The 72,089-nt window shown below is 43.8% G+C and overlaps 2 protein-coding genes across 2 annotated transcripts; one reads left to right on the top strand and one right to left on the bottom strand.

Annotated features, from left to right (window-relative positions):
- Positions 1-14,097: 14,097 nt before the first annotated feature.
- LOC308533657 (leukocyte receptor cluster member 8-like) lies at positions 14,098-16,340 on the top strand (the record flags this gene model as incomplete). Its single annotated transcript, XM_081111726.1, is given in 3 exon segments — positions 14,098-14,393; positions 14,395-14,526; positions 14,528-16,340. Coding segments are annotated over 3 exon segments (2,241 nt in total).
- A 23,552-nt stretch (positions 16,341-39,892) lies between these two features.
- NDUFAF6 (NADH:ubiquinone oxidoreductase complex assembly factor 6) lies at positions 39,893-65,514 on the bottom strand (the record flags this gene model as incomplete). The annotated part of the gene is made up of 9 exons (XM_081111718.1): positions 39,893-41,457; positions 46,012-46,068; positions 48,052-48,153; positions 49,222-49,355; positions 50,648-50,750; positions 55,365-55,421; positions 61,982-62,104; positions 63,418-63,517; positions 65,339-65,514. The coding sequence occupies 9 exons, from the start codon at positions 65,512-65,514 to the stop codon at positions 41,329-41,331; spliced, it is 981 nt and encodes a 326-aa protein (XP_080967844.1). The 3' UTR covers positions 39,893-41,328.
- Positions 65,515-72,089: the final 6,575 nt, after the last annotated feature.

The following is a 72,089-nucleotide window of genomic DNA, read 5'->3' as shown; positions in this document are numbered from 1 at the left end:
CTAAGAATTTAATCAAAAGAAATTTCACTCAAGTGTATAAAGATATAGACAAGGATATTCAACACAGTACTGTTTTATCAAAAACTGGAAAAGCTCTGAATGTCCATCAAGAGGAATTAGTTGAACAATCTATGATACACCCATAATAATATGATAAATATGTTAAGAATGAGATCTAAATATAGTGATATGGGGAAAGAACTGAACATCATGATCTCATTTTTATTTCAAATATACATCAAATCTAAAATGCTACAGATTTTAATACAAACCCTCATTTTATGTGGCACCAAGGCAGAAAAATGCTGCCAACTTAATCATGACATACCCTTGACTGTATGATATCCCAATTTCAGACATATAGTAAAACAATGTTCATCTTTAGACTCAATGATATATGGTGTAAATGCATAATCATAGACATTTGTAAATATGTAACCGCCCATATAGAAAATAAAATTAGAAAACCATCCTATTCTATATAATAAAAGCATACTATGCAAATAGACCGAATGGTGGAATGACCAGTTGCTATGATGTGCACTGGCCACCAGGGGGCAGACACTCAACGCAGGAGCTGCTCCTGATGGTCAGTCAGTGCACTTCCACAGGGGGAGTGCCGACCAGCCATTAGCCAGGCCCACAGAGCAGTGAGCCAGGCCGTTAAGGAGCAGCAAGCAGGCGGGTGGTAAGGAGCAAGGGGTCCCAGACTGTGAGAGGGATGTCCGACTGCTGGCTTAGGTGCTCTATAAGTCAGAGAAACTTCTCTAGTAACAAATTATAGAAATGACCCCTGAAAACAGTCTTCCGAAATCCAACTTTACCACAACACTGAGGTGCCCTAAGCAAGACGAACTCTTAACGACTTTTGTGAGTGTTAGCATTATCAGGCCTACCCACGTTCTTTGCGTGTCTTACTCACTGAGGGACAAGAAAGCAGCAGCAGAAAACTACAAAATGTGGCCCAACAGGAGCTGCCTGCGTTTCTGAGGAAGGAATACTCGTAAACACAGGAAGAAAGTTCCCCACCCATTGGCAGAGACGACATCTTTAGGATTGATTCCAAGAAGTAAAATTACTGGGTCAAGAGGCATAAATGTTGAAGGTTTTTGCTAACTTTTACAAAATTTCCATTCTGAAAGGTAACACCAATTTACCAATCAGCACAATGACTGTATCCATCCATTTTGTCTTTTTTTTTTTTTAAATATATTTTATTGATTTTTTACAGAGAGGAAGGGAGAGAGTTAGAAACATCGATGAGAGAGAAACATCAATCAGCTGCCTCCTGCACATCTCCTACTGGGGATGTGCCCGCAACCTAGGTACATGCCCTTGACCCGAATCGAACCTGGGACCTTTCAGTCCGCAGGCCGACGCTCTAGCCACTGAGCCAAACCGGTTTCGGCCCATTTTGTCTTTGAGACAGTATTTTTTTAATAGGACTATGGATAATTTTTATTTTTTATTTTATTTTCTATTTTATAATTGTATCATTTTCTAAATTTTCTATATGAACAATGAATGCTTTTGTATGTATTGTGGTTTTCCACTTAATCTTTTTTGTTGTTGTTGACAGGATTACAGATGTCTACCATTTTCTCCCTTTTTGCCCCCCACCGCCACCCAAACTCAACCCCCACTCAACCCCAGGACTTCCCCCATGTTATTGTCTGTGTCCATGTGTAATACATACTAGTATATGCATACACTGTATGTTCTTTGGTTAATCTCTTCCCGTCCCCTCTGTCCACCTTCCCATTCCACTGAGGTCTGTTATTCTGTTCCATGCATCCATACCTAGGACTCTATTTTCTTCATCAATTTATTTTCTTTAGATTTCACTTATAAATGAGAACATGTGATATTTGTCTTTCTCTGCCTTATTTCCCTTAGCATAACACTCTCCAGGTCCCTCCATGCTGTCTCAAAGGGTAAGAAGATATTTCTTTCTTATTTTTATTTTTTAAAATATATTTTTATTGATTTTAGATGGGAAATGAAAAATGAAGAAATCTAAAATTTCAAATACAGTAAATGAAAGCCTAAACCAAACAAGCAAAAAGACTGATAAGGATATGTCCAGACAGTTTTTGCATCTTCTTCAAAGATGATGCAGTACTTTGGGCAATACAGTAATTACTACTATAGATAAGAAAACTTGACATTTTGTGGGGGGGGGGTCCCCACATCTAGCCACTTCACAGAACTCTAAATTTCAACAGTTTCCTTTGTTTTCTTTTCCAGCAAATAGTGTCTGGAAGTCTCAATTCAGAGTTAAAAATGTAAGAACCACAGCAAAAGCATGTCACCCCCAAATCTCTTCATTTTCATAAAGCCAGCTTTATATGCCAATTTTTAAAACTTAATTCAAAGTTTAAAGTTATCTCCTTTACAAATGTAGACAAGAACTGCATTTGAATTGTCCACCCTAGTCTTCTGGTAACATCTTGTTTCTAAAATAGTGTTCTTCAGTGGAGTGTCTACCACTTGAGAAAAATGTCATACTAGACAAATTAAAAACTCTTAAAAAAAAAAAGAAAGAATACTATTTACAATTGAGAAGAGATCCCAACTGTCACAAAATACTATGGCCCAGTTCTTCTTACTGAAAATCAATACTGTATTCCTTACCTCATCCTTGAAAGTGAGTTAAAACAAAAAATCATCTAATTATCTTCTTACATGTACCCATGATATCTGATATCAGTGAGCTTCAGTATTCAACTGTTTGTTATAATGAAAAAAAACCGAATGACCTATGAACCAGAAGACCTGGATTCTAATCTTAGCTCAGGCACTGGTAAGAGATTTCACATAAACGGCAGATGAAGGAAGAGAAGAGGAGGTCAGGGAGGAGAAGGGAATAGGTAAGGAGGAGGAGGAGGAGGCTGTGGCTACAGTACAGCAACAGCAAGCAGCAAGCCTTACTTCACTACAAATTAATTTTTAATCAAAGTTTTGACTATCTTAATAAGAATCGGATTTTAAAATCTGTGTTACTGCTAACTTGGGACTTCACAGAAAATGTATAAGGAAAGGAAGAAACAAACGGAAAGAAGAGGTAAAAACGAACAATAAATTACCCGAGGTACATCCTCCCTGAGTAAATGTGTAAGTATTAGAGCAAACTACACCCTCTCCTAATGCATCTAAGTCAAAACGAACAATTATTCTGAGTGCCTAACATAAGCAAAGAACAAGACAGGTCTTTTTAAAAATACTTTTATTCATTTTAGAGAGAGGAAGGAAAAGAGATAGAAACATCTACCAGAAACATCAATCGGCTGCCTCCTACATGCCCCCTACTGGGGATCAAGGCCACAACCCAGGCATGTGGCCTGACTGGGAATAGAACCAGTGACCTTTTGGTTCATGGGCTGACACTCAACCACTGAGGCACACCAGCTGGGCAATAATTTCAATTTTGTTAATGATCCATGTCACAAAAAATTAAACTGAGTCATGGGCTATTTTATCCATGGTTTCACAACTAGTTTTTGTAAGAATGCATTTTCTTTCCATTATATTTTTCTACTTTCAGAAATAAATATTCTTGGGATAGTTCATTCATGTGGACATTATTATGTACTTGGGGAAAGCCACTGATAAGAGAAAAAATTTAAAGCATATGGTAATACGTATAAAATAGCTCAAAATGATTCTTCAAATACAGAAGTGAAAAGTAAAGCTATGACTAATTTAGGGTGTCAGTACAGGCAGCTGCAAATAGGTTTGGCTTGATAGAAACTCACCATGATATATAAGAACAACTAAGTCATAGTTGAGGAGTTTAGAAAATTAATTTGGAAAACCAGAAGAGCCACATTAGGAGTTACAAATGGTCTTTCTTTAGAAAGGTAGGAGAGGTTAAGATGGACTTCAAGTTTTAAACAAGTCCTTTCTCAGGTCATTAGCATTGAAACCGTATCACAAAAGGCAAAATTAACTACAACTATGATCAGGTAACTATTCAAAAACCAAAGGTTCCCTGGCCAATCAAACTAAATCCAAAATCTTTAACCTGGTATTCAATGCCCTTCACAGTTAAGGCCCAGCCTGGCCCAGTCTCTCATTCCAGTTTTACCTCTTTCCGTAAGTTCTGTTACAGTCAAACCAGACTACTAGCTATTCCCTCAGGGAGTAGGCTTCCTCCCCTGCCTCTGGGTTAATATGTCCTCCCTCCCCTGCTATTCTGAAATCTTATAAGTCCTTCAAGATGCAGTCAGCTCAGTAGCCTCGCAGCCAGATACAGTTTCAACTTTAAATCCTCATACCATTTTATCTGTACCACTTTATGGCATTTACATTCTACTAATCTATACTAATAATAGAGGAATATGCAAATTGTCCAGGACGCCATCACAGTAACAGTAACGACTGAACAGCAGGCTGCGTGGGGCGACCAGGCTGGCGGGGGGGGGGGCAGTTGGGGGCGACCCGGCCGGTAGGGGGGCAGTTAGGGGTGACCAGGCCACAGAGGGGGGTTAGTTGGGGGCAACCAGGCCGGCAGGGAGGCTCAGTTGGGGGCAAAACAGGCTGGGGGGGGCAGTAAGGGGCAACCAGGCTGGTGGGGGTGGGAGCAGTTAGAGGCAACCTGGCCAGCAGAGGGGGGCAGTTGGGGGCGACCAGGCCAGCTGGGCGGGGTGGGGGGGGTGGGGGGGGCACGCGCATTGGGGGCAACCAGACCTGCAGCAGGGGCAGTTAGGGGCGATCAGGCTGGCAGGGGGTGCAGTTAGGAGCCAGTGGTCCCGGATTGTGAGAGGGATGTCCGACTACTGGTTGGCCCGGGATTGGAGAGGGTGCAGGCTGGGCTGAGGGGGGTCCTCCCGTGCATGAATTTCGTGCACCGGGCCTCTCGTGTTTATAAAGATTTGTGTACCTGTTTGTTCCCAACAGATCTGAAGGTTCCTGAAAACAAGATTATTTCCTACAACTGTGTATTCCCAACAGCACCTACAGAAATGTTTGTGTGTACATGCCAACAGGTGCACTGAGCTGAAGATGCCAGCTGTTAAAGTAGCAGCAGCTTCTCTGACTGGAGATGGACAGAAATCAGACTTTATTTTTGACATCTATACTAATCTTCACAGAAAACAGGAACCACCCCCCAAACATCAATTGCTTCACTAGACCCACAGATTTTAAATTTTTGAGCAAATGTTCTGGCCCATTTAACTATTGTATAGTATCTAATTATGAATTCCAGCAGATCTTGTTTTAAGAAAGTCTCAATCTCATAATATATAGAAATGATTTCTTCTTCTCTTGCCAAAAAGCACAGCTGTTTAGCTAGCAAATAAAAAGTGTGTGCATATTTTCATCATCAACAAAATTCAGATAAAAAACTGCATCGTTTCAAAAAGTATTTATACAGGGGCAGCTGTACAGTGCTGACAGCTATTAGAAACCATTGTATAATATTTGAAAAATAAAGCTGGCAAAGCTCAACCAGAATACTGCTATGGAACTGGTTATCCCATCACATCCCTAACAAATTTTCTTTAGTATTTTTTTCAAAGCAGTTACAATCTGCTCACTACATTTTTAAGGTTTTATGCTAGAAAGAAAAAAAGAATGAACCAGGCACTGGGAGTTAAGACATATACCACAAGGTTTTTAATATAAAGCACAACGAGGTAAGCACAATAATAAACATATTAACAAAGTGGTAAGCAAGCTAAAAAGGAAAGAATAAAGGCATGGCTTGGAAAATGTAGCATTTGAATACTTGGTAAAGGCTGTGAACAATAACTGGAACTTCAAAATGGTAAGTAAAGGCATAAAAGCTCTGCAAGTAAAAAAGTGTTGTTTTTAAGAAAAAAGTCCCATACACAGCTGTAGTGGAGGCTGAGAGGAATTATTTAGTAGAAAAACTGGGGAGAACACATAAGACAAGAGATCTGGTTGGTTCCTGAGAGTTCTTTCTGAAGCTTTTGGTAGGAGTGGCCTGATTTGATCTGGATTTTTCTAATGAAAGATAAACTGAGAAGAGAAAGTCTGAGAGCATAAAGAGGAAAGTTGATGAGTCTGAAGTTTGCAACAAGAGAATAGGTTAGATTCAAAATTGCCCTGACTAACTGTGAAAGAATAAAGCTGAAATTAAATCCCCAGGTGTTTAGTCTATGCAATATGGAAGCTAGTAAAACTGGTAATAATATTCTGAGTTTCAAATAGAAAACATTTATAGGCCACTTACTCTTAACAAAGTAGTATTAAAAGACAGAAGCACTCAAAATCAACAATCTTTGTGGAGAAAGACAGCTATATCCCCAAGTTTATATAAACAAGTATATATAATTCATATTTTATACATTCGCGTGTGTTTCTGTAACAAAGAGGATTATGGAAGTAATTGATTGATAAGGATGGAAAAAAACAAAATAAGGGGCTTTGGTATCCGTGTAGTGTGCTATAGACAGAGGAATATAATTAACTCAAATGTGTGAACTCAAAGTCTAAAGGAGTAGAGGAGAAACAAACCAAAAACATAATTTTAATTAAAAAAAAATAAAAAGTGATGAAGCCTGGGGCCAAAAGGTTTAGTTGGGAGGTAATTTTGATTGGGAGAGAATTTAGGAAGAACTGTTAAATGACTAGAAATTCAAGCTGGGCCTTAAAGCAAAAGTAGTTGGTAGGGGATGATAATATGTAAATATATTCCCCAGAGAGGACACAGTTGAGCCCAGGACCAGATGAAAATAACAGTGGTAGAACAGAAATCTGGTAAGATGGAGAAAAGCCAAACTGCAAAGGAAAGTAAGCATCAGACTGAAAACAATAGAAAAACAAAGGTTTTTAAATAGGAAAATATTAAATATGTACACAGAAGCGGTACACAGGACAGACTAGAGTGACTATTAAAGAAGCAAAATTGAAGGGGAAAAGGTATTACAACAGTCTGTAAGTGAAAGGTAACGAAAGCCTGAGCCCCAATAATTCACAGCAGAAATAAAAAGGGGAAGATGTAGCCCTAGCCGATTTGGCTCAGTGGATAGAGAGCATCAGCCCGTGGACTGAAGGGCCCAGGTTTGATTCTGGTCAAGGGCATATGCCTGGTAATCTATTATTAAAAAAAGGGGGGTGGGGGGATGTAAGAGATTACTGAGGTATAGCATTTATGCTTTAGGAACCAACTGAATATGTGGATGGAAAGTGAGTAAGATGTCTTCAAAGATTTAAGCATAAGCCATTGGTCAGGTGCTAGTTTTGTTCCAAGGGGGAGAAGAAATCAGTTTGGGACATATTTACCTTGAGGTACTTTCAGGGTATCCACAAGACACACATCTGGCAGTCAAGTGGAAATACCAGGATGAGCAGGGAGCTCCAGGACAGAAAGCGGTTTAGTAGTCATTCACACAGCTGGCTGATGCTATGGAAGAGAGGAGAGGGACAAGAACTAGACTTTGGGAAACACCTCGCTTAGAAAGGAGAGAAGTAAGATGAGAACGAAGGGGAGACAACAGAGCAGTACAAAACACTTTTAACATGCTTTCACATGTTTCACAAGTCTCAGGGACTTAAATAACCTTATTGTGCCAAAAGGTCACAGTAAGCAGTGAAACACATGGAAAAATAAAAAAGTAATGGTAATATATAATATTTCAGAAAGCAGTACCCTTTGACCTTTCAATTTTTAACCACAGAAATTCATGCTGAGAAATAAACTATTGTGGGGGTGGAAGGAAAGGGAGAATACTACATATAAAAAGTTTCCCCTTTGGCATTAACTCTAAAAGTGAAAAACAGAACCCAAATTTCTAGCCATAGAAAGGAATGGATACATATAATGTGAAAAAGCCAAATATCATAAAACATTTTACCACATAAATTTTAAAACTTCAACACTGTGGGGGGAAAACACTACCGGAAAAACATTTGCAGGCACATAGATCAGTGGAACAGGAGACCCCAGAAATCAGCCCAAGGCATTACGCTCAATTAGTGTTTGACAAAGGAGGCAAGAGCACACAATGGAGTAAAGACAGTCTCTTCAACAAATGGCGTTGGGAAAACTGGACAGATAAAGTGCAAAAAAAAGAAACTAGACTACCAACTTACACCATACACAGGAATAAACTCACAATGGGTAAGACTTAAATGTAAGATGTGAAGCCATAAAAATCCTAGAAGAAACCATAGGCAGCAAAATCTCAGACATCTCTCATAGCAATATTTTTGTGAATATATATCCTAGGGCAATGGAAACTAGGGAGAAAGTAAATAAATGGGACTATATTAAAATAAAAAGCTTCTGCACTTCAAAAGAAACCATCAGCAAAATGAAAAGGAAGCCCACTGTATGGGAGAACATATTTGGCAACGATATATCTGATAAAGGGTTAATATGCAAAACATATAAGGAACTCATACAACCTAACAAAAGACAAACAATTCAATTAAAAATGAAAAGGACCTAAATAGACAATTCTCCAAAGGGGACACACAGAAGGCCAAGAGACATATGGAAAAATGCTCAAAGTCACTGATCATCAGAGAGACGCAAATTAAAACAACGAGTTATCACCTCACACCTGTCAGAATAGCTGCCATCAACGAATCAACAAATGACAAGTGCTGGTGAGGATGTGGAGAAAAGGGAACCCTACTGCACTGCTGGTGGGATGCAGAGTGGTGCAGCCATTATGGAAAACAGTCTGGAGTTTCCTCAAAAAATTAAATACGGAACTGCCATTTGACCCAGTGATTCCACTTCTAGGAATATATCCTAAGAACCCTGAAATACCTATTAGAAATAATGTATGCATCCCTATATTCATACCAGTGCAATTTATAATAGCTAAGATCTGGAAACAGCCCAAGTGCCCATCTGTAGATGAGTGGATAAAAAAGCTGTGGGACAGCCCTAACTGGTTTGGCTCAATGGATAGAGCGTTGGCCTGAGGACTTAGAGCCCAGGTTTGATTCTGGTCAAGGGCATGTACCTTGGTTGTGGGCACATACCCAGTCAGGAGTGTGCAGGAGGCAGCTGATCGATGTTTCTCTCTTATCGATGTTTCTAACTCTATTCCTCTCCCTTCCTCTCTGTAAAAAGTCAATATATATATTTTAAAAAAACTTATTAAAAAAAAAAGCTGTAGTACATTTATACCATGGAATACTATGCAACAGTAAAAAAGAAGGATCTCTCACCCTTTGAGACAGCATGGAGGGACCTGGAGAGTATTACGTTAAGCGAAATAAGCCAGAGAAAGACAAGTATCACATGATCTCACTCAAATGTGAAATCTAGTGAACAAAATAGATCCAAAGACATAGAAGCATGGAACAGACTGCCGAATCTCAGAGGGAAGGCAGAGGAGGATGGCTGTGAGGGAAGAGATCAACCAAAGAACATGTATGCATACATACATAACCTATGGACACAGACAATAGAGTGGTGAAGGCCTGGGGTGGAGGCTGGAGCAGGCTAGAAGGGGTCACTGGGTGGAAAAGGGAGACATGTAATACTTTCAACAATAAAGATTTTGTTAATTAAAAAAAAACACATTTGCAACATATGACAAAAGGTCAACATTTTAAATATATAAAGGGTTCCTATAAATCAATAAGAAAAAAGGAAAATATCCCAAAAGAAAAATGGGTAAGATACAAATGGCAATTCCAAAAGAACAAATGAAAATTACTAGTTTTAAAAAAAAAAAAGGTTGCCTCTTCGTGGCAACTGAATAAGTTAAAATTATATATTTTCATCTAGAAAACAAGTATTTAACAATCACCACAGCTGTGGCTTTTTTCAGGGGTGCTAGGCAGGGACAGAAGTAGAAAAAGTAAATGGTGACATTTACGAGTTGAGAATTGACCAGTTATAAACAGCAGGCCAAGGAGAGGAGAACTACAGTGCTAGTGAGCTCGCAGGATGTGAACTACAGAGTTCAGGATTGCACAGAAGGAAGAAAACTAACAACCTGGGAGGGGCTGGAGGTGACAATGAAGACGAAAAGCCTGTTCATCAAATACGATGGAGGAAGGCTTGAATCACCATCTCTAGCCACAGGGCTTAAGACTAGAGGTAGTTGTGAATGGTGACAGGGTTAAATGACACAATGATCCATGCAGAATGTGATGGAGAGTGCAAGTCTGAAATAAATGTAACTGCTACTTTAACACGTATGCTCTTCACTTCCCTCCACTACAAATACATCTTTTCTAGCCTGAATGGTAAGAATTTGGCTGGCACTTCACCTCTCTCTGCACTTTATTCTACCACAAAATGAAGAAAATAAGGAGAAAGGAGAATGAATTAAATCAATGGTTCTCAACCCCAATATTTTAAAATCATGGGTGAAAAAAAAAAAGGTAAAACTACTTCTTACCCAAACCCAGTAATTCTGATTTATTTATTCAAGGGTGGAGTTCAGGCATCAGTATCGTTAAGGAGCTACTCAGGGAATTTTAATGTGCAGCCAAGTTTGAGAACTGAACTAAGTATCTCCAAAGGTTACCTTCCTTTTAAAAATTTTAAAATCTACTCTTCTAAATAATTCACTGTCTCTCTGTTAATCTGTGAATGTAACTTATTAAATATCATATACCAGGCACTTCCACAAATATCTTAGTAAATCCTCACCACTGTGAGGCAAATAGCTCTGTGTCCCTTTCACAAATGAGTCCAGTAGAGCTCAGAGAAGCGAAGGGACTTGTTCATGAGTCACAAGCTGGTAAGGAGCAGCGATAGAATTCAGGTTTGCTTTTTTGTTCCAATCCACTCTACACGCAACTTGCTCTCTCTAGCACTAGACCCAAATGTCTTCTATTCAGGACCTACCAAATTGAGAACACCAGTTTGTGGTTTATGGATTCACTGGAGAGAAAGTTATCATGGGTAGGGCACAGAATTAGCCTCAAATTCTACAGTAATTTCATTACAGAATTACAGAATACCTTCTCATACAGGGGACTTGCAACTTGTAACATAGCACTCTGCAAGCATATCTATGAAGCACATTTATTCGGTTAAGCCAACATGCACATTGCTATTAAACACACAGCTGGTGTAAAAGACTGGTTGTCAAAGATAAATTTATCAATAGAAAAGCATTTTTTATATGCTTTCCATTAAGCAAGGCAAAATCCTAAGACAATTCTGACAAAACAGTAACTGGTAGAAAAAACTGAGATCTACTCTATGTATAAGCATCACACAAAATGTTTAGACATTAACTCTATTGCCATCCAGTGCAAATAAATTCAACTGTACTTTAAAATTCTGATTATAATCCTTTTGTTAACCCAGGGCTTCTTTGTTGTTTATATTTCAGTCCATCATCTACTTGGAAATTTCATAACATTCAAGTTCTGTGTCCCCAGGCCAAAATTTGAGTTACCAAGGTAAATTCTCCAAAAAAAAAAAAGAGGGGGGGGGGAGAACAGGGAACATTTAGCTACTATGACCATGAAAATGGAAATTTAATAAGAAATTCATGCAGTATATTTACAAGGAACATGTGTGTACCCATCCACTCAAACCTCCCCTGAGCATGTGCTGTGTTCTCTGCACTCTGGGGTTGGAGAGGCCAATCGGACTGGCCAAGCCTGCTGCCCGGGAGGTGCCATGCAGATCAGTGTAATATTTACTGGATGTCATGTGATAAGCGGATTATTCTTGGGGAGAGAAAGGGGCTGTGGTTAAGCAGGACAGGACGGGAAAGGCTTTAAAGAACACACAGGCTTAAGTGAGTATTTTTAAGAGGAACTTTTTCAGTACAAGAACCCTCGTAAACCAGCTCTTTGGAAAGTATGTACTTAAACTGAGAAACTAAGTTACAATCAGAAAGAGCAGCGAGACACAAGGTGGACAGAGACTGTCCCGCAGGAATGAGTTGTGCATCTGACAAAATTCTGCCGCAGGGAACATGAGAAGGCTTCAGAGCCCTAAGACCCGGGTTAGAAACCAGTTTGGCTACTAGATTTGTAAAGTTAGTTAAGTCAGCTCCTTTCTAGATCATTCCTCATCCAGAAAAACAAATATGTACAATGGCATATATTTGACAATGAAGCAAAACAAAAAGGACACTTTTTTTTTTAAAAGAAAGAAGAAAATCAGCAATTAAATCCGAGCGTGAGCTATATTATTACCTATAAGGGTTAAGAAGCCAATGTCTTCTAGGCGGGTGTTGGGGCTTATCATTCCAAGTATTCAGCGTCCTGCGGTTAACTTCACAGGACTTTACAGCTAAAACGCCTGCATGCAAAGAGAGCAATTCCTACTCCTTCCCTGGACAGTCAAGTAAATGAATCTGCTTGGATGCCTGGGTCAGGACACCAAGTTTGTTTTGTGTGTGTGTGTGTGTGTGTGTGTGTGTGTGTGTGTGTGTTTTTGAAGCGCTTGCATGTGCTTTCCAAATAAGTAATTTAATACCATTCACCTGGAGTGCCGTCAGGATCCAAGGAGATTAAAAATAGCCGCCCTCGTTAATGCTGCAGGAACCTGCGGACCCCGAAAGCCGGCCGAGTCCGGGCGGAGGTCAAGGCTCACACCCCGGCAGGCGCGCGCCTCGCAGGGACCCACGAGGAGAGCAACTCGGCGCGGCCAGGACCGCTCGCCGCGAGGGACCCACGCGCGCCCGCAGGGCTCCCCGCCCCCGCCCCCGCCCGGATCCTCCTTTAACGAGCCTCTGCCGTCACGCACCGAAACACAACGAGAAGGCACTGATCAACGTACACACTTTGCGAACCTATGAATTACAGAGAAAGAGAAAAAAAACAACACACACAAAAAAAGGAATTGGACAATTCCTCCTCCTCCCCAGCGCACGCACCCGCGTCGCTGCCACCATGGAACCCACCAGGGCGCCCGAACCAACAGGAACAGCGAGCCGCCGGCCTTCCGCAACGTTTTAGGGGGAAAACAAGTTCGGCGAAGACCGCACAACTTTCAGATCCCAAATAAATAATGTGCAAGAGCCCTCGCTGCTCTCGGAGCAAGTCCTGCCATTTTCGACCCCGAGTCACTGAAAACACGCTGTTCAAGTTACAACGCCCCTGATGCCCGGACTCGGCAAACTTTTGGGCAGAAAGAGGTTGGGGCGCTCAGACGCCGAGGCCACGGCTGGGACCCCCGTCCTCACGCCCCGCAACTTCCAGCCCGACCTCGGGGCCCCCGCCCCGCGGATCCGCAGACCAGCCCGCGGCGGCGCGGACCCCGGGGCAGCGCGGAGCCCGGCGGCGGCGGCGGCGGCGGCGGCCAGCGGGCTGCGCGACCGGCCTGGGCGCCGCGGGACCGCCCCGGCGCGAGGGGAGCAGCCCGGGAGCGCCCCGTTTCTCACCGACCCCAACATGGCGTCGGCCGCCGCCGCCCGCGACGACGACACCTCCCGGCGCCGCGGGCGGCCCGGGGACGGCGGGGAGAAGCGCCGGAAAGTTTCGCTTCTCCTCTCCCGACGCGCCGGGGGCCGGCGGGCAACCAACCCCAGGCTTCACCTACCCGGCCGGGCGCGGGCAGCGGCGGCAGCCGAGGTCCGACTCCTCCTCGTCCCGAGCGCCGGGCGCGGACTCTGCCCGCTCCCCGCCCGGGCCTCCCAGGGTGCGCGGCCAGCGGGCCCGCGAAGCCGGCGCGATCCGGTCGCGGCGGGCGGGCGGGCGGGCGGGTGTCGGGCGTTGCCGCTCTCAGGTGACTCTCCCGCCCTCCAGGCGAACCCCACTCCGGCCGCCGGGGCTGCCTCGCCTGTGCGCGCGCACGGGCGCGCCGCCGCCCACACCCCAGGCGCGAGCGCGAGCGCGCGGGCACGAGCACACCCTCCCCGCCCTTTCCTGCCGCTTCCCGCGCCCCGCCCCGCCCCGCCCCGCCCCGCCCTTGGGGCCCCGCGCGACGCGCTCGAGGGGCGGGGCCACGCGAAGGCCACACCCATCGAGGCCTCCAGGCCTGTGATTGGTGGATGCAGGTAAGCGGCTTTACCCGGCCCGCCTGGCTCCCGCCAGTCTTTAAAAAGGCTTGTTCGCAGTCAGCTCGCGAGCTTCCCCTCGGAGGTGGTGGTGTCGTCTTGTCCCGCAGCTGCCGAGTCCCCGGGCGAACGGCGGAGACGGTGAAGAAGCAGTCTGGCTCCCGAGGTCACCCCCTTCCACCCCAGGGTCCAGATGGCGGCCAATGTGGTTGATCAGCGCGGCACAGACTGGTCCTCCCAGTACAGCATGGTGGCCGGGGCAGGCAGGGAGAACGGCATGGAGATGCCCATGCACGAGAACCCGGCGTGGGAGAAGGCCCGCCAGGCCCTGGCCAGCATCGGCAAGGCGGGCGCTGCCGGCAGCTCCAAGGCCAGCAGCAACGGGCCTGAGGCCGGCTCACAGTATGTGTCTCAGGCAGAAGCCTCGGCCCTGCAGCAGCAGCAGCACTTCTGCCAGCGGTACCCGCAGTACAGCTACGCCTACCCCGTGCCCCCCACCCCACCCCCGTCCCCGCATGGATGACGGCGGGCCCTACCAGGCCTCTCCACCGCAGCTGCCAGCAGCTCAAGCCCCTCAACCCTCCAACCCCTCGCATGGGGCTCCCGCTCTGAACAGCGGCCCCCATGCCAGCCACACAGCACAGCCAGGCGGGGCCCACCTCGGGCCAGGCCTCCGGGCAGCACACCTACACGGAGCCGGCCAAGCCCACGAAGGGCCAGCAGCTGTGCAACCGCATGAAGCCGGCCCCCGGCACTGGTGGTCTCAAGTTCAACATTGGGACGCGGCCCTTCGCTGTCACCAACCAGAACTTCAGCAGCTCCACCTCGGAGGGCCAGCACAGCGGCTTGGGCCCCCAGCCCAACCCCGAGAAGGCCCAGAACCACAGGGGGAGCCGGTCCGGGAAGCCTGACGAATGGCCGCAGGACATGAAGGAGTATGTGCAGCGCTGCTTCGCGGCCTGCGAGTCGGAAGAGGACAAGGACCGCACGGAGAAGCTGCTCAAGGAGGTGCTGCAGGCCCGGCTCCAGGATGGCTCCGCCTCTACCGTCGCCTGGAGCCGGGAGCCTCTGGCCGGGCTGCCTCGGGACACTGTGGCAGGGAGCCCCAAGAAGAAGCGGTGGGAGGCCCCCAGCAGCCTTCACCCTCCCAGGGGGGCAGGCGCCACGACCAGGGGCGGGGGTGCCCAGTCACAGCGAGGGAGGCCAGGGGCTGGGGGTGCTGGCCGAGCGCAGAGCAGCTTTGCCAAGTTCGGCCACCGCCATGTCTTCATGAAGGACCACAGCTCCTCCTCCGGCACAGAATCCCGATCCCGCTCCTCCTCCCGGTCCCCGACCCGCCACTTCCGCCACAGTGACTCCCACTCTGACTCCCACTCAGAGAATGAGTGTCCACATGTGGGTCGCCGGAACCCGCCCCCCAAGGGCCGAGGAGGTCGGGGGGCCCACCTGGAACGGGGCGGAGGCAGGGCGCAGCGAGGGAGGAGGCCTGATCTAGCGCCCACCAAGCGCAAGAGGATGGAGGCGCTGGAGGGTGAGGACCCCGAGCGCGAGCTGAAGAGGCAGAAGCGGGCAGCCGGCTTCCAGCACGGACATTCCGGCCGCCTGCGCCTCGAGCCCCTGGTGCTGCAGGTGCGCGGCCTGGAGAGCAGCGGGGGTGACCCCGACTGGCAGGAGCTGCAGATCGTGGGCACCTGCCCTGACATCACCAAGCCCTACCTGCGTCTCACCTGCGTCCCCGACCCGGCCACGGTGCGCCCTGTGGCGGTCTTGAAGAAGTCCCTGTGCATGGTCAAGTCCCAGTGGAAAGAGAAGCAGGGCTATGCCTTCGCCTGCAAGCAGATGAAGGCCATCCGGCAGGACCTGACCGTGCAAGGCGTGCGCACCGAATTCACCGTGGAGGCGTACGAGACGCACACCCGCATCGCCTTGGAGAAGGGTGACCATGAGGAGTTCAACCAGTGCCAGACGCAGCTCAAGTCGCTGTACGCGGAGAGCCTGCCCGGCCACGTGGGTGAGTTCACCGCCTACCGCATCCTCTACTACATCCTCACCGACAACTCGGCGGACATCACCACGGAGCTGGCCCACCTGACGCGGGAGCTGAAGGCGGACCCCTGTGTGGCCCACGCCTTGGCGCTAAGGGCAGCCTGGGCTCTGGGCAACTACCACCGCTTCTTCCGGCTCTACCGCCATGCGCCCCGTATGTCTGGCTACCTCATTGACAAGTTTGTGGACCGGGAGCGTCAAGCCGCCCTCAAGGCCATGATCAAAACCTTCCGCCCTGCGCTGCCCGTCTCCTACCTGCAGGCTGAGCTGGCCTTCGAGGGCGAGGCCGCCTGCCGGGCCTTCCTAGAGCCCCTAGGCCTGGCCTACACGGGCCTGGACCTCGCCAGCATCCACTGCCGCCGCAGCCTGGTGCAGCTGTCCGCCCTCTGAGCACCGCGCCAAGCGGGTGGGGGGCCACCTCTGCAGATTTTGTTTTTTTGAGCCATGAATTTCGGTTGTAAATTAATTGTGGGGAGTGAGCTCCAGGAAGAGCCACCATCCCTGCCCCCGTTTTCCTACCAGGGAGTCTGTACAGAGATTTTTCTACATTTTTATTTTTGCCTTAGAGGGATGATATGTGGAGGAGGGGGAGGCAGCCGAGGGTTGAGGGCTTGGTCTGTCCATACTGCACCTCTACTAATGCTGTCTCAGTATTCTCTCTCTCTCTCTCTCTCTCTCTCTCTCTCTCTCTCTCTCTCTCCAGTACCAACTTGGCACCCTGGCCCATCTCATGCCAGGGGGCCAGCAGAAGAAGACAGGCCGCTCCACCCGTGCCCGCTGCTGCGGGGACACCAGCACGCTGCCCACAGCTCATCGCTCGTCGCCCATCTGCCTACCTCACCACAGACTCTTGTTGCCCAGCCCTCCGGGGCTTCAGTGCTCGGGGCGCTGGGAGCCGCAGAAACTGTGACGCAAAACCTCATGCACTACTTCACGTACCTGGAAACTGGAATAACAGTCTGTAAGGTTGAGCCAGCCCTTTTTCATGGATACAACAGCCACTGTTTGCTAAGTCCAATGCGGGGTACGTGGAGAGCTGCAGGAGATTTCTAGGATGGACAAAGAATTGGGGGCAGGGGAACGGCATACTCACTTCAGGCGAAGTGTGTAGGTGGGAATTAGATTTGGGTAAATGTATCTTCCTCGTTGATCTCTTTCAGGGATCATTTACCTTCGTTTGATTGCATTTGGATTAGAGCCGCCAGCGGAGAAACCAAGATGGCGGCATAAGTAAACACCGGAGATTGCTGCCTCGCACAACCACTTCAAGAATACAACTAAAAGACGGAATGGACATCATCCAGAACCACAGGAAGGCTGGCTGAGTGGAAATTCTATAACTAGAAGAAAAGAGAAAAGCATACCGAGACTCAGAGGAGGTGCAATGTGGAAGTAAAATACAAAGGTATGGAGGCACACACAGAGAGGGCTGGCAGCTGAGGACACCATTATCTTTTTCAATCGGGAGGGAGTCTCAAGCTCTGAGCTCCAGTTCTGGGCGAGTCTCTGGGGACCCAGACTCAAATGGGAGAAACTGGACTGTCTGGCATCGGTGGAAACTCAAGGGCAGCTTTCTCTCAGAGGTGCTTGCAGCAATTGCCAGGACACTGAGAAGTGGGGCCTCTGAGGACAGCCATAGCTGCTTGCTCTACCCTTTTGATCCCCTGGGACCCCACCCTGCCCAAGCTGTGCACCGGAGGCTTTTGCATATGAAAGGCCTGGCCCTTTGCAATCTGAAAATTACTTAAACTGCAGCTGGCCCAAGGCCCCACAGCAACTTGCATTGCTTCACAGCTGTCTCCTGCTGGGTAGCCTCAGGCAGAGGCTAGATTAGCACCTCCTTAGAGACCCAGGAGCCAGTGTGCCCAATGGTCAGAGTGGGACCATCCAAATTGCAGCTCCTCGGATCCATAAGGGACACACTCAGGGGGCAGACTCAGTGAGCACCAAAGCCCCACTGAAGCAAGTCTTGCCCCAGAAGAGTGTCTCCAGCTCAGAAATTCTCCCACTGCAGACACAGCTGATTCTCACAGCCAACTGGCCTGTAGGTCAATTCCTCCCAGTGATACCTACAGCAATCAAAGCTTACCTACAACAAGACTGTGCACAAAGCCACCAAAGGGGGTGCATCAAGAGTGTCCACCTCAGGTAATTGGGGAGGCTGAGCCACTGGGCCCTATAGGACACTTAGCACAGAAAGCCACTCTATCAACACAGCAAAGCATAAAAAATGTGGAGACAAAGAAAAAGGACACAAATGACAGAAATGGAGGAAAGCAAACTACTGGATGTAGAGTTCAAAACCACACTTTTAAGGTTTTTCAAGAATTTTCTAGGAACCGCCGATAAACTTAATGAGACCCTCAAGAAATCTAGTGAGACCCTCGAGATTGTGAAAAAGGACCAACTAGAAATTAAGCATACACTGACTGAAATAAAGAATATTATACAGCCAGCACCAGTTTGGCTCAGTGGATAGAGCGTCGGCCTGCGGACTGAGGGTCCCAGGTTCGATTCCGGTCAAGGGCATGTACCTGGGTTGAGGGCACATCCCCGGTAGGACATGTGCAGGAGGCAGCTGATCGCTGATCGATGTTTCTCTCTCATCGATGTTTCTAGCTCTCTATCCCTCTCCCTTCCTCTCTGTAAAAAAAAAAAAAAAAAAAAAAAAATCAATAAAATGTATAAAAAAAAAAAGATTGTTAAAAAAAAAAAAAAAAAAAGAATATTATACAAACTCCCAACAGCAGACTAGAGGATCGCAAGAATCAAGTCAAAGATTTGAAATACAAAGAAGCAAAAAACACCCAACCGGAAAAGCAAAATGAAAAAAGAATACAAAAATACGAAGATACTGTAAGGAGCCTCTGGGACAGCTTCAAGCGTACCAACATCCGAATTATAGGGGCGCCAGAAGACGAGAGAGAGCCGCCAGCAACAAAGGCTCATGAGGCTGAGCACCCAGCGAGGGAATGTGAGCGGGTCTTGATTCTGGGATTCTACCCGCTCCAGGTCTTCCGCCTCCCATCTTCCCCTACTCCAATGTCGCAGAAACAAGCACTTTTAACTAGAAAAACACTGGCAAGGGCAAACTTTTTTTTAATGGGGAAGCTTATAGGATCACCACCACACAAATCTTTACATGCGTTTGTCATAGTTGTCTCTGAAGAGGAGTATGGATGACTCTCCACTCAACCACACCCTGCCCCACCTTCATTCATCCTCACACCCCTCTACATGCAGAGCAACATCTATCAGTGGAAAAGAGATGGATTTTATTATCCCCAAAATACCTTTAAAATTTGAGATTCGGAATTGCAGTGTCTCATTGGTTGTTGTTGTTTTTTAAATGTATTGTGGTGACATTGGTCAACATGAACATACAGGTTTGAGGTGTGGGTTTCTATGTTACAAGCTCTGTATATTGCACCATAGGTCCACCACCCAAAGTCAAATCTTTTCCAGTCACCATATCTTAGGACCCCGTTGGTTATTAAGGTCTAGTATAGAGCATTAGTCACCAAACATTCTTGGTCACTCACCCAAAGGTAAAAATATTTGCCTTCTCCCCCACCCCACCCCCCTCCCAATGTACTTATCTAGTTTACCCTAAAGAGCATGGACTTTGAAGTTAAAATGTATTCAACTTGCTACCAACTACCTGTGTCCTTAGCCACATCCAAATAGTGCCTTAGTTTCTTCATTTGTTAAATGAGGATAATAAAAGCATCTACCCAACAATGTCATTTTAAAGATTAAATGAGTTAATATTTGTAAAGCAAAGTGGTGAGTGCTATATAAGTGTAATATAAAGATTATCATATAAAATATATATTAATTATATACAATAATTATATACCTAATATTTAGGTATATTACAGGAAAAAATGAGTAATGATTCAAAACGTGTGTGTGTGTTTTCTCTGCATATTCTGTTCCCTCCCTGGACTGCATGGACCCCTATGGAGACCTTTGACTTAAAACTGTGCTGCAAATACAGTAGCCACTGTCGTTTTCTAAATTAAAAATTCAGTTCCTCAGTCACACTGACCACATTTCAAATACTTAAGAGCCACAGGATTGGTGGACAGCGCAGATATAACGTATTTCCACCATTGCTGAAAGTTCTATTGTGTAGAGGGGGAGGAGAGGGAGGAGGAGGAGGGGGAGGGGGAGGAGGAGGAGGGGGAGGAGGGGGAGGGGGAGGAGGAGGAGGGGGAGGAGGGGGAGGAGGAGGAGGGGGAGGAGGAGGAGGAGGAGGAGGAGGAGGGGGAGGAGGAGGAGGGGGAGGAGGAGGAGGAGGAGGAGGAGGGGGACGGGGGGTGGGAGAGGGGGTGCAACAAAGTCTCAGGCAGGAGCTACTGTGGGGCCATGTTCAAATCCAGCAATAAGATCTCTCTCTAGGCCTCACACCTCCCCTGTAAAATGAAGATTAAAAAAAAAAAGGAAATACCTCATGGATGGCTGAGGGAAGGAAATGAGAAAAGGTGTGTAAGTCTGGCAGAGTGCTTACAAAAATAGAGGAACTTGCAAATGTTAGTACAATTTGAGTGTAATCCAATTCTAAACGTCTGAAAGGCTCAGATCTTATTATATCCCTGATTCTAATGGGTAAGTTTATCAAGGATACTACTGATTTTGGAAAAGACATGAGTTTAGTTAACTTTTAGTTGAAAACAGCATTCAAGAGAAAATGGGCTTTACTTGCTCCTAATTTCTTTGTCTTCCCCACCCATAGACCCTAGTCTTCTCCCAGTCATGCCCATCTCAGCGAATGGCACTGCCATCCACAAACCTGAGTCATTGCCATCTCATCCTCTTTGCCATCTCCTCACCCAATTCCTTTGCCTCCAAAATATTGTAGGTTCGACCTCCAAAACACTCCTCCTCCTCTCCCCGTCCTGTCTGCACAGGCCCCCGCAGGTGGTGTCCCTCCTGGGCAGACACCCTTCTGTGGCTCCCCAGATACAGCTCTATACACAGCTTGTAGGACAACCCTATGGAAGAGTGCCTTTCACATTGGAGCATGGCAAATGCTATGTTTATTATAAATATTCTCAGGTAGATTTTAGTGAAGGGCCTTGTTCCAATAAAAGTATTTTACTACAATTTTCCAACGAAATGGAAAAGTGTTGGGGAGTGGATGCCTTCCACTCTCTCTAAAAAATCAGTGGAATCAATATGCACCGGTGTGATTAAATAAAATACATTTCTTAAAAAGAGAGAGGGAGGCAAAAGAGACATGACAACTGAATGCCATACCTGAGCCTAGACTAAATCCTGCACAGGAAGGGGAGAATGCAACACAGGACATTATTGACAAAATTGGAGTATGAACAGAAAATTAGATAAAAGGGTTATACCAAAGATAAATTTACTCTTCTAGTTATATAAAAGAATATCCCTATTCTTGGACTGCCCACACGAAAGTATTTAGATAAAGGACCATGATGTATATAATTTACCCTCAGATGATTCAGAAAAAATTTCACATAACATATAATTTAAATATTGTATATAAAAGAGAGAAGACACCTACATAAATGATAAAACTGCCCAGCCGGCGTGGCTCAGTGGTCGATCATCAACCTATGAACCAGGAGTTCACAGTTCGATTCTCAGTCAGCGCACATGCCCAGGTTGCGGGCTCAGTCCCTAGTGTGGGGTGTGCAGGAGGCAGCCAATCAATGATTCTCATCATTCACCTTTCTCTCTCTCTCTCCCTCTCCTTTCCCCTTTGAAATCAATAAGTAATATATTTTTTAAAAAATGATAAAATAAATGGTGTAAAATGTTAGTAGGTAAATCTGAGTAAAGATCATATGGGTGTTCTTGGTACTATTTCTATTCTTGGAAACTGTGTCTAAATTTGAAATTATTTCCAAAAATTTTTAAAATATATATATATAATAAAGCACTAAATGAACTATACTAAATAACTCAAAACAAATGAGGTTAGTTGTCTTAACTATCCACTCTCACAATAGGCCCAGACTAACAACTACATGATTTTTTTTTAAAAAAAAACAATACATTTTATGCTTTTTATCTAAACAAAAGTGATTTTATTTTTCTTGCAGAAACAACATGCTCCCTGGCCATGGGAAAACAGCCTATCATGGACATTTGTGGCTTTGCTGGCCACTGTCTTACAAACCAGTTTGGCACGATCACACTTGCTGCAGATCCTGGGCTGCAGGAAGTGGGAACAGATACTATATAACTTACAAATAACATCCACCATGTAAAGAGAATAACCCAAGGTGTAACCACATCCCCAAATTGCAGAATTGCACATTTTTTGCTTTGAAGCAGGAAGGACCTGAGATGCATGGAAATACAGTTCAATGCCGTTTGATCAGATAGCCTTATGGTCACCAGTTAGAAGATTATCTGGAAAAGTCATTTAAACTTTTGTATAAAAAAAAAAAAAGACATTGCCTTAACCGGTTTGGCCCGGTGGGTAGAGCGTCGGCCTGCTGACTGAAAGGTCCCAGGTTCGATTCCAGCCAAGGGCATGTACCTTTTTGTGGGCACATCCCCAGTAGGAGGTGTGCAGGAGGCAGCTGATCGATGTTCCTCTCTCATTGATGTTTCTAACTCTCTAGCCCTCTCCCTTCCGCTCTGTGAAAAATCAATAAAATATATATATTTTTTAAAAAGACATAAACTACACAACTATATTAATTTAACCTTTGCTAGGATTATCCATTATTTTTTTATTCTTCTCTGTAATTTATCATCTTCTATAATAAGTATGTATTATTTTATTTTTTTAAAGCACAATCATGGCTAAGTTTTATTTTAATTTTATTGTTTTTAGAAAAAGGAGGGAGAGAGAGAGAAACATGGTTGGTTGCCTCCCACACGAGCCCCAACTGAGGATTGAACCCACAATCTAGGTATGTGCCCTGACCAGGAATTGAACCTATGACCTTCCAGAGCATGGGATGATGCTCCAACCAAGCCACACCAGCCAGAGCCATGGATAAGTTTTTCAATGAAGTAGAAATCATATTCAAGTACTCACACACAAAAAGACACAATAGCTGCTTTATTCTATAGAAAATTCCTAAATTATTTACATATAACCTTGCCTGCCAGTAGAAGGAAATTATACAACAAATACCTTATTCCTCAACATTAACTTCTGTAAATGACAAATAAAACATAAACCTCAACAAGCAGTCATTGGAAAACCTTACCTTCTATAATACTAGGTAAAAAAAAAACCAAAAACCTAGGTTGAAATAAGTATACAACCTGGCCACCAGTGTGGCTCACTGGTTGAGCATCAGCCCATGAACCAGGAAGTCATGGTCAATTCCAGGTCAGGGCACATGCCCAGATTGAAGGTTTGATCCCCAGTAGGGGGTATGCAGGAGGCAGCTGATAATTGATTCTCATCATTGATGTTTCTATCTCTCTCTCTCCTTTCCTCTCTGAAATCAATAAAATATATTTTAAAAAATAACAACAACATACAACCTGCAAAGTTAGAACACTGTATTAAGTTTGTACAGTGCCAGATTAAATAAAATTCAACAGAAACTTTAAATATTATCAGGAGAATCTATTTTAAGAAGCAATGTTTTTTTTCCTAGAATACTGGTATAGATAGATCATTCATACTTTCATGTAAAGAAAAAAACTTAAGCATGATATAATTAAAATTCATTTTTAAATAAAAGTAAAAAATTGTATAGTTAAGAGCCAGATAGACCTGGGTTCAAATTCTAATTCTGCAATTTATTAGCTGTATAACTTTATGTAAATGACTTAACTGTTCTGTGCCTCAATTTTCTTACTAGTAAAATTTGTGAAAGCGGGAAAAATAATCTCTGCTCCCTAGGATTATAAAGATAAAGGATAACAGAAGTAAAGCAAATAAATATAAGTAAATAGTAAGTGCCTGGCAAATAGTAGGTGCTCAATAAACAATGGACATGGTGATAGTAGTAAATATTGTTGCTATTGAGATAATTAATAAAACATATAGTTTTACCACTTGCCTGAAAAGGCAGGAAATAGCAAATGAAATCTTCACATGCCTGATTCACAGATCCTGGCCAACTCTACAAAGGCCCCTCCTCTATATTGGTGCCTCTCTGATGACTCTTTGTACATTTTAAGTTGCGATAAACAAGGAATGCTCACAAGCAGGACAAATCGTCTGTAAACAAGCTGTCCTTCAGCAACAACCACCCTATCACACTGCTCACCTGATCTCCCTCTGACTGTATGCAGTCGCCCCTGACACCCATCTCCAGCCCAGGTTTCTACCCAAACCCATCCCCATTTGGACTCAGGGACCCAGGCTGCCTTTGCTCTGATGGTTTTACCATCTCAGTATCTGGCCCTCACTATCCCCCTGCAGGGGAAAGGAGAGCGGAAAGTTCGCACAGGTCTTTTCACTGCCTCAGTCCAGAAGAGACACACTGATTTTTGCTCACAGCCTATGGGTCTGTGCCTCAATTTTGTGCAGCCAGGAAGGAGAAAAAGCGATATACTGGTGAAAACGAACACTGTCTACCATGGCCTTATGTTACTTTCACTTTTTAGCTGAGAAATATTGGAATCATATAACCCCAAGTGCTGCTGGCAGCCATGTCAGCACCGTGAAGGAAGTCTGCCCTCAGACGCAGCTCACACAGTGGAAGGCGAGCAGAGAGAGGAAGAGAAACGAGACCCTGACATCATCAAGCCGTATCTCTAGCCGAAACCATCTCTGTCTGGTCTTTTTAGGTGAAATGAGGAATTCCCTTGAGTGTTTAAGGCAGTGTAGGTTGGGTTTCCTGTTGATTTCAACAAAGACTCCTAATTCACAATATCAACACGCTGATCCAGCCACCTTGAGTCACTCTTGGTTCTCTAAAATACATTTATTTTTACTTCAAAACTAGAGGCCCGATGCACGAAATTTGTGCAAGAGTAGGCCTTCCTTCCCCCGGCTGCCAGCACCAGCTTCCCTCTGGCACCCGAGACCTGGGCTTCCCTCACAGCCCCGGCTTCGTCCAGAAGGTCGCCCGGAAGGATGTCTGGTCTGATTAGCATATTATGCTTTTATTATTGTAGATAAGCCCAAAGTGAATTGAGCATAATCACCATAAAAAGCAAGATCTGGGCCCTTCTTGTTATGGCTGAAGAGCAAAATGACCATCGGTGACATCTAGGAAAGCTTTTAACAACTGAGAACATGGCAGCTGTGGAGGAGTGCCATTCCTTAAGTGTTAACTTGCAGATATATCGGTCATTTTAGGGCATCTGCCTGGATAAATGACCGTGGGCTGCTCTCTGAGGTCCATGCTTCTCTCAAAACTAGCTGCTGAGCAATCAGGTTGGACGCTACTGAGGAGAAACCTGGGCAACATGTAAAGACCCTCCTCATCTGAGGCCTGCCGACTCCTGTATGAAAAGCACGTGGATAGAAAAACGCCTGTTGAGTCAAAGTTGTGCTTCTAACTTCCTGATGTGGTCACATGAATGGGGAAGTGTGTGTCCGCTCGGTGTGCGCTCCGCAGCTCCAACCAGCGTGGCTGAGTCAAGTGGAAAGCGCTTCAAGCTCACATCAAAAGGGGGAAATGGAGAAGCATCTTCAATCAGGGGAGACAGACTCCCCCGCCCTTCGTATTATAATTCCCTCACTCTCTCGCCACATTTAAACCGCTAGAGAAGCCCCCAAGCAAAGCGATAGAACAACATTTGAAAGTTGCCAAGGGAGACCTTCCAGAAAGAGTGTGGTGAATGAAACACTTGGTCTTCTCAGTCCTACCACTTCATCTTGTCTTTGGTCACTAGATTTTTTTTTTTTCCTCTCTCTCTCCTTCAGCCCTCTTGGTGTTAACAGAAACTGAGGTAGGTGTTTAGGCTTCGTAGTAATGATGGATGAAGTAGATCTATTAAACATTAAAAAAAAAATTGAAGAGTTGGCAATTTGGCAAGATGGGCCCACAATTTGATGGGCCCACAATTTGATGAGCCCTTCAAATGCAAGGCTAACTTGACATACACTTTTACTTGTTGCACATCTCAGAAGAGCATTTATATTAGCTTATTTGTCACATCAGGTGTAAGTGGAAGCACTCGTGTCAGTTTTACAAATCTCCATGAAACATGTGCCTTTTTGGTTGTTGATGCTGCCTTGATCTCACTGAAAAAGAAAAGAAGAAAAACAGAGGGCAAGGTAAGAACATAAATATCACTTGTGTACACTGAATGAAAGAATGCAATTATAGAACAGTGGTAGAAAATAAAAGTCAGCAAGTGACTCATAAGTACAAGCCCTGAAATAGCTCAGCTTTGCATATGTGCGATAGATCTGCTAACGACTAACTAATGAAATAGAACAATGAATCACTTGGGACTAGATTTAAAAGCTCCAATGAAGTCCACCTACATTTGTAGAACCAGAAATGCCACTGGCTTTCAGCAAGCATGGCTCTCAGCATCCTGTGGAACAGGAAAGAAGGCCAGCTACTGGGAAGTGCCATGGCACCAGCCCCCTTCCTTCCTTCTCCCCCTGCCTGTCTGGGGAGCACAGGTGTTCAGTGGTTAAGCCTCAGGGGCCACGCCTCTGCTGAGGTAGGTCTCTCTGGTTCCTCTTCTTCTCTTCTGCTGGCCTCCGGCTGCTGAAGGCTCTTCCCTCTTTCAAGGGGACACCACCCTTTTCCTCTGTGGCTTCACTTCTCCCTCCCCCGCCTAGAGATGCAGGTGTGCTTGCCTCACCTGGTCGCTGCTCCCACCTCACCTACGTACCTGTCCTCTCCACCCGAGACCTCACTGCAGATCAGTTCCGGTAAGCAGGCGGGGAGAGAACAGCAAGTGTGGGGGAGCTTGGGGCTCAGGAAATCTCACCAGCTTCTCCCCTCCTGGGCCCTGGCTATGAGAAAGCTGGTAAGCGAGGACAGCGGAATAGGGCAACTGAGGCAGGGAGCTAAGCAGCAGTCTGCAGCCACCGAGTAAATCCTATCTGCCCTAACCAGGGACGCTTCCGAGTAAATGGTGTGCACGTCTCCTCCCCAACCAGAGGGTGAACAGCTTAAATCTCCCTACTCAGGGAGACAGATACAGAAATCCAACTAGTGCCATTTGCCAACCACACCCAAGGACAGAGGAAGTTAAGGGAATAAACCTCATTTTGGTCCATCAGCATAAAGCTGACGAATATTCTATTGTGATCCTCCCCTAAGACCTCTCTGTCCAGCCTTTAAAACCCCTCAAAACAAAAGTCCAGTGTGCCCTCTCCCTCCCAGGAGCACACTCCTGCTGCCCCCGCTTTTCCCCGCCCCCCACAGGCATGCACCTCCTAAATTCTGAGGGACCCCATGAGGCCTGCAACCAGGGCAGCCATGGGCAGTGGCAGGTCATCCCAGGCACCCCCCCTGAGCCTGTCCCCAAGGCCCCATTTTCTCTGACTTCTTAGCCGAAGCAGCCCGGCCTGGGCTCACTTCCCAGCCCTTCCTTGTTTCACGCCCCCAGCTTTAACACACGCCCTCTAAACTCACCTGGACTCCTGTTGTGAACTTTTCCTGCACGAAGTCAAGAACCCACACACCACTGCTGGCCCTAGGCAGACCCGCTCAGGGCCGGGGCCCCTTTCCAGAAACAGCTAAACCCCCTGCCTCCCGGAAGTCCCTGGGCCTCTGCACACTCTGAGTTCTCTGTCCTGGATTGTCTCGTGAGCACGGAGCTCGCCTCTCCCTGGCACTTGCCTGACCACCTGTGCGGCCTTGGGCACCTCACTGAACCCCTTTGCGCCTGTTTTCTCACCCCTCAGGGTGTAGTGAGGTTTCAGGAAGGTAGTCCCCTTAGCACAGTGCCGGCACATAGTGGGAATTACCATTAGGGCTCTGGCCCAAATCTGGTAGCCACGACCCAGCACCCGAAGAGGTAATGCCTGGCATGGCGGGGCCTCCTGGACTTTGCTCCATCCCTGCAGCCAGCGTCCATTCTGATTGCTCAGCACCCATGCCTTCCTGGTTGCTAAGCATTTTTTCAACTTAATGCTGGTTGTACTGTGCGTACGAGAGCAAAGTCAGAGAAGTGTGTGCCGCTGGGTCATTAAAGCACAGGAGGGGTGAGACGAGAATCCCAGCAGCAGCATGGAGGGATGGGAGGGCGGAGGATGGCAAGGTGTCGTTTGTTTGCAACATGACAGGCAAACAGGATCTTAATGGCTTTCACCGTAACAGACACTGTAAGGAAGATCGCTGTGTTGGTCTTCGGTGGTGCCATGACAATGCCACAAACGGGGCTTAAAAACAAAAGGAATTTATTTTCTCACAATTCGGGTGACCAGAAGTCTGCCCTCCCTCGGAAGGTGCTGTCAGGGCCACGCTCCCTCTGTAAACTCTAGGAGAGAATCCCTCCTTTCCTCTTGTCTGGTGGCCCTGGGTGTTCATGGGCTTTGGCAGCACAGCTTCAGTCCCTACCTCTCTCTTCACAAGGCCTTGCCTCTGTGGGTCTTTGTGCCTCACATTCCCCTCTGCCTTTCTCTTCCAAGAACATCTGTCGTTGGAGTTAGGGTCCATTCTAAGTTCAAGATTATATCATCTTGAGATCTTTAATTACATCTGCAAACATTTTTTTTTATATAAAATAAGATCACATTCACAAGTTCTGGGGTTAAGACTTGAACATATCTTTTGGGGGAACCACTAGTTTGTACTATCAGCCCAATACGATGATATGCAAAACCAGTGGCTGATACACAGCTTCATAGATTTTCAGAAGGCTAATTCCACATTGAAGAGTATAATGTAGTAGCCTTGGTTTTTACCCAAAATGTTCCTCAGCACCCTTCAGCTGCTCTTTCTCCAGGGGAGAAGCTGTCTTTTTCAGCTTCTAAAACCCACTTGCATTCCTTGGGTCATGGCCTCACCTTCCTCCTATCTCTACTTCTATCATCTACTTGTAGATGATAGAAGATATAATCTTGAACTTAGGATGGACTTCTCTGACTCTGGCCTTCCTGACTCCCTCTTATAAGGACTCCTATGATTACATTAGGCCCACCCAGATACTCCAGAATAATTCTCCCATATCAAGGCCCTTATTTTAATCACATCTGCAAAGTCTCTTTCGCTGTGTACGGCAACATAATCAGGTTCCAGGGATGAAGATGTGGACGTCTTGGGGGCTCTTACTCTGTTGACCACAGTTGGAAACTTAGGTTTTATTCTAAGAGCAAGGAAGTGAAACCAGCAGAATAAGAATCACAAAGCCGAGGAAGAATCATACTGGATAACAGAGACCCAAGGGTTAGTCATGGCCAGAGGATGTAAAAGTTAACATAGAAGACCCCTATGCAATATTTTGAAACTGATGGAATATCTGGCCATGTGTAGGGCAACTAGTATAGAATCTATTTTTTTATAGTCTGTGTTTGTTTGGTCTTTCTCAATTAATCCTTTGAGGTCTCTATGAAGCCCCAAGTCTCAGGACACCTTTGGTTATTGTTACAGGTGAAAACCTGGACAAGGTGGACCAAGGATGACTATTTTGGTCAAGATCCCATGCCCACCATGAGCAGGCCAGGGGGATTGTCATTTTAGCAGGTACAGTCCTACAACACCTTATCAAAGCATTGCCCAGAAGGGACAGATCCTAGAACCAATTCAAGAATAAGGAAATGGCCAATTGGCAATAGAAAGAAATGTCACAAAACTACCAGAAATTAAAGAACATGGACTATTTACAACACTAAGAAGAAAGAATGTGCAGAATTGTTCATACTGATTACATTTCTGTAAGGCATAATAAGTTAGTAAAGGGGATAAGGACACATATGTTATACCTTAATCAATAAAGAAAAAATAAATAAATAAGTTAGTAAAGATTTGAATAGCGTTTTAAGTTTTCTCTACAGTTTGTGACGTTTATTCAAACATGCTTGTGCTTCTGCCAACACCTTCCCGTCTCTGATGTAGCAGAGTTGCTCAAAACTACCCACAATGCCCTTCAGCGGCTGTCTTTGGGTTGCCTCTCCTCCTGTCTTCACTGGGTTTCTAATCCCATTCCACTCTGGCTTCAGCTCTCTTTACCTACCTCATTGCTCTCTTGTTTCATTGACCCGTTATAATAAACTTCCCGAGTTCACTGGCTGCCCTACCCCGTCTGGGAGCCTTGGTTCCCCTTTTCAGAGCTGTGGGTAAGAACCTCAGTGTCCCCGGCAGGCCACTCAGGGTCAGACAAGCCAGGCCAGCCCAGCAAGCCTCACCTCCAAGGAGAGGAGCAGAGAGATCCCATGATAATTCCTTTCCAGAAACACATTGCTTGAAGAAGTTACAGGTTCTTTACCAATCCGCAGGAACACTGTATTCAGTCCGAAAATTTTCATAGCAACACAAACCTTAGAGCTGACGCTGAATCCTGGGATCCAGAAAAGTTGTTATCCGATGACACCTTTTAAAAGGGAAAAACAAGCAAACATGCCCTTCAGGAGACTGGGAGAAAGACAGCTCGGTTCTGATGTATAATAATCCCTATATCAAACTATACAGTCAGGGTGGGGAAGAGGGCAGAATAGCATAACAATCTGAAAACACAGATTCCGGACCCAGATTTTCTGGGCTCAACTCTGCCATTGATGGGCTGCTGCTTTTGGATGTGAGACCTAACGGCTCTTTATGCTCATTTCAACATCTGCTCAATCAGGACAACAGCAGTACTGACCTTACTGAGTCGTTTTGAATAGTGCCTGGGATGCAGCAAGCACTCGGTGTGTGTTAACTGCTAGTGTTTCCATGGAATGTTTCCAACTACATCACCAGTATTGGAAACTGCTGACATAGCCCATCTAGCTTTGTAAGCAAGTGGCACCCGTGCACGGAACCTCACAGAGCAGTTAAATTGTGTCTGTTAACACAAAGCCCCACAGAAGCATCTTGGTGGTTGCTGGGTAGGAGGCTGAAGCATGTTCTCTCTGGTGCTTGGTTTGTTGGTGAGGCAAGATGCTAATGAGACCACCACTGTAGAGTTAAATCCATCATTCAATCTGTTCTATGACCCAAACGGAAGTCTTTGCTTCTCCAACTATCCCTCAGGCATATGCCATTGGCTCTAAAAACGCTTGGCAACCATTATTGGCTAATTTTGGACGAAGGTCACTATTATTAATTGCCACAGTTCCATAGGCAACCTATGATGGGTTATTAGGATCCCCTTCCTGAATGAATAAGGATATATTTTGCCATCAACAGAATTGGATAAAGGTAATTCAAAGAAGACAAAGAGGAGAATTCCTATAAGGACATACTAATACACAACTTCAAAGTGTGCTTCCAAACAAATTACTCCATAAGAGAGGCAGAAAGAGACCTGCTTGCATAATCTTGGATAGTTGGATAAGTCTGTTTCACTTCACCAACTGAAGTTTCTGTTTCCTTATCAGAGGGGGGCGGAGGGGAGGGAAGGAGATAGTGGCCTAGATCAGCCTTATTAGAAAGCAAATCCTTTTCCACAAGGAACACCCGGATCTCACATAGTTATTAGAAGCACTGTCCTAGAGGATCTATAATGAGGCCTGGCGCATTTACGGTGCCCCCAGGGCACCAGCAGCCCACCTGGCTGCGACAAAGGCTTCCTCCTCCAGGCTCACACAGCATGGCCTCCCCTCAGCCCTGCTCTATGCCCTTGGGTCTAGAACAGCGGTTCTCAACCTTCCTCATGCCTCGACCCTTTCATACAGTTCCTCATGTTGTGGTGACCCCCAACCATAAAATTATTTTCGTTGCTACTTCATAACTGTAATTTTGCTACTGTTATGAATGTAAATATCTGATATGCAGGATGTATTTTCATTGTTACAAATTGAACATAATTAAAGCATAGTGATTAATCACAAAAACAATATGTAATTATATATGTGTTTTCCGATGGTCTTAGGCGACCCCTGTGAAAGGGTTGTTCGACCCCCAAAGGGGTCGCGACCCACAGGTTGAGAACCGCTGGTCTAGAGGGTATGTCCACTTATACTATTCCAATTTACAGACTCCAAGTACATATAGGAGCATGAATGGGTATGCATAAGCTTGGGGACTGAGAGAGGAGAGCCCTTCCGTGTTCCATTCAGTTCTTCTGAGTTCTTTATCTTGATACAACCTGGGGGATGGTCTCTGGTGTCATTTCATGCCCCTTGTAGGTAATCTCACTGTATTCCATCTCAGGCATTTCCTTCTCTATAGAACACAGTGTGGAGGCCCCTCTACAGCGGCTGCACCATTCACCTTCCCACCAGCAATGTACAAGTGTTCCGATTTATTCACACCCACACCAACATTTATTATTTTCTTCTTCTTCTTTTTTTTTTTTTTAATAATAGCCATCTTAATGAATACAAAATGCCAGCAGACGTTTTTAAGATCATTTGGGTGGGAGGGCTTGCCAACACAACCTAATCAGACACCTGCCATTCAAGCTATTTATACTATAATCAGGGGGCATCCTGGTACTGCCCCTCTACCCTCACCCCAGATATCCACCATTTATTTCTGGGACTATCGAAGCTCTTAGGCCACACATCCCAATCACCCCAGGCCACTCGGTTATCCCTCCCAAGCTCCTTCTGCTCCTGAAAGGCAGGCTCAGGCTGACTCACACATTAGTCTTTAATCACCTCTCTGATGCCTTGAGAAAATGCGTACACTCACTTTTTTAAAGAACATTTTTAAAGAACTTTTTTAAAGAATATTTTTTTTTTTTTTAAATATATTTTATTGATTTTTTACAGAGAGGAAGGGAGAGAGATAGAGAGTTAGAAACATCGATGAGAGAGAAACATCGATCAGCTGCCTCCTGCACATCTCCCACTGGGGATATGCCCGCAACCCAGGTACATGCCCTTGACCGGAATCGAACCTGGGACCTCTCAGTCCGCAGGCCGACGCTCTATCCACTGAGCCAAACCGGTTTCGGCATAAAGAATATTTAATATCAGCTTTACTGAGGTACAATTTATACACCATAAAATTTGTCCTTTTGCCCTAACCAGTTTGGCTCAATGAGTAGAGTGTCAGCCTGCGGACTGAAGGGTTCCAGGTTATATTCAGGTCAAGGGCATGTACCTTGGTTGCAGGCACATCCCCAGTACCGGGTGTGCAAGGAGGCAGCTGATTCATGTTTCTCTTTCATTGATGTTCCTAACTCTCTATCCCTCTCCCTTCCTCTCTGTAAAAAGTCAATAAGATATATATTTTTTAAAATTGTCCTTTTAAAATAACATTTTTAAGATGTATTTTTATTAATTTCAGAGAGGAAGGGAGAGGGAGATAGAAACATCAATGATGAGAGAGAATCATTGATCGGCTGCCTCCTGCACACCCCACACTGGGGATGGAGCCCGCAACCCGGGCATGTGCCCTGACTGGGAATCAAACCGTGACCTTCTGGTTCATAGGTTGATGCTCAACCACTGAGCCACACCAGCTGGGCACACATCATTTCTTTCTTCGCCATCATGATGTTATGCTTGTCAGTAGAGAGCGCTGGAGAAACATGGCACAAGACAAGGGTTTTGCTTCCTGGTTCCAACGTGTTCAAAGGCAATGCGGGCCACTCCTCCAGTGTCTGGGTCTTGCAACATGGGTGCCTTCTCTAGCATCTGGGTCCTTCAGCAGCACCTAACAGCCCGCACTTTATCATGGCACCTCCCTCAGGTAAGCGTTCTCATACACAGCTTTCCCCAGCATCCTAGAGAACAAACTCCCAGCAAGTTCCACTGGAATGGTGTGGCCGTGACTTGTCTGTCCATCAGTAAGACACAGCTGTGCCCTCTCCAACAAGGTCTGGATCTCAAATGGGGGTGGGATATGGGAGTGCTTGGCTCTCTACATCTGCTATTCCTGCTTCTTTGGAACTCTTTTTACGTCTTGCTAGCCAATCCCTTATTATTCCAATCGCCTGTTACAGTTAATAATTCTTTAGGTTAAACTTTGATCTAATGTTCAAATGATCAAGTGGCTCCTCACTTCCTGATGAGCTCTGCAGGACACAGATGGCAAGTGAGACCAGGCTCTGATGGCACTGACTGGGCCAGAAGCCACCTCTGCCTCTGGGCTCTTCAGTTACATAAGTCAGCACTACTTTTTCTTTATTTGAGCCATTTTGAGTTGGGTTTCTACCTCTAGCAGAATCTCAATTACGTAAACCACGAAAGGAGAAGGAACAATGAAGGTTTACCCATCAAAATGTCATCTACTTAGTCCTGGCCGGTTTGGCTCAGTGGAGAGCATTGGCCTGCAGACTGAGGGGTCCTGAGTTCGATTCCGGTCAAGGGCACATGCCAGGGTTCCCAGTGGGGGGCCTGCAGGAGGCAGTGATCGGTGATTCTCTCTCATTATTGATGTTTCTGTTTCTCTCCCTCTCTGAAATCAATAAAAATACATTTTAAAAAATGTCATCTACTTTGGGGGCAGTATGAGAACTATTTACATTTCCACTGTGTGAAGGAAAAATTTGAATGTTAAGGTCAGTTTGAATTGTAGGACCATACTATATCAAATGGAACCAATGGATGAGAAACATGATCTCAGTTCATTGTGAAAGCATCAGGAAGGACTTGCCAGCAATTCAGTGGAATGAACTGCCTTGTCCATGGCGAGGGCCCTGTCCCTGGTGGTGTTGGGGGACAAGGGGGGACAGTCACACTCAGGTATGCTATGGAAGAGATTATTGCACTGGGTGGGAAATGCAACTAAATGACCTATGAAGTTCCTCCCAGATCTAAATTCTGCTATTAGGTTTGTGAAAATTCCGTAGCCCCAACCCCATTAGACAGTCCCAGTTAGGAGAAAACCAGACAAGGACTACATTGTGTATCATGTGACTCCCTCGGGACGAGAACTTTGGGTACTGCCGGATGTTACCATTCGATGCAAAGAAAAAGGACTAAGTCACCAGATAGGCGTGTTTAAATAAGACTTCTTGGCCCTGCTAAGAACACAATGTATGGCATGAAAAACAGGAAAGCAATTACTGTAAATAAAATCATTCTGAAAGAAAGTGCATTTATTATTATTATTGTTATTATTTTGGATTACAACAGCCCTCTATTTTACCCTTATGACACCTATCAGTCCATCCCAAAGCTTTCTCAGTGTCTCTCCCTCTTCCTCCCCCTCCTAAAAGTCCCCTCAAGTGTTTTTACCCCTGTCCTCCCTGCAGGTCTTCTTCATCGGAGTAGAACACCCTGCTACCATCTCCCTTCACCCTTGCAGGCAGGGTCTTGGGCAAAAATAAGCATATTTAAACACTTAATTTTAATTTGGCTTAAGCATATTTACCTGACTCAGAATTAGATTGCTTAAATGGGTAGGTAAATATAAAGGGTTCCAAGATCCCAGCTTCACACAAGGTATGGAACATTAAGCTGGAAGGCAGCCAACATTGATTCTGTTCCTGCTTTTAATAGTGACCTTGGGACAAGGGGGTGGGGTGGAGGGGAAGAAGAAAAAGAACTTGATTTTGCTGAGCTTTGGCTTATCCCAGTACAAGAATAAAAAAAAATAAAAAACAACAATCACACCCACATCACAGAGTTTGTGAAAGTTAAACAGGAAATGCCTACAAAAATAGAAAACAATGTATTCATTATGAACATAATAGGTATTTTTAGTCAGAATCTTTTAATGCAAAGGTTTGGGGGCATAAGTTATACTGAAAGCTGCAGAATTTAGTCAGTTATTTCCCAACACCCTCTGAATTAATATAACTTTTAAAGATATCCAATCAAAAACTAGCTAGTTCTAACACATAAGTTGGTTTAACATATACAAAAAAAAAAAACAACAAAAAACATAGCAAGTGAAACTGAAACCTATAGAAAATCAGTAACAGTGGACTCAAAGGCATAATGTACTCAGGAAGTCAGAGGCAACTTTATATGGAGTAGTCCTAGACCAAACATGTCAGCAAATCAGATCATTCTTTTTCACTATCAATAATTTTTTCCTTGTCTGTCAGGGGAAAATATCCAACCACAGCTTCATCACAGGTTTTGTGGAGCAAAACTTGCTTTCAAGTTTAATCACTTGCTTTGTCCTTCTATTTGCATACTGAAGGGAAAATCATTTTTAAACCTAATTCTTACGGATATCCTCACCCCGGGAACGTTTTGTGATTGCTTATTTACTCCTTACACAGCGGGAGGAAAGGCAGGAACTGGTTAGAGGCAAGAAGGGTCGGGACGGCCCCAGAATTAAACCTTCAGTGTCTGGTCCGTTAAAATCAGTTTCTAGAGCACGTAGATCTATCCATGTTCAAGTCACTCCAAAGCCTCATGTATGATTTAGGGATCATCATCCACTGCCCAGACCATCACAGAAGAGCCTCAACACTCTGCAGCTGAAGGGAAGGGGCTTGGGAAGCCACATTTGCGATGTTCTCCTAAAGCCTGGAGCTGTGAAAGGAGACCAAAGAAAGCATCGGTGATCACTTGCAGATGCTTTACTATAGGAAACTAGAGGCCTGGTGCACAGATTCATACACATTGAAAGTAAATTCATTAGAAGGTGGCCGGCGGGGCAGGACTGGGAGAGATGGGCTGGACACACCCTGGAGTCAACCTCCTGCGAGCCCTCCCTGGCCGGCCGCACCTGGGAGACACCGGTACTCAAAGGGCATCTGCTGAGTGGGGTCCCTTGGCCTGGCCTGTGGGGATCAGGCCAAAACCCGCAGTCCAACATCCCCCGAGGGGTCCCAGAGTGCAAGAGGGCACTCTGCAAAGTTGCTTTTGCTTAGCAGCTCTTGCGTTGAGGGTCTTCCCCCTGGTAGTCATTGTGTGTCATAGCTACTGGTCGGACAGTCAGCTTTTATACACACACACACACACCCTTTGGAGATGAGACAGAAGTGGGGTGGTTAGGCATAAGTAGAACTCAACTCCAAGGGTGGGTGTGTGCCTCCTGCAAGCCCCAGTGTGAAGGCTTGGGCCCTGTAACCTGGAGTGAAAAGATGGGAAAGGTGGAACACCCAAGAGGCGGATCTCCAGAGACCATTGCTAGAGGAGCTCTCCTCTCTGTTTAGAATAGGGAAGGTAGCAGGAACTCGGCACAGCTAACCTCTTGCATGAACCATAGAAATGTTGGCCAGTCAGGGGCATCGAGGGAGTGGAATGTGGAGGCCGACACGGTGAGCGCAGCCATTTTTGTTGGCTAGCAACTCAGGAGAGTGGTGGCTGGGGGTGGTCCATAGAACACACCCTGAGAGGGAAGCCGGCATTCAAGGAAACCAAATCTCTCTGGATTGGGGTGGTGCCCCCATGGCGTTGGCAACGTGGTGGCACTGACATATGAAGAAAGGCCTCAATTATACTAAAGACTTTGCGGTCTCCATGTTGGAGGATGGATCTGACTGAAATCTACCATTCCTTGTGCGGACCCTGGTGGCTAACTGGGCTCAAATTTTTAAAAACAGAGCCTATGTATTTCTACACAGAGTCCGGGTCACCCACCTTGCACTTCAGAGAAGCCTATGAACTCCCTGCCTGCACGTGTTTCTGCCATCTGAGCCAGCCCTTAGAAAAGAGTTCCTGGAATCCTATTTCAACTAATAAGACTGAGGCTTTCCCCACCCAATGGGAGCTGCCCAGCTATAGGGTCCTTCAACATCTTCACCAAACAGAGCAGCTCCACTCTGACCAATCAGAAATTACCTTTTCAACCAATCAACTGCATGTATTTGGAGTCCTCATTTGCATGAGAACTGGCCAATCAGGGACCAGAGGCAGGACCTTCTGTCCATATCGGCTCCCTCCACTCTGGCTATGGGAGCACACTTTCCCTTTTCAGCAAAGGCGGAAGCCTGCATTTTCCTAGCTGTGCTAACACACACCTGAGTTGTCTTCCCAGAGCGGAGCAGAGTAGACCAGCACAGTGCAAAGTGATGGGCCTGCAGTGGAGCAGAGCTGTCTAGCTGGAGAGGGGCCTGGCCCTAAAAGCATGGCTACACTTTACTACAGAAAAAGTTACATATTTAATAATTTATTGTGCCAAATGCCATTCCTTTTGTTTTTGAACAAATTCTTTTATCTGGTACATACAGATATGATAAGAAAATTCATGTCCATTGAAGGTTCCTAATTTTTAAGAAATAACTTTCCAGTTGCCCAAGAAGTATATGTTCATTACAAGAAAAAGGTAGAGTGGTGTCCAAGTTACTTAACATATTCTCAGTCACTCCCCCAACTCCTCTCCCATTCTTCCAACTCACTTCCAATATCCCTCCCAGTTCTGGGTGCATGTGGTTTTGTGCCTGGTCCTCCTTATAGGCACAAACAGTAGGATGCTTTGTTTTCAATACCTGTCTGCATGTTTACAACTCTGTAGACCTTTCTGGACAAGGTAATCGATTAGGTCAAGCGTCTGCAGAGATGTCCTACTTATGAGCTAAACAAATCTAAGGGCACCTAGAGATTTGCTGACACAGACAAAATATCAACTCCCAAGTCTTTTATCTTAATTCCAAATGTTTCACTAGACCAGGAGATGTGGCTACTTTATATTCACAAACTTATTTACTAAGAACTCTGAACATTATTACATTGTTTTCACTTTAGAGCCAAAAATTAAGTCTTGACACAGGCTATCCATTCTGCCTTTGCTGGTACTGCTCCCTCAGCCAGGCCTTCCCATCTACACCCAGTCCCCAAACCCTGGCTCCTACCCAACTTTCTTGGCACTTCCCACATGCCATCTCCTTTGGGCAACCTTTTTCCTCCCAAGTGGTGCTGTGCCCTCCATGCATACACACCCAGTGACCAGCACTTCATGTCTACTTCCTCTGCCCAGTTCCCTCCACCTAATTTGCAGTTGGAATTTATGTAGTAACCATACCTTTTTAAACCTAATTTGTACCTAAAATTTATGTAGTAAATTTTTCTGAAAAAAGTTGTCCCTTGAACTCTTCAACTTGGCAATTTATTTTACCATCTCAAGAATGGTAAAGATACACGGGTTGGGCTTTGGCATTAATTAAAGTAATGTAGGTTTGACATCCAGCTCTAGTACTAATGGCTGTGTGACCTTGAACTTAACATCTCTTGAGGCAGTTTTATCATTTCAAAAATAAAGACCTACTTCTCTGTGAAGATTAGTGCATAAGAGTGCAGAGCACACCACCTGTCCAACTCATGCTCGGTGTTAGCTGCTGTTAAAGTTCTCAAGAGTAATTTAATTTCGTCAAAAGGAGAGATTTAACTAAAAGGAGGTAAAGAATAATGTCAGTTGATTGGGAACTACCCAAAATATATTTTATAATAATATGCAACCTGACCTACATTGAGATTAACCTGTAATTTGTACTTAACATTTGTAATTTATTACACTCCACAGAATCAGTATCAAAATACATCTTAAATGGTTTGAAAATGTATCTGACTCCTTTAAAATGCTCTAATAAAAAAACCCAGAGATGTGAAAAATGAAAAAGAATGTTGGCACCATCTAAGTATCTTTTATGCCAGGAAATGAATAGAAGAGTAAGTGTCTCTGAATAAGATCCCATCTTAATCTCTAAGAGAATGGAAACTTCAGTTCATTCAAATCTCTACGCATCAAATTTAAAATGGCTTAGAAAGTATTTTGAAATTATTTACTTAGTAGTAAACAGACTTCTGAGCCAGTGAAAAAATCCAGCAATCCAACAGAGTTTAAACCCTTCTTTGTAAGAACCTTAGATAAGAACCAAGATGCTTAGCAGCTGATTGCTGCCACACTGAACCTAGGAAGACCCACAGACAATGCTAACAAAGACTATCCCTAATCAACTCTTCAACCCTGGATCACTCAGAATCCCAAGGGGAAATGTGTCCCATTTCCTTGTACTTGCCTTTTTCAGATAAGCTAAAAAGTCTATAAAGCCACACATTTAAACACAAGAATATTCTTTCAGCATCAGGATCAACTAAGAGTATACTTAGCACATATAATCACATTGCACATTCATTCAATTATACATTTATTAACCTCTACTTGCTCTAAATCAGAAGCCATTCTAGGTGCTGGGGATCCCAAGATGAACAAAACAATGTATTCTTACCCACAAGCAGCTCTCAGTTTAAGTTTTATTTGCCAAAAAAAAAAAAGTATTTTTTAAAAAATATATTTTTATTGATTTCAGAGAAGGGAGAGGGAGAGAGATAGAAAAATCAGCAATGAGAGAGAATCATTGATCGGCTGCCTCCTGCATGCCCCACACTGGGGGTCGAGCCCACAACCTGGACATGTGATCTCCTGGTTCACAGTCTGATGCTCAACCACTGAGCCACACCGGCTGGGCCAAAAAAACAATAATATTTTAAGCCACAGTTGTAGTAGGCACTAAGCCATAGCTGAAACCAAAGGCTCAAGAGAGATGGGATATGGAACAGTACAAGGGAGGTGTGAACGAACAGGAGACAACACCACTGGAGACAGGAAAAGGAAACTGGGGCGTAATCCTGGCCTTGGGAGTCAGGGACTCACTCAGAGTCTAGATCTGCCATTACCAGCAATGCAAACAATTTTGTTTTTGCAACTAGTGTGTATTTTATATCTTAAATTTTTTAATGACCAAAAAATTCTTTATTTCATAGAATTTTAAAGATCAAATGAGACCACTGATCAAAGTATGTAGCCCAGAGCTTATCAGTGGGAAGATCAACCAGTATACACGATTTTAAAAATGCAGTATTCCCTGATGAATGTTCAATATAATTGTGCTAATATACTTCACATTAATACACTTTATGAATACAACTTTGTTCACGATCACAATAATACAGAATGAGAGAGAGTGAAGCAGTAGAGTTACCAAAAAAGTAAAAGCTTTCAAATCAGCCAGACCTGAAGTCGAAATAGGGTTCCAGCTCTTGACAGCCAACTGTCTTACCTTACAGAAGTTATTTCACGGGGTTGTAAAGATGAAATGTTAGGGATAAAAACCCTCAACATAGTGACTGACACTCCCCAAGTATTAACTTCACTCTCTGGGACCCCTAAATAAATTCATTTCACACCTGTACTGGCACTGAGTTCTGGCTCTCCAAATGCAAAGCCAGCACTACCTAGTCCCCCCCCCTCCCCCCAGGGTGAGGGAGGGAGGAGACATTCTTCTCTCTGCCCCCTGGTGGTGCAGCACGGCTCCACCCGACAGGGATGGGACAGCAGACACTGTCTGGGCTGGTGGAGACAATGGCAGTGTCTGAGGCAGAATCTCAATGTTTTAGCCCCCAAGCCCCACAGTAATTTCTCATTGATTCTATAAGCTATTCACACCCATCCAATACATTCATTTTTGCCTTAAGTAAACAGTCAGTACCTGCTGTTTATAAACAAGAACCCTGACTAGTATACTTTTGTAAAACTAATAAAAATAAATTAGTATCAGTGCCATGAGATTATTTTTAGTATCTTCTTCTCCATGACTGAATATACAAAGACAATGGAAGTAATGTATTCTTCTGTTGTAAAGATGGGTGGAATATATCAAAATTTACTTGTTGAATTTTCTTTAAATAGTCCTCCAGAGCAACCTGGAAAAAGAGAAAAATGGTCACTAGATCATAGGATGATTAAGTCTTTAAAATAAACTAAAGAAACAGTATCAGTATTAAAGATATTTTAGTTTTCCCTGAGGTGGTCTTTAATATACTAAGAATTTAAATAAGAATTATAAAAGGGAGAGAGAAAATAAAGACATCTTCTAAGAAGTTTCTATTAGGCCGGTGAAACAGGATCATAGAACTAGTACTGGAAATATCAAGTCAATTCTGATCATAATTTATACTGTTCTGGTCAAAATGTAAAAGATCAGAGAAATTACAGTTTACCAGGTTTTTTTTACTAGACTGCAGAATATAAAAGGGATGTTTCAATCAAGGAGAATGAACACCACGCCAAAAAAAATGCATTGTATCATGAGGAAGAACTCAAGCTGTTTGTTTAAAAGATTATATTGTTAAAAAGTTCAGTGGGTCTGCATGCTCTTGCAAGAAAATGATTTGCACCTAAGGAGAACAACCACAGGTCCCTACAAATGTCACCCAGGCTCCCCCATCACAGAAAACCTGACAAAACTTTCTTTGTGATGGGGGAGCAAGGTTGGAAAACACTGACAATGGCAATGTTTGTTATTTCATGGTTCTCACTTATTTCTACTGATTTATAAATTATTTATTTCAGGAACTTTCTTATACAGAGAAGCCACTTGGTTTTGCACTGACACTTCCAAAGGCACCACTCCCTTCTCAGTCCCGTGCACAGCTCCCCTGGAGTTCCTAAGCACAGCCTGTGTGATCCAGAGATGATGCTTGTGGAGTCTCTAGAGCAGTGGTTCTCAGCCTTCCTAATGCCGCGACCCTTTAATACAGTTCCTCATGTTGTGGTGACGCCCAATTTCATTGTTAGAAATCGAACATAATTAAAGCATAGTGATTAATCACAAAAACAATATGTAATTATATATGTGTTTTCCGATGGTCTTAGGCGACCCCTGTGAAAGGGTCGTTCGACCCCCAAAGGGGTCGCGACCCACAGGTTGAGAACCACTGCTCTAGAGTATACAGATGAGAAAAAGAAAACAAAAAGAATTGATTTTCTCCTATACATTTATATACCGATGAGTGTACATATAAATAAATTCAATATCTACTTTTAAACCCTAAACTTATACATCTATGCATAACAGGAGATATGTGCATGAATGTGAACAGCTGCCTTGTGTTATATAAGCAAAACACCCAGAAATTCTTCGACAAAAAAAGATAAACTTCACACAATGAAATATTATGTTGCAGTAAAATAAATGTGCAATAGCTATATGCAATAACGAGTAAATTTTAGAAACGTGTGTGTAACCTAGAAGACAAACAGAAATGACCCATTTTTATAAGCCTCAAAAACAAAAGTAAGCAACATCCTGTTTAGGATTAGATAAAATGGGAAAATTTTTTGGAAATAAAAGCAAAACCATAATAAATACAAAATTCAGAATAGCTTTTTGGAGGAAGAAGGCAGAGGCAGTGTACTTTAATGGTAACATTCTAGTTCCTGGGTTGAGTGGTGAATTTGTGGGTGTTCATTATGTTATATGTTATCATACATACATACATACATATACAGGTATGTCATATTCATTTGTAAATATCAAATACTAAACATTTCAAAAGAGAAAATGAACATATTTTAGTGCAGTTTTTTTTTCTTTTTTTTTTTTTAAATATATTTTATTGATTTTTTACAGAGAGGAAGGGAGAGAGATAGAGTTAGAAACATCGATGAGAGAGAAACATCGATCAGCTGCCTCCTGCACATCTCCTACTGGGGATGTGCCCGCAACCCAGGTACATGCCCTTGACCGGAATCGAACCTGGGACCTTTCAGTCCGCAAGCCGACACTCTATCCACTGAGCCAAACCGGTTTCGGCAGTGCAGTTTCTTTTACATTTAAAAACAGAGCTCATGTTACGCATAATGTTCTATAATCTGCTTTTTTTAAATCACTTAATTAGAGGCCCAGTGCATGAAATTTGTGCTCGGGTGGGGTTCCTAAGGCCTGGCCAGCGACGGGGCCTGCCGGTCAGGGGAGGAACAGGAGGAGGGACAGTGGGAGGTTTGCCAGCCGGGAAAGGGACCAGGGAAGGTTGGCTGGCTGTGGGAGGTTGGCTATGGGAGCACACTGACCACCATGGGGCAGTTCCTGCATTGAGCGTCTGCCCCCTGCTGGTCAGTGTGCATCATAGCGACAGGTTGACTGGTCGTAAAGGTTGCTTAGGCTTTTATATATACAGATATATTGCAATCAACTTTCCATCTCTAAGAATTCTATTATGCTCATTTTAATAGTTTTACAATACCTAACTATAAGAAATAGTTGATGAAATTAAGGTACAGGCATATAATAGGATATTATACAGCTATTAAATACTATATTTATAAATATTTTAATGATGTGGTTAAATGCTTGATAAGTAAGGTACTGAAATATAAAGTGTGATTTCAACTATACACAAAAACTCATTACAAAAAAAGAACAGAATAAACAGTGGTTTGTCTCTGTGTCCTAGAATTATAGGTGATAGTTATTTTCTTCTAATATTATTTTTATGTTGTCCAAATCTCTAAGAATGCTATTTCTTTTATAATTAAAGAATTCTATTAAAATACAGATAAAATGTGACCTCAACTGGGCATTCACAAATTAGGATTTGGTTCAAAGGAAAGTTTGGCTAATAGTAAATAAATTGTTCGATATAACAATTTACTAGAAACTCTCAAAGACATTACAATTTCTGAATATGGCATATTAAAGCTTTACCTATGAAGAAGAGTATATACTATAGCCTCAGATAGTTTTTAAACAGCAAAACCTTTTCTTTGAACAAAGTAATTCACAGATGCCCCACTTATAAAACAATAAGAAGAGATGTGTCCCAGCGGGAATGAGGACACAGGACATTAGCAGTCCTTCAGGAATTGCCATGTGGTCCCTCCGGTTTCTGCTGGCACAGATGGAGACAGAGCTGGGCGCCAGCCCCAGGTCTGCCGCGGGGCCCACCATCTGTATTTCAAACAAGTTCCCAGGTGAGACGAATACTGCTGGTCCAGGGACCACACCGTGAGAATCACTGGTCTAAGGTAGTGGTTCTCAGGCTAGTTGCACTTCACAATTACCGGGGCAGTTTTAAAAAGTATCAGTGTCAGGATCCAAACTCTTAGATATTGTGATTTAATTGGTTTGGGGAGGGGCCCAACATTGCTTTGGTTTTTTGGGTTGTTTTTTCACAGTTCCCCCAGTGATTCTAAAGGGCATCCAGAGTTAAGAACATTATTCACAGAAGTGAACAAAACAGACAAAGTCCTTGGCCTTCATGGGAGCTTAACTTAAAGAGTAAGTTAAAAACAGATGATGGTGCATCATCAAATATCATTAAGACCTGATAACCAAATAACCATTAAAAATGGTGACATAGAACAGTATATGTTGACAAAGAAGAAAATGCTTAACACCCCATTTATACAAAAAATACATATGTAATTATATGATCATAAAAAGTCCAGAAAGATAAACAGACTCTCTCTGGAAATGATGGAATTGTGAGAGGATTCTTATTTCTTCCTTTGCCTCCTCTAATACGATGTGAACATCTAAACTATGACTGCATTACTTTGTAATAAGCAAGCCTAGTAAAGAAATAAAATGATTGGGAACACTTAGATCTGAGACCTAGAAGATCTGAAAGGGTAAAAATGAATCTTTAAGTATATTTTTGGGGAAAAAGTAGAAGATATGTTTGGTATTGTAGAAAATGCATGAGTTTTCAATTTTTAAAGATCACAAATTTTTGAACTTTGGTTTTTACCTATAAAATGAAGTAAACCATGCATAAGGATGATTAGGAATAATGTATGAAATGACCTAATTCAGAGCCTGTCCTGTAATAGGTGCTAAATAATTGGAAGCTATTCTCATTTCTTTATATATTTTTCAACAATAATTCCCTAACTTGGCTACACATCAGAAGCATCTGGGGAACTTATTAAAATCACAGTTTCTCTCCTAGGAATTCCCCCTCCTCAATCCCAAGTGTTATTTAGTAAGAACACCCCAGGAATCTGTTTGTTTTCAAAGCTTTCCCAGGTACGTGATGAGGCAGCTCAGCACTGGCCCATGAGCCACACTGCTCAGGAGCCAGTGCTACAATGTGGTCCCAGTGGAGAAAATATTGCTAGAATAATAAGTAATACTCATAAAGCTATAAGCAGCTTAACAACCCTACAAGACAGTGTCCCACATGATTCCCATTTTACCTACGAGTATACTGAGGAACATGGCGGTTAGGGACCTTAAACCCCCACGGCTAGTAAAAGGCAAAGCAGATTCAAACTGCTGCTCTCCTCACTGGCCTCTGGGAAATACAGGCATGGCCACTGCCTAAAGCGGAAGGCAACTAAGAAACCCACCACAAGGAAGAGGAACAAAAATAAAGCCTCCAAACTAAAGACGTGCATTTGAACCTCATAAAACAGAAAAAGCTCATATACACCTGCTTCATTCATTAAGCAGCCTTCCCTGTTAATCTACTTACCGTCTGAAGAAAGGCAGGAAATGCCTTCACAGGAACACTTTTGTGGAGGGACCTAGCCTAAGAAGGAAGACAAAAGGAAACTGGTTTGAAATATAAATATTTCTGGAAGTAAATACTCTCCCTCAGAAACTGAACACAAAACAACTGGTCATTTAACAACACAGCTAGGGCCTCTCTCAAAAGCAAGAAAATAGCTCTCACTCCTGCAGCTTACAATTAATTTCTTAAGCTTAAAGGACTCAGGAAAAAGAACTCTATTAAGAATTCCATTCTCCCTTACCGGTTGACTTTGGCATTTTCCGGCTGCCTCATAACATCCTGTGACTTTGACCCTCCAGCTCTGTGGTTGGGGGTCAATGAAGAAAGACTTGTGTTCACAATCCCAGCACCTCCCAGCTTAGACGGTCATTATCTCCTGTTTAGATGAACAGAAGATCCTCCTAGCTGATCGTTCTGCCTCTGTGCTCCCAACCTTTAAATCATTCCACACAGCCAGCCAAGTGAATGTTCCTAAGTCACTGTTTTATGTTTATTTTCTTTAACATATGTCCCTCATTGAGCAAGTCTCAACTATGCATCTTGGGATTCAGAGGCCTCCACACCTTGACTAACCTCATCTAACTCACCGCCCTACTTCTCTGGACTAGGAATCCCCGAAGCTCTCAGGCTGATGCCCACCTGCTCTCACCAAGCCCACCCGTTTCCAGGCCTTCGTGTACACTGTCAGATACCACCTCTGCTTCCTGACTCACATCTTCACCCCTCCCTCTTTTTCACCTGTCTACTAAAATTGCTCTCTTCAAAATCATCCATGCCCTACTGTTCGCCCTACCTCTTTCCTCTTCATCTCCCTGTAGCATGCAGTTTTATCACTCCCCCTTCTTGGGATTTGTTCCTCCCTTGGTTTCTGACACACTGACTCTCAGGTTCCTACTTCTTCGGTCCTTCTTTCCTTCTTCTTCCTAAGAAATGGCCCCTTCTCCTTCCACCTGAGGAATGGAGATGGGCCCTAGGCCCTCTTATCCGGATGTACATTCTCCTTGGGCAACGACATCCAAACTCAGAGCTTTAACCATTTCCTTCCATGTGGATGGCTCCCAAATCTCTCTCTCCAGTTCTCATCTCCTTTCAAAGTCACAATCCTGCATTCTTTAAAAGCCCATCTCCCTAAATGTCTTCTAATCCCCTTCTATTCAATGATGTCCAGCAGCTAGTCTGTCTACTGATCCTAGTGTACCACTGCTTTTTTACTACTATAGTCTGTGAATGGCCCCATCACCATCTCTACTTGAACTCTGGGCAGCCTTCAACTTCCCCTCTTCCTGATCCTGCCACAATCCAATGAGTTATCAAGTCTAGTTGATTCTAGCTCTGGGTTTTGTGTGTGTGTGTGTGTGTGTGTGTGTGTGTACACATACATAAACATCCACCTTCTCTAAATCAGACACTCTTAAATGTGGCAAAAGGAGATTATTCACCAGTGATTATTATTAGAGTAGCAGGATGAAAGCCAAATTACAGCATGAACAGTGTCAGGGCGGTGAGGGCCTTGAGGTAACAATGAATACAGACCACTTATTCAAAAAAGGTTAATTGTGAGGGAAAAATAAGAAACAGGAGGGTCCACAGGATGCCAATAACTTCAGAAGGCAGCAGCAACAGCCAGAAGATAAGAGACAAGTTATTGGAGAGGCCAACTGAAAACCCCAGCTGGGACCGCTGAGCATGCAAGGTCCTGGGAAGGGAGGAGAAGCATCAGCCCTGCAAGGTAGAAAGACACGCGGCCCGAGAGACAGAAATGGTGAGTGATGATCAGAGTGGAACCTAACTGAGGAAGCCCAGTAAAGGGGCACACATTTGCTGAAAGGGAGAAAACGGTATTTTTTAAAAGTGGAGAAAGTTTACAATAGTCCCTGAGATAAATCCACTGGGATTTCAATGAAAGTTGGAATACAGTCTGCCAAGTAGGGAACAGTATGATCTAGGAACAGCCACACCTAAATGATTGGGGGGGGGGGGGGGGAGGGGAAGGCTACTTACATGCTTCAAGTGCAAGTGCGCCTGGCTGGCAATGTCATATATCACATCTCTTACATTTTTATCTTGGTTCTTCCGTAGAAAATCCTCTTGTGAAACACCATGCTGTGTTGAAAAATATTATATTAGCAATTAAAAAGCGTACTTAAAACTAACTTAGCTCAAGAAAACAGGTGAGAGAACAGTAAGTACAATATAATGTCTATTTTGTTTTTAAAAATATATGGATGTGTACATATGTGTACGTGTGGCTGTGTATATACACACAGGCGCTCTCTCTCTCTCTCTCTCTCTCTCTCTCTCTCTCTCTCTCGGAAGAATATGCAACAGGATGATAATTAACAACAGTTGTAGTAGTAGAACAAAAATACACAAGCAAGAGCCCTAGCTGGTTTTGCTCAGTGGATAGAGCGTTAGTCCTGGGTTCGATTCCGGTCAAGGGCACATGCCCAAGTAGCAGGCTTGATCCCCAGTAGGGGGCGTGCATGAGACAGCCGATCAATGATTCTCATTACTGATGTTTCTACCTCTCTCTCCCTTCCTCTCTGAAATCAATAAGAATATATCTTAAAAAAATACACAAGCAAGAAAACAAACATATAAGACATCTTAAAAGCACAGACAATAATGATTCTCATACAGAAAATAAAAGTTCTCATAAACAATATTCTTGTCTTAAGGATGATTTCCTCCTCTAAAATAAAGAACAGGCTGGTCCTGGCCAGGTAGCTCAGTTGGTTGGAGCCTCATCCCAATATGCCAAGGTTGCGGGTTTGATCCCCGGTCAGGGCACATACAAGAATCAACCAATGAATGCGTAAGTATGTGGAACAACAAACCAATGTTTCCCTTTCTCTCTCTCTTCTCTCCTCAATTAAATAATAAAATAAAATAAAAAAGAACAGGCTAAGCTAACAGCAGGAATAATTACTGTCATTGCTTGGAAGGGAGTAAGCATCCACATGAAGCTACACCAAGTGAGGGTCTCCAGATTTCCTTACTCATAGCTCCACCAGAGACCGAAAATGCCTGACTGACAAAAATTCTCACTTGATAACCAAGGAGCCGAAAAGAAATATGCATTCATTTCAAAGCAGTTACTTGAATAGACAACGTAAAGAGCCAAGAAATAACATCCTTCCCATCTTCATGAGGTAAATACAACAGCCTTACCAGCATACAAATGTCCATGGGAAGGAACACCCTTCTTCTGCTAGTGTGATACGGTGTGGCTCTCAAGCAAGTGACAATGCCGTGCGCCTTTCCAATGTGACTTGCAGCGTGATCTGCATGAAGATCCCTTACACCTATGGTTTTGAAAGCAATCAACAGGACTGCTCTTTAAATGCATAAGTAAGTCAACAGAAGTACAGAGAGAAATTACCTACACATGTGAAACTAATTGTTTATCCTAATGCATTCACATCTGAAAAACAGGATCTATGAGTAAAATGGGCACAAAAACAAGCTGACTACTAAGCAGGTTTCTGAACTTGAACTTTTAAGTAAGTTTTCCTCAGACTATATCACACTAAGAGCACATGTGGAATTGTAATCAGCTATCATGGAAAAACAACACGAGTGTTTCATTTCTTCTAAGTACAACGTCCATACGACCTCACTTTAAGTATATTCTGCTCTTTGCTCCCTCCTTTCATTGTGCTGGCAAACATGTCACCGAATGCGCAGGCAGGACAGGCCTGGGAAATTCAATATGCACAGGATAAAATAACATTTATTCCTTTAGGGTGACATAAAAATATATTACCTTCTCCAAATGGATGTTACTATCCTTGTGCCAAGTAATTTCCTCATTACAATCCTCATTACTATAAGACCTTCCCAGCTTAGAGGCTTAAAAAATCATCAGCCCTGGCCTGTTTGGCTCAGAGGTTGGAACGTCGGCCTGCGACCGTAAGATCTCAGGTTCGATTCCCGGTTGGGATGTGTGCGGGAGGCAACCAATCGATGCGCCTCTCTCACATCGATTTTTTTTTTCTCTCTCTCTCTCTGTCTCTCCCCTTCCTTTCCACTCTCTCTAAAAAAAATCAATGGAAAAAATATTTTCGGGTGAGGATTAACTAACATAAAAAAATAAAATAAACATCAGCAATTACCAGATTATTAACTGTGACATTCCCATGAAGTAGCTAAAGTATTTTTTAAAATATATTTTTATTGATTTCAGAGAGGAAGAGAGATAGAGACATTAATGATGAGAGAGAATCACTGATTGGCTGCCTCCTGCACACCCCCCACTGGGGACCAAGCCCACAACCTGGGCATGTGCCTTTGACCCGAATCAAATCTGGGACCCTTTAGTCCGCAGGCTGATGCTCTATCCACTGAGCCAAACCAGCCATGGCTAAAGTATTTTTATTAGAGCCTAAGTATTGTGATTAGTCTGCACTCCAAAGACAAACATATATTCCTCTTCTTGCTCAAAAAAAATATATATAGCTGTTCCTTTACAAATGATGCAAAGAAAAACTTCAGTGTTACAGTGGTTAGAATATTGTCAAATTATGAAAGAATGAAGTCTGAAACGGGTTTTATTCAGAAAAAGAGAAGTTATGAAATTAAAAAAAACACAACTTACCCAATATTTCTAGTGTTAAATAAAGAAGAGAACTCTGTGTGTTTTCGGCATAATTTTCCAGTTCCTGGATATTACGATATGCTTTGTCATCCAAATTTTTTTCCTATAATCAAACAAAAGGCAAATCAAGTTTGCTGAATTATCCAAATTTATAAAGACACAATTTTTTGCCCAAAAGAACTGAATAATAAAAATATTAAGTATACTGTTTATACAAAGTAAAAGAAGATTAAAATAAAATTAAGATATGAAAGTTCTACACAATCTTACAAATCACCCCTCAAAATAAATACCTCAGGATTAATCTCAATGCACAAATCACCATGAACATAGGTTGGCTTAATTTTTAATTCCTTCGAAAGCTCAGGTTATCACGAAAAACGGACTTTACTGAGCTCTTACTTCAGCACTAGACATTATCTTTTTAATCTTAGCATCCCCCCAAAGATAACAAAATAATACTTTTCCCATTTTGCAGATGAAGAAACTGAGTCATGGACACATTAAGTAATATTCCTAAGGTCACATTCTATATAATAAAACCCTAATACGCAAATCGACAACACGGTGGAATGACCGGTCGCTCTGATGCACACTGACCAGCAGGGGGCAGATGCTCAACACAGGAGCTGCCCCCTGGTGGTCAGCACACTCCCACAAGGGGAGCACCACTCAGCCAGAAGCCAGGCTCGCAGTTCCTTAGTGCTGCTGCGGAGGCGGGAGAGGCTCCCGCCACTGCCACTGCGCTTGCCAGCCATGAGCACAGAGCAGGCCTAAGCTGGCAGGTGGACATCCCCTGAGGGGTCCCGGACTGCGAAAGGGTGCAGGCCAGGCTGAGGAACCCTCCCCAGTGCACGGGCCTCTAGTAGCTAATAAATGGTGGAGATAGGATTTAAACCACACATTTTGACTGTCAAGCCCATGGTCTCAATAAGGAAAAGGTGCCTAGGAAAAGAAAGGAGTTCCCATTTATTTGCTGCTATAGTCTTTACAATGATACGAGCAGTAATATGCACAGGATAAAATAACATTGGACCACTATCAATTGAGATGGAGTAACCATTTCATCTCTTCTGCATGCATAGTTGAGACAAATGTAAAAAAAAGAAAAAGAAAAAGGAGACTTATAACCCAGTCTCTCCACCCCCAAAATAAATCTTCTATAATAATAAGAGTGTAATATGTTAATTAGACCAAACAACCTTCTGGACGACCACGCTATGACATCCACTGGCGCCAGGCCAGCCAAGGCAGGTGAGATGCAATTGGTCGGCGGCTCGGCCATCACCCCATGATCGCCCCATAGAGGGAGGCCCAGGCCACTGACCGTCGGGCTGTGGTGGGTGGGCAGGGCCTCCCTCTGTGAAGGAAGCCTGGGTCCTGGGTGCCAGAGGGACCCGGTGCCAGCAGCTGGGGGAAGGAAGGCCTACTCTTGCATGAATTTTGTGCACTGGGCCTTTAGTGGTCAATAAAGTAACAGGATTAATGAACTGAGCACAACTCTATTCACTCTATTCAAGAAACAAAAAAATGTAAATCTTAGTAAAAGCTAGCCACTTTTATAATAATACATTAACAAAGACTCTGTTTTCAAGGTGATACACCCTTCCTCTTCTTTTTAATCAGAAAAAATTGACACCAGCAATGATTCCAGGGGAAAATAAATATGTCCAAATCTTTTATATTTAAAAAAATGACATAACTCATATACCATAAAATTTATCTTTTTAAAATATATTAGGTCAGTGGTTTTTAGTATATTCACCAAGTTACACAACCATCACCACTACCTAATTCCGGAATTTGTTTTGTTGTTGTTGTTGTTGTTGTTGTTGTTTTTTTTCCTGTAATCCTCACCTGAGGATATTTTTCCACTGATTTTTAGAGAAAGACACATCGACTGGTTGTCCCCTGCACAGGCCCCAACCAGGGCTGGGGATTGAGCCTGCAACCAAGGTACGTGCCCTTGACTAGAATCGAACCTGGGACCCTTCAGTCTGTGGGCCGAGGTTCTATCCACTGAGCCAAACCAGCTACGGTGAATCCCGGAATGTTTTCATCACCAAAAAGAACTCCATATCCAGGAAGCAGTCACTTCCCATTTCCCTTCCCCCCATCTCCTGACAAGCCACGAATCTACCTTCTGTTCCCATGGATTTGTCTGTTCTGGACATTTTATAAAAACACAATGATACAATATGTGGCTTTCTGTATCTGGCTTCTTTTAATTAGCAGGTTACTAAGGTTCATACAAGTCTGAGCTTCTATCAGTACTTCATTCTTTTTAATTGAAGAAATTATAAACAATATTCCATTGTATGGATATACCATGTTTTGTTTATTCATTCAATGATAGACTATGAGTTGTTCCCGTTTTTGGATTATGCTGCTATAAACATTGTATACAAGTTTTGTGTGGACATATATTTTCATTTCTCTTGGTATATAACCTAGGAGTAAAATGCTGGGTCTATAGTAAACTCTGTTTAATTTTTGAAAAACTGTTTTTCCAAAGCAGCTGTACCATTTTACATTCCATGGGGAATGTACGAAGGATTCCAATTTCTCCACATTCTCACCAATACCTTTTTTATTATAATCGACATAATCTACATATGAAGCAGTATCTCATTGTGTTTTTTATTTACGTTTCCCTAATGAACACATACTGAACATATCTTCAGGTGCTTATTGGTCATTGGTATATCTTCTTAAAGAATGTTTACTCAGATCTTTGCCTATTTTTAAATTGGATTATCTGTCTTTTTTAGTGTTTAGCTCTAAGAATTCTTTACATATTCTAGATACTAGTCTCTTATCAAATATATAACTGGCAAATACTTTTCCCCATTCTATGAACTGTCTTTTAACTTCCTTAAATTTTTTAATTTTGATAAAGTCCTATTACCAGGTATATATTTTATTTCTTGTGCTTTTATCATATCTAAGAAATCACTGCCCATCCTAAAGTCACAAAAACTTATGCCTATGTTTTCTCCTAAGAGTTTTACAATTGTCTTACATTTAGGTTTTTGATCCATTTTGAGTAAGTTTTTGTATACGGTGTGAGGTACGAGTCCAAATTCATTTTTTTGCATGTGGCTATCCAGTTTTCCCAACAACATTTGTTGAAACAAATATTTTCCCCACTGAATTATCTTCACACTCTTGTCAAAAATCAACTGACTATAAATATATGGGTTTATTGTTGGACTCTCAATTCTATTCTATTGATCTGTATGTCTATTCTGTATCAATACCACAGTTTGATTCCTGTAACTTTGTAGTTAAGTTTCGAAATCAAGAAATATGAGTCCTCGAACTTTGTTCTCCTTTTTCAACATTGTTTTGGTGATTCTGGGTCCCTTGCATTTGCATAAGAATTTTAGGATCAGCTTGTCAATTTCTGTAAAAAAAGGCAGCTGGAATTTTTATAGACACTGCATTGAATCTATGAGGGGAGACTGAGCACAGTCCTTTACTTTTAAATATTTCTCCCTACAAATGCTAAGTGTTATTATTCCATTAAACAGGAAAGCAATCTCTGCCTTAAGTTTTCCAATTTTCTTAATGTCATAAAACCAGGACATCTGAAAAAATGATTTTCTTAGTGCTAATTAACTCTATAGGTCAACTGAGCAATTTTTCTTAATGTTGAAGTCACCATCTCATTTTGGCTAATATTATTACTAGAGGCCTGGTGCACTAATTCGTGCACAGGTGGGGTCCCTCTGGGTGGCCTGTAGGGATCGGGCCGAAACCCACAATCCAACGCCGCCTGCAGCTCCTACTTGCCGCTCCCACTTATCCCAGCCCCACTGTGCCTGCCGCAGGCTTGTGCCCAATCAGTCCCGATAGGGAGAGGCTCGCAGCGCTCGCCAGCCATGAGCCCTGCGTCTGGCGCCCTCCCAAGGAGAGTGGCCTGCAGATCGGGCTGAAACCAGCTCTCCAACACTCCCTGAGGGGTCTCAGATTGCAAGAGGGCGCAGGCCAGGCTAAGGGCCCTACCAGTGCATGAACAGGCTGGGGAGGGACAGCGGGAGGGCTCCAGGGCATGTCCGGCCCATCTCGCTTAGTCCCAATCAGCTGGACACCAGCAGTAAGCTAACCTACCAGTTGGAGCATCTGCCGCCTGGTGGTCAGTGCACATCATAGCAACTGGTTGACCAGTTGACTGTCTGCCCCTGGTGGTCAGTGCACGTCATAGCAACTGGTCAACCAGTTGTCTGCCACTTGGTGGTCAGTTCATGTCATAGTGAGCGGTTGAGCAGCTAGCATATCATTAGCATATTTTGCTTTGATTGGCTGTTCAGTTGTTTTGCTGTTCGGTCTATTTGCATATTACGCTTTTATTATATAGGATTACTATAGTTATGGTTATTCATAGATTATATCCACATAAAGTTAAGTAAACCTGCATTTCCATGGCAACAGTGCATTATAAACATCAGGCCAATGAGGACATTGAGCCAACAATGTATCAGAAAGATTGCACAAGTTAGCCCAGGTCATTGAGCAATTTGTGGGAACTATAATAGAACTCAGTTCTAAGAACTTAGCATAGGATTCTATTCACTAGAACCATCAAACTGTCCTTATTTCCTCTACTCTTTGGACAGCGATCCAAGAACTGGGTTGACTACTCAAATTTTGATGAAAAATTAGTTTAAAGATTAAAAAGGAAGAAAAATGTAAGACTTGAGCAATTTCAACTTACTCTTTCATCAATGATTTTCATAAGCCATCTTTTAGTCAGGTTATGTCTTTTGACAGCCTAAAAAAAAGAAGAGTCTTATAAATTTTTAGAAAGTACTAGAAATGACTTCTGCAGACCTGAATAAAAATAAACAAACCAAATACAAAACTAGGAAAGGGAACATTTGTAATAACTCACCACCAAATAAACAGCTGTGTTAAAGCAATACCAGGAAAAAAGAAAATGTCCCTAGAAAATATTTCCAAGTAAAGATAATACAGTGGGGCCTTGACTTACAAGTGTCCCGACTAACAAGTTTTTTTGAGATACGAGTCGTCTCTTGGCCGATTTTTTGCTTTGAGTTGCAAGCTCAAAAAAATTCAGGTTACCAGCCAGCTTCAGATACCCCACCGCTAGTTGGCGCAGCAAACGTCACAGTGATTTGACATACGAGTAATTTGAGCTCCGTCACGGAACGAATTTAAACTCGTAAGTCAAGGCCCCACTGTATATCTAAAACTTTTCCACTGGTCTGTACTTTTTATTATACTATTAGTAGTTTAATGATTCCACTTTCAAACAAACACAAGAATTAAATACCCAAGCTTCTGTTATTGATGCACCCTGATGTCTATGCTTGCTTATTACATGCAAACTTCTTTCCATAGGATAAAGATTCTAATGAATAAGAATAACCACTTATCCAAAAGGAAAAGAGTAACTAAAACTCCAAAGGGAATAATCTGCAAGGCACAGTATTACTTAAGCAAGTAAAAACACTCTAGTAGAAAAGACCACACCTTGTGCCCACATCTCAGTCTCTAAAAGCATTTCTCCCAAAGAAACAGGGATCCAAAGAAATGAGCAATTTCCAGAGTTGGGCAAGGAAGAGTTAATATGATCCCTAGAGTATCTTATTGTTCCAGAAAATAGAAAATGCTCAAAAAAATTATGGGAGGCAGTTTGAAAGGGCTTCCCACTGTCCAAATCTGGGACTATTTGAACATCAAAATAATTAAGTTTAGTAATGAACTATAAATACTGGAAAAAAATAGAATTTCATGAGTTTATAACAATAATTAATAGACAAATAAATAAATATAGGAGAGTGAGAGATAAAAAATTGGTTACTGCCAACTGGTAAATGTGCTTGGAGTATTAGAATTGGAAAATGAGCATTTTGCAATCATAATAGTAAAGACTGAATCAGACAAGAACCACCAATGAATGCTATGTTTCAGGGGAAATTAATGAGGAATAGAATATTTGCATTGTCTTACAGTTGCCAGGAGAATTATAATTATACAGTGGGAAAACCAGGCAACATCTTGACTGGATGGTGAACGTTAACAATGCCAATAAGGTACAGATGTACAAAATATGCCTTCAGATATGACACCCGAAGAAAACATCGTCTATGCCAGGGGTGGGCAAACTTTTTGACTCGAGGGCCACAATGGGTTCTTAAACTGGACCGGAGGGCCGGAACAAAAGCATGGATGGAGTGTTTGTGTGAACTCATATAAATTCAAAGTAAACATCATTACATAAAAGGGTACGGTCTTTTTGTTTTTTAGTTTTATTCATTTCAAGCGGACCGGATCCGGCCCGCGGGCCGTAGTTTGCCCACGGCTGGTCTATGCAGTATTATGGCCAAGAATGCACAACCTGAGAAAACACCAGATGAATCCAAAATGAGTTATGTTCTATTTAAAAAAATTGGAGGGGCTATCCTCTTCGAAAAGGTAATGTCATAGAAAAGAAAGGAAGGCTGTAGAAATGTTACGGATTAAAATAGGCTTAAGAGATAAGACAAATATTACCTGACCTTAGACTGGATCCTATACTGGAGGGAAAAAACACTACAGTGGACATTATTGGGTCAACTGACAAAACTGGAATATAAATGGAAAATTAGATAAAAAGTGTTATATCGAAGTTAAATTTACAAGTCGTAACTGTTTTGGTTATATAATAGAATGTCCCTATTCTTAGGAAATACTCACTAAAGTATTTAAGGATAAAGGGCCACGATGTATATAACTTACACTAAAAAATGATTCAGAAAAAAAACAGAGAGAGAGAACAGGCTCATGCACCCATGTGAGTGAGCAGTACAAATGATTAACAAATAGGATAAAATGTTTTCAATGTTAACAATAGGTAAATCTGAGTAAAGGGTATAGAGGTGTTCTTATACTATTTTTTTTTTTAAATATATTTTATTGATTTTTTACAGAGAGGAAGGGAGAGGGACAGAGAGTTAGAAACATCGATGAGAGAGAAACATCGATCAGCTGCCTCCTGCACACCTCCCACTGGGGATGTGCCTGCAACCCAGGTACATGCCCTTGACCAGAATCGAACCCGGGACCTTTCAGTCCGCAGGCCGACGCTCTATCCACTGAGCCAAACCAGTTCCGGCTACTATTTTTTATTTGGAAACCTTTCTGATAAGTTTTAAAAACATTGTTTTCTTGTCAAATCAACACTAAATAAGATATATTTTCACTATAGTAATAGTAGTAAAACATAAAGTCTTAGGAATATCCCCTACTTCAACTAAGACTCTAAGATGTCATTGACAACTAAACGTCAAGGCTAGCTAGCATGCTCATCAATACACATACGTGACAAGGGTGCAAGTATGGAGACCAGAGCTCACTTTGCTGGCAGAAACCTAAAAGCAGCTAACAGGGCCGCACAAAGTTGGCTGCCAAGTGCCCTCAGCACTGCTGCTGTTAAATAGCAGGACTCCCACTAGCCCCCTCCACAAGCACAGGAACCAGCGGGGTTCCTCAGTCCTTACAGAGTCCTGCTCTTGTTTTATTTGGTACGTGTCTGAGTGGGGCAGGGTACGTCTGATCTTTGTAACCATACCATCAAACACATTCCTGGAACATAAAAGTTCTAAATATTTAACCACTGAGAAGTCATACTCCTAATTTCTCAAGGATGAAATTATAATGGCTGCACTTCCTTGACCACAAAATAAGAGTTCTTCTATCTCATTCTGAGGGGAATCCGAGATCAAGGTAAACAACAAATTATTTGTAGGAAGTTGAAAACCAGCTGAATAAAGCATTAAAACTTTGAAAACAGAAGTCGAACAGAATAAAGACCTTGGCTATAAACATAAATTTAAACTACAGAGAAATAGAGAAACCCGTATGAAATGTCTGAGAAATTAGATATTCAACTACTTTGTACTCTAAAAGCACCAATGAAAGAGTGCAGCAGGAATGTGCCCTCAGACAACACAGTCACTGTTTCTCTACTTATCTCTTAAGGAACCTGAGACTCTTCGAAGAACCAATGGGAGGTTTAACTGGACAGTGGTAATATAAGCATATGCTCCTGCAGAATGAGGATAAAGAACATACAAGGAGGGCAAATGCTCTGAACACTACCTGCTCCTTTCAAATATTCGTATTAACCTTCAGCACTGGTCATATAAAAGAGCTGGCCAGCCCTGGCTGGTTTGGCTCAGTGGATGAAGCGTCGGCCTGTGGACCGGGGGGTCCCGGGTTCAATTCCAGTCAAGGGCATGTACCTTGGTTGTGGGCACATCCCCAGTGGGAGGTGTGCAGGGGGCAGCTGATTGATGTTTCTCTCTCATCGAAGTTTCTCTCTCATCGAAGTTTCTGACTCTCTATCCCTCTCCCTTCCTCTCTGTAAAAAAACAATCAAATATTTAAAAAAAAAAAAAAGAGCTGGCCAACATTAATCATTAAAATTTAAGCTGTTATTATAAAATTGGACAAATTGGCACACATTTAAACATTCTGTAATTCAGATATGTCTTCTGTTTAAGAAAAGCCAAAGCAAGATAAATTTGTGTTAAAGGAATTTTGACTCTTCATGATATTTCCTGACTAAGGCCAGAACTTTCAATACAAGTCTTAGTATAAACCTCTACTGCAGTGAGGTTTGTGTATAAAATAATAAACAGCATTGCCGGGAGCCGGTCCATCCTTGCTGTTTCAAGGGACCTGGCATATATGGCATACTGTTCTTAATATGTTTGCTCACCTTTTTGGCACTATGTGTTTTAACCAAGGTCACCTCTCTGAGAAAGGTTGTTTCCCCAGGTAGGAATTTTCCCCTGAAGTTAGGGAGGGAATAAAACCCCTTAACTAAGTGCCAGGCGGGTAATTAATCACTTTAACTACGAACAATCATGCTTAAGCTACAAATCTTTACTCCCTGAATGGAGATAAGAAACGCCCTAACCTTTGGAATAGAGATTGATAGGATTGGAATCAACTGATATAAATACAGATGTAACAAGACAACAGGACACAGAACCTAGACACAGAACACAGAGACAGAACCTAGAGACAGAAGAACTTCGCTGGAGAGAACATGGCAAAAGATCCTGGACAGAAACTGGCCACAGAACCTAGAGACAGAACCTAGCAAGAGAACCTGGCTACAGAACCTGGATAGAACATGGCAAGAGAACCTGACTAGAACCTGGTGACTGAACCTGGCTGGAGAACCTAGCGAGGGAACATGGCTACAGAACCTGGCTGGAGAACCTAGTAAGAGAACATGGACACAGAACCTGGCTGGAGATCCTAACCAGAACTTCGCTGGAGATCCTGACCAGAACTTGGCTAGAGATCCTGGCTAGGCTGCTGATCAACTGAACGCTGTCTCCGTGTCCTTCCTTCTTCGCTGACTCCATCCACACCTTTGGGGACCCCTGGACCTGCTGGGGTCAGACCCCAGCACAGCACCAGCCGGTTTGCCTGTAGATTCTGGTCAAGGGCTCATGCCCGAGTTGCTGCTTGAGCCCCAGTAGGGGGTGTGCAGGGGGCAGCCAATCAATGATTCTCTCTCATCATTGATGTTTCTATCTCTCTCTCCCTCTCCCTTCCTCTCTGAAATCAATAAATATGTATTTAAATAATAATAATAATAATAATCTACACTAATAAAAGAGAAACATGGCAATTGGCGTACGACCGCTACCCTTCCCATTGGCTAATCAGCAAGATATGCAAATTAACTGGCAGCCAAGATGGTGGCCGGCAGCCAGGCAGCTGATGCGAACAGGGAGGCTTGCTTGCCCCAGCATGAGGAAGCCAAGGTTCCCCGTCTGCAGCTGGGGGGCTCTGAGCTCCTGAAGCAACAACTCCAAAAGATACAATGTTTCAATTATAAAACCTAAAAGATGGCGGTTAATTTGCATACTCAGGCTCCAAGCAGAGTGAAGCCAAACAGCCCTGAAGCGGCAGGGCAGAGAGGCCTCAGGGCCCCGGGATCAGCAGAGCCGCAAGGCCTCAGGACCCCGGGATCAGTGGAGCCGAGAGGCCTCCCTGTCCAGGTTATCAGCGGAGCTTACAGGCCTCCAGGCCCGGGATCAGCGGAGTGAGAGGGGTCCTGGCCCTGGGATCAGCGGAGCAAGGAGACCTCCCAAGGAGACCTCCCAGCACCGGGATCAGCGTGACAGGGGGCAGCGACCAAACCCCTGATCGCCCTGCAGCTCTGTGCATGACAGGGGGTGGCGCCCCAACTCCCCAATCGGCCCTGCTCTGAGCCCGACCAGGGGCTGCACCTAGGGATTGGGCCTGCCCTCTGCCACCTGGGAGCGGGCCTAAGCCAGCAGGTCGTTATCTCCTGAGGGGTCCCAGACTGCGAGAGGGCACAGGCCGGGCTGAGGGACCCCCCTCCCCACCTCCCCGAGTGCACAAATTTTTGTGCACCGGGCCTCTAGTAATAATAATAATAATCAACAGAAAGTTTCTGGATTTTAGAGACACTTTTCTCTAAACTGAGTCACCTAGGTTGAAATTACTGAAATGGGATGAATAGAGGTCAACAACTAATCTAATACTCACAGCTTCCCATCCACTTTTTCTTCTCAGTCCCTGCTGGAGGGGCCTGGCTTTCCATCCTTACTGGGGCTCTGTGAAGTCAATCTGGGGCCCAGAAACGGGGTCTGCCTCTGCTGGCGCACAGACCTGAGAAGAGGTGTACCACTGTCAGGTCTGTGAGTGGCTGCTGGCACAGAAACTGTCTTTCGGCACTCATCATATTACAATGGGGACGCAGATCAGTGACAAAAGCACCTAATTCCCTTCCTCTGTTCTTAATTTAGCATATTTCTAAACTGTGCAAAGCTGTGTATGAATGAGAGTTCCATACAGCTGCTTTAATGTAAAACTATTATATACATCTATCTATACAAATAATACTCTAGCCCTTCGGTTTCCATTCTCTAATACCTAAAATTCATCAACAAATAGGCAATTCTATCAAACTAGAAAGGCCGTTTTAGATTTGTGTCTACTCTAGACAATATTGAGAGCACGTCTCCCTTCAGAGGTAGAACAGAAAATTTACCTGCCATTGCTTCAAATGTGTAGGGTTTAAATTCTGCAACCAAATATGTGGAAAATAATTGATAACAAAAAGTGACCAGATCCCTCTCTTTTCCTTTAATAAGAAATACATCAAAAATCTGTGCAAATTATTCGTGTATAATTTTAAATTCTTCTCTCCAAACTAACATATATCAGAACATTACATGAGCCTAACAATCTTTTTAGGACAGACTGCCCATCATTATTATCCAAACTGTATGCATCAAAACTATGCTTAAATAAAATTCTTACAATTTTTTTTTTTACCTTCCACAGTTCAACGGCCACAGGCTGATGTGGTGGATTGTCACTGTATATGTCATCCACAGTTTTCTTCCAAAACTGCATTCGCATCAGTCCAATTGTCTTCTCCGAAACTGAATCCTTAATCTATAAATAGGGTTTTAAAACTTTAATAAATGCACTGTTGACAGTCTAAACAATCAATATTTATGACTGCATAATCACATAATTCAGCCAAAAACTATATGCATTTGTTTTATTTTTTCCTTAAAGTTAAACTGTCATTATGAGTTTTCTAAGTAAAAGCTACAAATTACTTGGTGCTTATTCAAAAATATTTTCGAAAATAGAAGAGATTCTAGAAAACCACTGCAAGAAAAAACAAAGAGGAGGAGGAGTTTAGTTTGAAAGAAATTTAAGAACTAGATCAACCAGTCTTTACATGTAAACCTTACTGAATCCTGATTTGAAGAGAGCGAGAAATTGGAAAATCTGAACACCAGATGTTTAATGATATTAAGAAGTTACTATTAAGTTTTTAATGTATGATGATGGCATTATGGTTATTTCTAAGTGAGTTATCTTTTAGAGATACATCCTGAAATGTTGACAGATAGAAAAGTTTATCTGAAACTTTCTTCAAAATAACCTGGAAGCAGAAGGATCTGTAAAACAGTATGGGTGAGGGGTGAGGTTGACTATAAAGGGAATTTTTTGGTTGCTGGAATTGTTCTCTCATGACTATGGTGGTGAATACATGACTATGCATTTTTCAAAACCTATAGAAATGTACACCACAAAAAGTATTACTGTATGGACATTTTAAATAAACTCATTCATTCACTAAGTAATTATTTTACAGTCTCCTTCACTCACTACTAATTAAGAATGGCCTTGTGAGATTCAGGCAAGAAGCACCAATGCATGCTAAATCTAGGGGGGTAAATATTTAAAAACTGAGATATAACTGATATGTAACAGTACATTAGTTTCAGGTATACAACGTGATTTGATATATGTATATATTGTGAAGTAATCACCATAATAAGTGTAGTTAACATCCATCAGTACACAGTTATAAACCTTCTTTTTCTTGTGATTAGCACGTTTAAGGTCTACTCTTAGTAACTTTCAACATACAATACAGTATTACTAGCTATAGTCATCATGCTGTACATTACATCCCCAGGACTTACTAATTTATAACAAAGCTTGTACCTTTTGACCACCCATTTCACCCATATCCCAGCCCTGTCGCTGGCAACCATCAACCTGGTCTCCGTATCTGTGAGTTTGGGGGCTTTGCTTTCTTTTGTCCTGCTTTAGACTCCATATATGAGACCATACGGTATTTGACGTTCTTTGTCTGACTTATTTCACTTATATTTCTTTATTGTTCAGCATTAAACACGTTATATCACCATTTTTGCAAATAATTTTAAAGGAATTTTAATACCAGCCTGAGCCAGTTCCACATTGAAGGCTCTCAGTGCAAACGCAGAGCTTCTGGATTCTGTAGGAAGCAGCAGGGAGCATAAATAGCCTTCATAATCTCGTTTCCTGTAACAGATAGGCAAAAAGAAAAAGACAGTTACTTTTGACTTCCAAACTGCACACAAAAAAATACTAACCAGAATTATCTGAAAATAATGAGGCTTCAATTCAAAAAAGGCCTGAAATTTCTTATATTCTATACCTGTTTCTCTACAGTTACTAAAAATGTATCTGCCTACAATCCCAGACCAGTTAAAAATAAGAAATAATTAATCTCCATTAATTTATTTTGCCTTATATAGTACTTATAATTTTAGTGGTTTCAGAGTCACTTTGTAAGAATTCAAATGAGCTACCAAAGTAGTTCCAGCAAGTCCTGGTATGAACTCGCAGTTTTTAATACATAGATAAATAAACAGATAAGACATAAAGACAGAAAACAATAGAGGGGTGTGGGGGTGCTCGCATGTATGCACACCCACTAGCACATACTGTACTTATTCCCTAGCGATATCTGCTGAGTGCGCCTAGAAGCAATGCTACTCCTCCCACCTTGGCCGCAGTATCAGCAAACACCCGACACCTAGATCTTGGTTTCTAAATACCTTTCTCCACTGAAAAAACAAACAAACGCTAGGAATCCTTGGAGGAAAGACTGACTCCAGGACTGGGGCAGGGAAAATACAAGATAAGCCTGAAACACCTGCTTGAGCAGAAAGAAATGTTCAAAGAATGAAGGGGTTTGTCAAAAGAACAAAGAAATGGACATGATCAAGTTCCCTTTGGCCATGTCTGGGACAATTTGAACATCAAGAAATAATGACAGTTAACAGACTGTAACAGGACCCATGAGCCTGTATCAACATAAATGAAGGACTAAATAGCCCTGGCTGGTGTGGCTCAGTGGTTATGAGCATCAGCCTAGGCACAGGAGGGTTGTGGGCTCAATTCCAGGTCAAGGGCATGTACCTGGGTTGCAGGTTCCATCCCTGGTCCCAGTCAGGGCACGTGCAGGAGGCAACCAATAGATGTGTCTCTCTCACGTCGATGTCTCTCTCTCTCTCTCTCTCTCTCTCTCTCTCTCTCTCTCTCTCTCTCTCTCTTTTCTTCCCCTCCCCTCCCTTTCACTCTCTCTAGAAATCAATGGAAAAAGTATCCGTAGGTGAGGGTTAACAGCAACAACAAAAAAAGAATAAATAGGAAGAGAAGGAAATACTTCACTACCAGTACAACATCAACTGATAAACCTAGAAAACATGGTATTTTTTAAAATTTTCATTTGATAACTATCAAAGTAACAACCGGTCCCAGGTTGGAGAAAACGGAAGACATATAACAACGAACGGTAGCACGTGATCCCAAATGTAACGAAGGACATAATAAGAATCACCAGCAAAATCCACACCGATTCTATGGGTTAGAATCAGTGGTTCTCAACCTTCTGGCCCTTAAAATACAGTTCCTCATGTTGTGACCCAACCATAAAATCATTTTCGTTGCTACTTCATAGCTGTCATGTTGCTACTGTTATGAATCGTCATGTAAATATCTGATATGCAGGATGGTCTTAGGCGACTCCTGTGAAAGGGTCGTTCGACCGCCAAAGGGGTCGCGACCCACAGGTTGAGAACCGCTGGTTAGATGGTCACATGGGGTCCATTTCAATGTCCTCACTTTGACAGCTGTACGGTGACCACATGGGAGAGAACCCTGTGCCGCGTAAAGCTCCCGGTGCCCCACGCCCCCTCCCCCGGAGCCCCCGCGCCGGGGGACACGGGAAGGAGCGGGTCCGCCCGCCCGCCCCCCGCGGCCCGAGTGCGGCCGCCCCCGCCCGAGCGCCGCCCCGCTGCTCCCCGACCTCCCGCGGGGCAGGCCGCGCCCGCTCACCGGAGCAGCTCGAGACAGTAGCGGTCAGCGCCCGCGCCCGCGCCGCCGGCTCCGCTGGCTGCAGCCACGCTCCGCCCGGAGCCCGCGGGCCCCAGGGGCCGCCGCCCGCGCGCCCACACGCCGGGCCCGCCCGGCCGCAGGGGGCCCCAGGCCCAGCCCAGCATGGAGGCCGCCATGACACTGACGCCGCGTGCCCTTCGACCCCGCCAGGCCACGCCCCCTGCGACCCCGCGCGCTCCCGGCGGCGGCGGGAAGCGGCGCTGGGACGCCGTGGCTCGGAGGAGCGGCAGGGGTCGCTGTGGTTCTCTGCTCCGCGCCGCCGCCGCGCTCACTGCTGCTGCTGCTGGGCTCCGGGAAAGCCCTGCGTCAGTGCAACCGCTCCCGCCAGCCTCCCCCGCCCCCCTCCAGCTCCTTCGAAAGATGTATGCACCCAGGTAGGAGACTGGAGAATACTTGGACAGATTGCTGGCTGGATGTATAACTTTTAAACGTGTATCTCCATAGTAGGTGAGCCTCCTTTGGCACTCGCTTATCCTCAGGCCCCTCGATATTAGAGTTGGGTCTAGTTGCGACGACCTGGCCTGGTGCAAGCCAGCAGCTGCCTGCATCTGGGTCCCCGCTGGCACCTCCTGCCTCCCGAGTTGCCTTAACTGCTCATGCTGCAGCCAGCCCGGTTCTTTCTGAAATGTGCATCCATCCGATCGTGCCCCTTCCCTGTTGGACCATCATTCCTGCGCGTTGGATAGAGCGCCTCCGTGATATACCCTCTTTAGCTTTCACTCTCAACTCTGGCTATGTATTTGCAGTTGTGCCTCCCGCGTAACGTTTCTCCTAAACTCTGTGGTCGGGGCCCAAGAACTCTCTCCAGCCCCGGCTGGTTTGGCTCAGTGGATTGAGCGTTGGCCTGCGGACTAAAGGGTCCCAAGGTTCGAACCCGGTCATGGACACATGCCCAGGTTGTGGGCTCCATCCCCAGTGGAGGGCGTGCAGGAGGCAGCCGATCAATAATTCTCTCTCTCAAAAAAAAAAAAAATAATAATAATAATAATTCTCTCTCATCATTTATGTTTCTATCTCTCTCTCCATCTCTGAAATCAATATCTATATCGATAGATAGATAGATAGATAGATAGATCCTCTCTCCCTTGGTTTTGCCTCTCTTCAGCCCACGCAGGGCCTCCGTCCTTCCTGCACGATGTCCCCTTTTCCCTCTGGGCTTCTGTTCCTTAGCTCTGGCAGGCACACACTAGTGTTCTCACACCAGTTTAAACCTGCTCCTTTTAAAAAGAAAAATCACTCACCTTCATCTCCAATTCTGATCTCCCGCCTGCCTCACTGGCCTTTTCCAGCTGGACACCTTGCCATTACTTCACAGGTCACATGTCTGAAAACCAAATCAAACGGCCTCCTCTCCTGACTCTCTTTACTCATCTGGACCGTGTCTCCCTTCTCGCAACCAAGGGAAACACTTTGGAGTCGACATTACCTCTTCCTCACCTGCATGTTCAAGACGACCTACTGCGAGTTCCACATGAGTGACAAAAGGGCCAGGGGCGAGACAGGAAGGAGTCCTTCGCCACTTTTGCGCCCTGACACATAGCAGTATGTGTGCTGCTGTAAGCATTAAATGATAAGGTCTAGTCGTGAGTGTCATGTCAGATTTCATAGTGGTGATGACTGTAAACAACATAATAGATATCTGTAAAACCGTTATGTGCTACTAGAGGCCCGGTGCAGGAATTTGTGCACGGGTGGGGTCCCTCGGGGTGGCCTGCGGAGATCGGGCCCCAGCTCATGCTCCCAGCCTCGCAGCCCCACAGCCCGGCCTGGCACCCTGCCTCGGCCTGGCGCCGACCCCTCACCTGCTCCACCATCCAGCCCTGCTCTTGTCCTCTTGTTGGGGCCCATCGGGGCTGGCAGTGCCTCCACTGCTGCCTACTGCCAGAACCGCATCGCCAATGCCCGCCATGTTCCACACTGCCCCCTGGTCGTCAGCGCACATCAAAGCAAGCAGTTGAACTCCCGGTTGAAGGACCGCCCAAGGGGACAATTGGCATATTCGGCCTTTATTATATAGGATGAAAATGTCTGTGATTTCATTTGGTGACAAGATCACAGTTACTGCTAATACTTTATGCTTTGTTCCCTATATTCATAGTTGAAGCAAATGCTGAATTTTAGTTAGCAGTCAGTGAAAATACAGATGTCAATTTTTCCCCTGCCACTTGAAGGATACAACCCAGAATTTACACATATCGCATTGGCTCATAGCCCATTGGTCAAAACTTACTCTTCTACCAAGGAAGCTGGGAAATAGTCTTTATTCCAGGCAGCCATGTGCCCAGTTAGAAATCAGGGGTCCTATTATTATTGAAAATAAGGAGAATGGATTTTGGGAAACCACTGACCAAAAAAAAAAAAAAAGAACCAGATGCTATGAAAGAACTTAACAAGGAGTCCTGGCTGGCATGGCTCAGGTGGTGGAGCCTCAACCCATGTACCAAAAGTTGGCAGGTTCAATGCCAGGTCAGGGCACATTCCCAGGTTTCAGGCTGGATTCCCAGCAGGGGGCATGCAGGAGGCAGCCAGTTGATGTTTCTCTCTTCTTTCTCTAAAATCAATAAAAACATTTTTTTTAAATAAAAAAGAATCTAACAAGGAGTCCTAATCCAGATTAATCTCTTTCCCTGAAAGTATTTCAGATTTAACAGTTAATCTAAATCTGAAATATATTTAATAGTAACTATACCTGTTACTAGCGTGTTTACCATGTACTAGGAATCCTTCATTCAGTTTCACAGCAACCATGTTCAGTGTAGGGTGACTCGTCAGATTTTAGCACAAAAAGTCCTGCATCCCAGAAGACCCCTCAGACTGGGGCAGACCAGATGGCTGTCACTCTATTGGTACTATTGCTATCATCCCCATTTTATAGAAAAAGGGTAAATAATTTGCCCAAAGTTACACAGCTAGGAATTGACAGCGGCAGGTTTTACAACTAGGAAGACTGCTTCAGAATTCAGCTGCTTAACTACTGTACAGTTTGCTAGAGCAGCCATGACAACTTCTTTTCTCACAATTCTGAAGGCCAGATATCTGACGTAGATATTAGCAGAATTGATTTCTCCTGAGGCCTCTTGCCTGGGCTTGTAGATTGCCTTCTCCCTGTGTCCTCACATGCTCTTCCCTCGATGTGTGTTTGTGTCGTAGCGGATAAGCGCCTACCCGAATAACCTCATTTTACCTTAATTACGTCTTTAAAGGCCCTATTTCTAAATAACAGTCATATTCTAAGGTACTGAAGGTTAGGATTTCAACATAAGAAAGGGGGTGGAGGGGAGCACAATTTAGTCCTCAACAACTACTGTGTTCTGCTGCCAGGCAAAGAGTAGGATTAGTGTTCCACCAGAGGGAATGGCATGTGCAAAAGCCCTGCATCCATAAAAGGTTCAGCACATTCAAAGAACACACACACACACACACACACACACACACACACGCAGGTCCGTTTCCTCCAGTACGCATCCAGAGAGAGAGAGATTGATCAGTTCCCTCCAGTACGCACCCTGACTGGGGATCAAACCTACGACATAGGTATGTGTCCTGCCTGGAAATCGAACCTGCAGCCTTTTGATGTGCTGGACGATGCTCCAACCAACTAAGCCACCCAGTCACGGCCAGCTATAAGCATTTTTGTTTAATATTTTCGAATAGGTAATATATTCCTGTGGTAGATGAAATGTGGCCACAGATAATTCTTTGCAGCCACTCTCATCAAGAGGTGGACTGTATTTCCCACTGGCCAGGAGCCGTCTTTGACATTTGCTCGGACCAATCGAAGATAACTGAAGCGACACTGAGCAAGTTCCGGAGCCTGTGCCTCAGAAACCTTGCCGCTTCCGCTTTCCCCTTCTCCATACCTCTGTGAGGCTGCCAGGTAAGAAAATTGGCCTAACCACTAGAGCAGCGGTTCTCAACCTGTGGGTCGTGACCCCTTTGGGGGTCGAACGACCCTTTCACAGGGGTCGCCTAAGACCATCGGAAAACACATACATAATGACATATTGTTTTTGTGATGAATCACTGTGCTTTAATGATGTTCAACTTGTAACAATGAAATTGGGGGTCACCGTAACATGAGGAACTGTATTAAAAGGTCGCGGCCTTAGGAAGGTTGAGAACCACTGCTCTAGAGGCTAAGAGGCCACATGGAGGAGAACCAGGCAAGAGCCAAGCCCAGCTGCTAGACATGTGAATGAAGCCAGTGTGGACCTGTGGGCCCACCAGGTCTCCCAACTGAATGCCACTGTGGACAGAGGCAGGTAAACAAGCGAAAGAACCATCTAGCCAACTCACAGAACCAGGAGATGGCTTATCATTGCTGTGATAAGCCATCAACTTCTAGGGCGGTTTATTATGCAGCAATTGATCACTTATGCAATTTCCATGGCACAAAAAAGTTTTAGATATAAAAATATGTACGTGAGGACTCAAAGAGATAGTTGTACGCCCATGTTCACAGCAGCATTGTTCACAATAGCCAAGGGATAGAAGCAACAATCTACATGTTCACTGACTGATGAATGGGTCAACAATGTGGTACATACACAAATGGAATATTATTCAGCCTTATAAAGAAAGGAAATTCTGATACATGCTATAAAATGGATGAAACTTGAGGACGTTATGTTAAGTGATATAAACCAGTCACTAAAAGACACATACTGTATGATTCCTCTTATATAAGCTAGACCTGGAGTAATCAAATTCATAGATATACAGAAATTAGAATGGTGGTTGCCGGGGTCTGAGAGGAGGGAGGAATGGGGAGTTATTGTTTAATCAGTAGAGTTTACGTTTTGCAAAATGAAAAGAGTTCTGGTGGTGATGGTTGCACAACAATGTGAATGTACTTAATGCCACAGAACTTGTCTGACCGTGGGGCAAAGGTGTAATGGCCATTGTAACCAAAAGGTGTCTTCAGACCAAAGACCAATACAAGCAACTCCATAGAATATAACAGAATTTTATTATAGGGTAATTTACGTGGGGGACGATTATTCTGTGCTACAGACCTGTGTTACTGTAAACTGTTAATAGTATAACAAACAGTATATGGCCAAAAGTAACTAATAGTATATGGCCAAAAGTAACTAATGATTGACAAGAGAAAGTGACAAAGAATGCAGTAGCACCAGGGGCCATACATACCTTCTGGTGCTCTTGTGATAAATGCTTGTTTATAATCGACACGATCGTCAGTTTGATACTTACCTCCATTGTCATGCTATTACTAACAAAAATAATTATGGCTACATTTTAGGGTAGACAGATAATCATCAACTAGAAGGCTTTGACATGCTTGCTAAGGATAGTAAAGTTGGTCAGAGGTCACAGCATGAAACTTAAAAATGAAATTAAATCGGGGACATGGATCTGGAGTTGATTTTGGTAACAGAACTGCAGACTTAGAAATAGTTAAGATGGTAAATTTTATGTACCATTTTAGAGATACAAGTGAAAAATTTTCTTCTACCCATTCCTCATTTGCCGATCCCTTCATTGCCCTACAAACCCTAGATAACCATCATTAGTTAGTGTGTATCTGTAGTGGTTTAAAAAATATGTTTACAAATTCTGTGATACTTCTTCCTTCAAGAGATTGGTTTTAATTCCCTTCCCCATGAGCATGAACTGGATTTGCTTCTAACAAATGGAATCTAGCAAAAGTGATGATATTCCACTTCTGAGATTAGGTTATAAAAGGTCTGCATCCCCATCTTGGTCTATCTATCTAGCAGCCGTGGGCAAACTACGGCCCGTGGGCCAGATCCGGCCCGTTTGAAATGAATAAAACTATTGAAAAAAAAGACCGTACCCTTTTATGTAATGATGTTTACTTTGAATTTATATTAGTTCACACAAACACTCCATCCATGCTTTTGTTCCGGCCCTCCGGTCCAGTTTAAGAACCCATTGTGGCCCTCGAGTCAAAAAGTTTGCCCACCCCTGACTCTATCCACCCATATCTTTCTATCTCTCTATCTCCCTGCCCCCATCACTTGCTCTGGGGAAGCCAGGGGCCATGTCATGTGAGCAGCTCTATGGAGAGGCCCACATGACAAGGAACTGAAGCCTCCTGCCACTAGTTATGTGGGTGAGATTAGAAGTGGATGTTCAAGCCCCTTAGGATGACTGCAGCCCCAGCTAATAACTTCACTGCAACTTCATGAGGAACCCTTAGCCAGAGCCACCCAGCAAACCACTTTCAGATTCCTGACCCTCAAAACCTGTATGAGATAATAAGTATTGGTGGTGTTAATCCATTAAGGTTTGGGATAATTTGTGATTTGGCCATAAGTAACTAATACAGTGTCCTTTTCTTTATTTATGCATGTATATATGCAAATATAAATATAGATTCTATTCTCTCCCCCACCTTTTTACATAAAAGATAGTATATTCTAACCGGTTTGGCTCAGTGGATAGAGTGTCGGCCTGCGGACTGAAGGGTCCCAGGTTCGATTCCGGTCAAGGGCACGTACCTTGGTTACGGGCACATCCCAGTAGGGGGTGTGCAGGAGGCAGCTGATCGATGTTTCTCTCATGGATGTTTCTTACTCTCTATCCCTCTCCCTTCCTCTCTGTAAAAAAAAAAAAAAAAGTTAATAAAATATATATATATTTTTTGAAAGATAGTTTATTGTTCACATTATCCTGCACTTTGGTTTTCCTTCCTGATAATTTCCCT

The sequence above is a fragment of the Myotis nattereri genome (assembly GCF_964212035.1).
Source record: "Myotis nattereri genome assembly, chromosome: 17".
NCBI classification, from domain to species: Eukaryota; Metazoa; Chordata; class Mammalia; order Chiroptera; family Vespertilionidae; genus Myotis; species Myotis nattereri.
Note: the sequence above shows the minus strand (reverse complement) of the source record. Positions and strands in the feature narration are given on the sequence as shown.